The sequence below is a fragment of the Lactuca saligna genome, chromosome 5 (genome assembly GCF_052625555.1).
Source record: "Lactuca saligna cultivar CGN05327 chromosome 5, ASM5262555v1, whole genome shotgun sequence".
In the NCBI taxonomy this organism is placed as follows: Eukaryota; Viridiplantae; Streptophyta; class Magnoliopsida; order Asterales; family Asteraceae; genus Lactuca; species Lactuca saligna.
The window spans coordinates 66,726,631-66,798,719 of NC_136421.1; the positions used below are offsets into that span (position 1 = coordinate 66,726,631).

At 37.5% G+C, this 72,089-nt stretch overlaps 2 protein-coding genes across 2 annotated transcripts; one reads left to right on the top strand and one right to left on the bottom strand.

The window, feature by feature from the left end:
• Positions 1-19,032: 19,032 nt before the first annotated feature.
• Positions 19,033-20,837, top strand: LOC144997636 (uncharacterized protein At2g34160-like). Its single transcript, XM_078957518.1, has 5 exons — positions 19,033-19,379; positions 19,793-19,841; positions 20,025-20,087; positions 20,171-20,235; positions 20,452-20,837. The coding sequence occupies exons 1-5, from the start codon at positions 19,263-19,265 to the stop codon at positions 20,566-20,568; spliced, it is 411 nt and encodes a 136-aa protein (XP_078813644.1). The 5' UTR covers positions 19,033-19,262; the 3' UTR covers positions 20,569-20,837.
• Positions 20,838-44,929: 24,092 nt separating this feature from the next.
• On the bottom strand, positions 44,930-46,549 carry LOC145045383 (zinc finger BED domain-containing protein RICESLEEPER 2-like). The gene is made up of 7 exons (XM_078993721.1): positions 46,520-46,549; positions 46,162-46,400; positions 45,751-45,953; positions 45,483-45,699; positions 45,316-45,409; positions 45,079-45,241; positions 44,930-44,979 (listed from the first exon to the last, which is right to left on the bottom strand). The coding sequence occupies exons 1-7, from the start codon at positions 46,547-46,549 to the stop codon at positions 44,930-44,932; spliced, it is 996 nt and encodes a 331-aa protein (XP_078849847.1).
• Between the last annotated feature and the right edge of the window lie 25,540 nt (positions 46,550-72,089).

The window sequence follows — 72,089 nt, forward strand, 5'->3', positions numbered from 1 at the left end:
TCACCGTCACCAACACCATAAGTTGGGAGGACTTGAAGGTCCTAATACTGGAGGAATACTACCCAAGGGGCGAGATAAAAAAGCTAGAGCAGGAGCACTGGAATATGAAGATGATTGGGTCTGACATAGTAGCCTACACGGCCAGGTTCAACGACCTTGTTGCCTTGTGCTCTGCCATGGTCAAACCAGAACCGAAAAAGGTTGAGAGGTACATTTAAGGGTTGTCACCCTAGATTCAAGGTCACGTCTTGGCCTCCAACCCTATCACTTTCAACAACGCTAAGCGCCTGGCTCAACAACTCATCGACCATGGGGTCAAACAGGGTACTATAGCAGCTACTGCCGATCCATTAAAGGAGGTAAAACCTACAGGGGAACCCCAAGAAACAACAAGTGGTAGCGGCTCACGCTGTTACTGCTCCTACCACCACTGCACCCACAAGTTCATACAGTGGGAGATTTCCGAAGTGCAACCAATGCAACTTCCACCACCACGGTCCTTGCAGTGACTTCTAATGCACCAAGTTGAATAAGAAGGGGCATACGGTCCTCTTCTGCAAGGAGCCAGCCCAACAAGCCTCCCCCACTGCTAATTCCAGACTAAGCCATGCCTGCTTTGAGTGCGGAGCCACGAGGCACTACCATAGGGACTGCCCGAAGGCAAACAACAGGAATACCGGCGGAAGGGGCCGAGTGTTCGCAATGGGACAGGATGAAGCCGTTGCAGACCCCACTGTTGTTACAAGTACGTTTCTTCTCGATAAATCGTATGCATGCATTTTGTTTGATAATGGAGCGAAGAGGAGTTTTATGAGTCATAATTTTAAAGGCATGTTGAAACAAACACCCCAATCATTAAGTGAACCATTTATAGTAGAAATGGCCAACGGTAAAACAGAAGGCACTAAGGAGATATACTTAACCTATACCCTAAATCTAAACGATAATCCCTTTCCAATCAACCTCATGCCAGTCTCGATTAAGAGTTTTGATGTCATAATAGGGATGGACTGGCTGAGTTCTCATCGTGCGGACATTTTATGTTAGGATAAGGTCATTCGCCTTAATCTACCAACTGGCGAAACCCTCATTATCTATGGCGACAAACCCAGTACCACTCTTCGTATCATCTCGTGTATCCAAGCTAAGAAGTGCCTACGTAAGGAATGCCATGCGTTTTTAGCACATGTCGTGGATGTGAAACGCGAAGTCTAGGACATCAAGAGCATGCCTGATGTATGCGATTTTCCCGATGTTTTTCTCGAGGATCTTCCAGGAATACCAGCCGTGAGACAAGTCGAATATAGAATCGATCTGATTCTTGGAGCTACCCCGGTAGCCAAAGTGCCCTATCAATTAGCCACAACGGAGATGGAGGAGCTATCTAGCCAACTGAATGAGCTACTCAGCAAAGGATTCATTAGGCCGAGCTTCTCGCCTTGAGGAGAACCAGTGTTGTTTGTGAAAAAGAAGGATGGATCATTTAGGATGTGCATTGACTACAAAGAGCTCAACAAACTTACCATCAAGAACCGATATCCCCTACCCGAATCGACGACTTATTCGACCAACTCTAAGGGGCCAACTACTTCTCCAAGATCGATCTAAGATCGGGATATCACCAGCTGTGAGTCCTGGAGAGTGATATTCCCAAGACGGCCTTCCGAACAAGATACGGGCATTACGAGTTTGTAGTGATGCCATTCAGACTAACCAATGCCCCTGCCATGTTCATGGACTTAATGAATCGGGTATGTCATCCATTCTTAGATAAATTTATGATAGTATTCATAGATGACATACTCATTTATTCAAAGAGTAAAGAAGAGCATGGCCAACATCTAAGACAAGTCTTAGAGACATTACGAGCTTAGAGACTTTATGCGAAGTTCTCAAAATGAGAGTTTTGGATTAGGAAGGTGGACTTCCTAGGTCACGTGGTCAGCGAAGAAGGAATCCACGTGGACTCATCTAAAATCAAGGTTATCGAAAATTGGTCTGCCCAAACTACACCAACGAAGATTTGCCAATTTCTAGGCCTTGCTGGTTATTATCGAAGGTTCATTCAGAACTTCTCCAGCATCGAAAAGCCTCTTACCTCCCTAACTCAGAAAGGTGTGACCTACAACTGGGGAGAAAAACAAGATGCTTCATTTTAGACTCGGAAACAGGCCCTATGCAGTGCACCCATTCTTTCTCTTCTAGAGGGGATCAAAGATTTTGTGGTGTATTGCGATGCTTCGAATCAAGGGTTGGGCTGTGTGCTGATGTAGAAAGGAAAGGTTATTACGTATGCCTCATGACAACTGAAGACACATGAAGTCAAATACACCACTCATGACTTAGAACTTGGAGCTGTGGTCTTCGCTCTAAAAATCTGGAGGCACTACCTATACGGTACAAAGTGCACCATCTTCACAGACCATAAGAGCCTTCAACACATATTCAACCAGAAGGAGTTAAACATAAGACAATGATGTTGGGTCGAATTTCTCAACAACTACGAATGTGAGATTCGTTACCATCCGGGAAAGGCGAATGTGGTAGCTGATTCCCTTAGTCGTAAGGAGTACTCTAGTCGAAGAGTGAAGTGATTAACCATGTCAATCCATTCACATCTGTTGACACAAATCAAGGAAGCTCAAATAGAAGCTTTGAAACCCGAAAACATGACAGGTGAAACCCTTAGAGGGATAGACAAGAATCTAGAGATCAAGAGTGATGGAGTACGCTACCTCATGAATCGAATCTGGACACTAAAGTTTGGTGGGTTCAGAGAGATAGTTATGAAAGAAGCACACAAGACTCCATACTCCGTACACCCAGGTTCAGATAAGATGTATCTGGATCTCAAACAACTCTACTGGTGGCCAAACATGAAAGCAAAAACTGCTACCTATGTGAGCAAGTGCTTGACTTGCGCCAAGATAAAAGTAGAACACCAGAAGCCCTCAGGTCTACTCCATCAACCTGAAATACCTAAGTGGAAATGGGAACAGTTTTCCATGGACTTCATAACAAAACTACCGAAGACTCAGGGTGGTCACGACTCCATTTGGGTGATCGTCGACAGACTAACCAAGTCTGCTCATTTCTTACCGATCAAGGAAACTGATAAGATGGAAAAGATAACGAGAACCTACATCCGAGAGATCGTGCGACTTCATGGAGTGCCAATGTCTATCATCTCGAACAGAGACAGTAGATTTACTTCTAGATTCTGGCAATCGTTGCAAAAATCCATGGGAGCAAGGTTGGATATGAGTACAGCCTATCACCCACAAACTGACGGGCAATGTGAGAGAACGATCCAAACTCTAGAAGACATGTTGCGAGCATGTGTGATCGACTTTGGTAAAGCGTGGGATGTTCACTCACCATTAGTTGAGTTCTCTTACAACAACAGTTATCATACTAGTACCAAGACTGCTCCATTTGAAGCCCTTACGGCCGTAAGTGCAGATCACTTCTGTGCTGGGCGGAAGTTGGCGACACGCAGTTGGCAAAAGGTCTAGTCCCTGATAGCACTCTCACCGATCCGGAGATCATTAGGGAAACAAATGAAAAGATCATACAAATTCGAGAGCGTCTGAAAACCTCTAGGATAGGAAAAAGAGCTATGCCGACAAAAGACGAAAACCCTTGGAATTCCAGGTTGGTGATCACGTTCTACTGAAGGTCTCACCTGGAAGGGGATGATACACTTTGGGAAGCGTGGAAAACTATATCCAAGGTACATTGGACCCTTCGAAATTACTTCAAGGATTGGTCCAGTAGCTTGCAGACTTCAACTTCCAATCGAGCTTAACAAAGTAAATCCAATGTTCCACGTATTGAACCAGAAAAAGTGTTTGTCCGAAGAAATTCTTGTGATTCCACTCGACGAAATCGAACTTAACGAAAATCTTAACTTTGTGGAAGAACCCATCGAGATCATGGTTAGAGAGATCAAACGAACTAAACAGAGTCGCATACCAATAATGAAGGTTCGCTGGAATGCTAAGCGAGGACCTGAATTCACTTGGAAGAGAGAAGATCAGATGCAACAAAAGTACATGCATCTCTTCCCTAGTCCATTGGCACTTATTTTGTAATTAATTTTGGGATGAAATTCCCTCTAACGAGGGGATGATGTAACAACCCGTTATTTGAGGTTAATGTAATGTCTAAAAGTCGAGTCTTGTAATCTCTTTGTGAAGTAATAAGAATATCATCGAAAATGAAATGTTCAAAAAGCTCCGTTTGAGTACACTATGTGGTAGATATCGTGATTATGTTTCCAAAAATATAAAGAACACTAAAATCCGAGTTATAACGAAGGAGTTATGACCAACCTAAGATTCACAACAAAACCGTCAATACGATTAAATGTAAAACGTGAAGTGTTAATAAAATACTTTTTAACCTTAAACATCTAAATGAAAATCATGGATATCATTAAACCGTGAACACACATAAAAAGAATGCCCAAATCTGACTTCGTATGAGGAAGTTATGATTTTACGAAGTTTTTGACCTAGCAGTAGACAGCTAAAAACTCGAATTAGAGATCGAGCGATCTTTAGCAAACACAACCTAAATGAAAGTTGAAGACCCTGACTATAGGAATACAACGGTAAAAAGACAGATAAAATTGGACGTCGGATGAAGAAGTTATGGATTTTTAACGGACTTTTCCAGTTTCGGCTTGCTGAAAAGGTATTATTAAAAATAAATTCAAAACTAGCCGATGGAGTCTAAATGAGAGTTGTAGAGTACAATCTCACCTACGTGTGGATATAAAGAATTCCAGAAACGAAGCTCGTATGCGAGAATTATAGAATTTATAAGGTCTGAAAATCGATTTACGCCCCGCGTAAAGGGGTACGCCCAGCGTACCAGGTGATAAGGGTGTAATCCCTTCGGCAGCAGACATCCCATCGTCCGTCAGGAGGCTGACGTAAGCGTTGATGTACGCTACGCCCCGCATAAGAGCGTACGCCCAGTCTATGGAGGCGATTCAGCCTCCTATAAAAGGGAGGCTAGGGTTCCAAGTTTCTTGTTCAATTCTTCTCTTTTCCCGCACTTTTGCTCTGTGTTTTTCCACTCGAAGCCATCCCGACACCCCAGTTTTCATACTCAAGATCAGAAGGAAGTTCTACACTCCCGAGATTCCTAAGAATATAACTCTCACAAGTCGAAGTTCTGCTCGATTATTCTCTCGACTACTTCAAAACAACCACTTCAATCAAGTGAGTTCATACCCCCTTTTATACAATTTAAAATACTTTATAATGTACTTTTAATACATTTTAGGGGATAATACAAGTAAACACACGGTTGATCCCAAGTGAAAACGTGAAAACTCTTGTTATACTTTGCATGCATTAGATTTATACAAAATACATAGTATCCAGGGTAGCTATCCTTGTTAAACCATTTTTATGCATTCAAAGAACTTATGATTTATGCTTTGTCAAACATTGTGAAAGAGGATAAAAATTTCGTACAAAACTATTATTTTAATACAAACGTAGTTGAGAATCCATGAGACGATTACATATTCAATGCTACCTTTTTGTTAAAAGGTACTACCTAAATTCCTATATATTATAACCAGAGTCTCCCGTTTGGTGAGCGTGTCAAATGTGTATAGATCTATACGGGAAGTCATGATCCCGCGTGCTGACTGTTAGCTATAGTCCTTTGGGTGACAGTTTTTATAACGTTTCGACACTTGAAGACCATCGTCACATGCATATTATGTTTAGTATGGTTATAAAACTTACTGGATCGACGATAATTACGGTATTATGATTTTATGAATGAGTAGCTATTAAAACTATTCTTCATCTAACGAGTGCGATCTACTTATAGCTTTATTATATAAAACTATGCCTCAACCTTTTAAGCATGTCATTTGCTTGCGATTTTCGGTCTTGGACATTATAGACTGCCTGTTACTTTAGGAAAATAATGGATTTTCTTGTATCCAAAACAATCAACTAATAGGAAAATAAGGGATTTTCATGGTACAACCATTTACAATTAATGACATGAACATTCATATGCATTTCATACTTTTATAAGAAAATAAGGGATTTTCTTGGAAAAGGCACGAACTTTGGAATGGCATACATTTTCTCAAAACCGCTTATGAAATCATCAACTTAATTGTTGATACTTTTTCTTTGAAATAATTTGTATTCTCAGGGATCCGCTAAGCAGGTTTGGAAACCAACTTTTGGGGATTAATGCTTTGGCATTAATTATTTCTTTTGAAAGATGTTTATGTATTTATCTTTTGAACATGTAACAAATACAATTATGTAAAAATTTTGAAATCTTTATATATATATGGTGGTGTGTACTTTCCTTACTATGAACTGTTATGATACTAAATATGACGTCCTCCTCCCCGAACGTTTCCACTGTTCTGGTTTGGCGGTGTGACAAAACAAGTCATAATAACAACATGAATAATGAGATACGTACCAGTAAAAACGTCAGGTGCCGCATGGACCTCCTCTACAGTCAGCTAGAAGCCTCTCCCATGAGCTCTCGGAGCCTCGGCCTTCCCCGACTATCCATTAGTGACGCACAAGGTGGTAGGAGAAGAGGCCTGGGCTGGTCCATGAGTGAGCTAAGGACACTCGATCTTCCGCTGGACAGTCTGGTTGCAATGAAAGCAAACCGAAAATCCCTTGGGGAAATCCTTCGCCATATGCCCCTCCTTGCCATATTTGTAGCAAATTCCCTGTCGGCAAGATCCCTCGTGACTCTTACCGCACTTGCCACAAGTGCGACCTTTCTGGCCTCCTGCTATAGAATTATCAAGCTTAGCCCCCTTGGTCTCCGGTTGTGACTGCTTTGGTCTCTTGTCTCTCCCATGAGACTCTCTCTCCTCACTCGTCTAAGTCTCCAGCTTTCTCTCCCTCCTCCTGGAATTGGTATATAGCTCAGCCAATGTTCGATATGATGAGTTAGTCATGTACTCTCAAATGTCCCTCCTCAATACGCTTAAGTACTGGCTCACATGTGCCTGCTTAGTAGCCGTGTTCTCAGGGCAGAATAACACCCTCTCACGAAACATCCTCGTGATCTCTGTCACCGTCTCTATCTTCTGCTTGAGAGACAAAAACTCCTGATCCAACCGTTCCTTCTCCACTTGGGGAATGAACTCGCCTCAAAATAGCTAGGTGAATCTCTCCCAAGTCACTGCAGCATGATCTGTGGGAGTGTAATAAGTCGTCACAAACTTCCATCAGTCCTTCACTCCCAAGCAAAGCTATTTCAACGCAAATCGAACCTTCAGGTTCTTAGGGCATGAACAAGTATAAAAGAATCCCTCGACGTCAGAGATCCATCTCATCGCAGCAATCGGGTCATGGGTCCTGTCAAACTCTGGTGGATTCGTGTTGCTGAACTCTTGAAACATCAACGAATCACCCCCTGTGGCCTTGCAGCTGCAAGAGCTGCGGTGGCTGCAGCAGCGCCGACCTCAGTGACGTAAACATAACGATCGTCAAAAGTCTCGATCAACATGGTTTTAATAGACCCGGACATCTCCATAATGGCCTCTCTGATAGCTGTGGCCACCTCATCCGCACTAATCCTGTGGATCTCCTCGTCATTGGTACTCGCCCTCTCAGGGTTGCTGGAGCCTGAACCTCGGGTAACCACCATAGTCTCTCTCTGGAACACAAACACAGAAATCATCAGGAATAGGCTAAAGCACACACACACACACACATTTCACATCCTTACATGATCCTTAGTACCCAAAGATTCTTACTTGAGTCGCATACGGATTCGATGCTTTCAATAGTACGGGGAAAATACTACATTCCACAGCAACCTGTATTTGTCCAAAGTCCTCCTCTTAGGACTCTAATTCAAAGGTACTGTATCCCTCATGTATATCAAACTACTCTCTCAATAGACTCCTCAAGCTCAACATCTAGGTACCCTCCTAGATTACTCTTCCACTCTAATCTGTCTCTTAAAGATTTTTTCCATACAACTACGCAACACACAGAACAAATAGTAAAAATAGTGTCGATCAAGAAACGAACTCCTAGGCATAGGCATCATGATTCAAGAAATTCTAGCTCAAAACCCCTAAAATACGTAGCCTACCATTTAGCATGCCGTTCTAATAGTTCAAGAGTAATTTATCTCATAATATAAGCAAGTAAGGGTATTTTGGTAAATCACTGCTCGGGCTCTGGCTGATTGTACACACTGCTTTGTCTCGTTTCCTCTTAAAATCCTTTCCTCATTTAGAAAATCATTTCATTGTGAAAAATTCCTTCAATCCTAAGTTTGAGTCTAGACAGACCCGAGGTCACATCCGAATCCCTCAAACCAAGGCTTTGATACTAACTTGTAACACTCAAAATTTTCAAACAAGTTTTTCACTTTTAAAAGTTCACACAAAGCATAGTTTAACAATTCTCATGCCAATTTTATTATTTTTCCTAATCATAAAACATCAGAGTTTGTTGTCAAATATCCCACAATCCACATAAACACAAATCAACAAGCTGGTATGTAGAATCATGTCGGCGCCTTCCCGCGATCTTGAGATGTACCTGAAACACATTTTACACAAACACTATAAACACGAAGCTTAGTGAGTTCCTTAAAATACCATACATACAAATGGTTAGCCTCTCATGGCTATATCTCGATAAGGACTCTCCAATCACATGTCTCAGTGAAGAACCTATAGTCTCACGACTCGGTATGGACCCTCCGGTGATGTGTCTCAGTGAAGGCCCTCCGGTCTTACTACTCGGTATGGATCCTCCTGTCATAGCTAAATAAATGCACAGAGTAATATAGAACGATAGTCACAAACACATAATGCATAATATCACATATCTCAGTATAAGCAAATAAGACCCTCTGGTTAATAACACAAATAAGACCCTCCGGTCGCACAGTAATTACCAATCAGGTAAGTATAGTGCGAAGAGTCACCTCGTAAAGTAAATTAAGTATATCCTGCACCCGAACTGCCGATCTAGACTCCGCCTAACATATATCAGAAGTAAAGTGTATTGATCACACAATCTCCTGCTCTGATACCAATTGTTAGAACAATGTTCTATCAGGATCGTATGATTCTAAGCAAAATATAAATAAGAACGTAATGAAGAACACAAGTATTGCACTGAATATGTCGAATGATTAATGCAAAGATATCCCAGAAGAGCTTGATAAAGAACTTCAATCTGTAGAGGTATATTAGGGTTACAAGAATCAACGTAATCGACTATTCTGAGTTATACGCATACATGCATGCATATATTTATAATAAAACCCTAACAACTTATCTAGGGAAACTATTCTAGATAACTACGGATGGACAAGCCCAATCCGATTACAAAACAAAAGGCCCAAGACGCACCACTAAAATACTTAACATATATATATATATATATATATATATATATATATATATATATATATATATATATATATATATATAATCTACTTCATGGTATAGTGAGATAACTCACCTTGACAATTTCTCATACGCTTGACAGCTGTCTGGGTAATCATGCTGGCGAGCCAAATGGCGGGTAACTCACCTAACAAGTATTAACCTATGATACTATAAGTTATTAATTCCTATGACAATCCGGTATTGAAATTTGGATCTTTCACTAATCACAATGAATACCGAGAGTTCTATCAAATAAGGATTAACCAGATAGGAAAGTTGGGAGGCAGGACCATTTCAACATATAACTTTTCTAAAATCCAACAACTAAGCCAGTGTGACCATTCTAGACACGTCTCCTGTAAGTAGATTAATCAGTATTGTAACTGGAATTGCTGATAAATCTTATTGATATATTCATAAGAACGAATATGAATATAAATATGAGTTACACTTAAAGCATAACTTAACTTATAGGGATCCTAGTGAAAACCAAGAAGATCGCTGGCAGATACTTGATACACACACCTCTATCAGTAGGGCTTGATGAAGCCTCCTAACCTTGCTAGGAGGAAGTTTCCTACAAACCCCGAAAATCTCCCAAAAGTCGATTTTTAGTGAGAGATCATAGAGGGAATAGTATGAGAGGTGAATGAGGGTTGAAATGCAATTTATAGGCGGATTTTGGGGACATGCGCCACACGCTTTTGGTCTGCGCGCCGTGATTTTGTGACATCTCTCCAATGTCATGCTTCCGTGTGTCACAATTCTGGTGGTGTCCCACCTTCTAGAAGCGCGTAGTGCGCGCTGTGCTCTATGAGATTTAATTATTTTCTGAAAATCGTATCTGTCTCATACAAGTTTCATTTTCGACGTTCTTTATATCCACACGTAGTTATCGACGAGTAGTACAACTTTCATTTAGACTCCATCGACTAATTTCTTATTTTTTTTTAAAATTATATTTTTAAAGGGCTTAGTTTGTGAAAACCGTATAAAAATCATAACTACTTCATACGAGTTCCGTTCTCTATTGTCTTTATATCGACGAAATTGTATGTACGAGATCTTCAAATCTTGTTTAGATTGTTTCGGCTAATAATCAACCAATTTCTATTTCGATTTTTGCATCGCTGTAACATCCCGAGATCCAGGTATATCTGTTTAACCCTTCCTTCTTTCTAAGTTGTCTTGTTTAGCCCTTTAAAGTGAACCAAGAAAATTGAGTACGCTGGGTACTAAAGAGTACGCTGCGCATACTCAAGGGCGTGTTTTGGACGTGGACTCCACCCACTACGTTGGGCGTACCTTGAGCTACGCTGGGCGTAGCGGCTCCAGACTCAAAACCCTAATTTACACTTGAGCCCTATATAAAGAAGGCTATGGCGTTATCCTCAACCACCATTTGAGAGAGTGAAACCCTAAAAGAGAGCCAACCTTCGTTCTAAGCTTGTGTGAGTGTTTTTAGAGCCAAAAGTGCCTTTGTGTGTTAGTAAAGAAGAGGAAGAGATTCTTGTGAAGGCTAGAAGTTGCAGTGCAAGCTTGGATCTGAGTTCTACAGAGGGAGAAGCTTCACTTGGAGGTAAAAAGCTCAGAACTTTCCTTGTTGTTAGTGTTGTGTGCTTCTTGGACCAATTTTTAGGGTTTTTGGTCCCAAGGTGGAGACTTTATGAGCAAAAGGTCTCCATAAGCCTAGATCTTATATATTTCAGAGTATTATGAGTTGTGAGTTCATAAGAATCCAAACTTGGACGTGGATCTTAAGTCATGCATGAGATCTAAGCTTTATGAGGAAAGAGGAGAGGTGTTAGAGTGATTAGTGACCTTTATAGCCATGCAAAGGCGTAAAGGTCCCTACTTTATGGAATAAGAGGCTTAGGGGAAGTCAAATCTGAAAGTTCGATGAGTGTCTTAACCGTTTAAGACCCAAAGATCAAAAGAGCATAAAACTGGGAGTTACGCGGGGCGTAATCCCAGTACGCGCAGCGTAGGGGGCCGCGTACCCTGATTCTGTGAGTGGCTGGGTACACCCAACGTACAGTTTTGGTACACGGAGCGTAACCCGGAGGGTTGAATTTTGGTTAACTTTTAGGGTTTAGTCAATGGATGGATCTTTGAGTCATAAGAGGGGTAAAATGGTCTTTTACCCTTCTGAGAGAACTTTAGAGATGAGACTATGAGGGAGTATTGATCAGGAATGTTATTTGAATGATATGAGGAGGCTAGGTCGGGACGTTGAGCATGAGAGTTATTCGACTTCATTTGAGGCGAGTCTTTTCACTATACTATACCTGGAAGGGTACTTGTGTGTGACCGGAAGGTCTTATATTCTATGAGATGTATGTGCTATATGCTGTTATGTGATATGTATGTGTTATGTATGTTATGTATGATAAGGACCGGAAGGTCAAGATGATATGGACCGGAAGGTCAAGATGACATGGACCGGAAGGTCAGGAGGTTACGGACCGGAAGGTCGATACGGGTAGGAGTGGAAGGTCTACTAAGATTCGGGATGGAAGTCCCCTTAGACACTTGGACTGGAAGGTCCCACAGAGTTATGGCCTGGAAAGGCGTATGTGTTGTATGTGGTATTTTGGGGAACTGACAAAGCATTTATGCTTACAGTTGTTGTGTTATGTGTTTCAGGTACTAGCAAGGATCGCGGGAAGACGCCGACATGATCCGTACACACTCATAGAGATTATATTTGAGATTCTGGGAATTGTTTGTTATGATAACATTGGATACATTATTTTTTGATATTGTTTTTGATGATTAAAAGTATAATATAAAAATGAAAAATTGTTTGAAATTTTATGTCGTTACAATCGCGTAATGATGCGCTGAAACTTCTAAAAATCATAACTTCCTCATATAAAGTGATATTTAGGCGTTATTTATATCCATGTTTTCACTTTTTCGATTACTATGACTTTTATCAATACTATCTACCTAAATAGTCTTTTATAGAAAATGTCTATTGTACTATAAGACGAAAATGGGATCTTACACAGTGTCTTTAGATTTTACCAAACTTGTAGATCAGTTGCATGCTTCTTGAGAATCATGTAAAATAGAGGCTAAGAGATGGTTCTATAGGTCCACATCTTGATAGTGGAATATATGCGACCACACTTAAATTTGTGAAATGGTTCATGAGCTTTTTCGTTGAATTCTTGGAGGTGACCAACCATGTTATAGCCCGTCCAAGGCTCATAGTTAAGACTACATTGAAGATCGGGATTAATGGGATATATACTTTGATACTTGTAAACCTATTAAGTGTTTTTTTTAATTTATTATTATTATTATTATTGTTTTCCGATTTTGCTAGGGGCAACGATAAGGGAGAAGGTGTGTTAGAGAGTGACCGAAAGAAGAAAATAGGATGGCCGGTGGCTAGGGTAGAAGCTTGGCCTATGGCTAGGTTAAGCCACATGGAGAGAGAAAGAGAAAGGGTTTACAAGAGATGATTAACAAAAGATATTTTCTAAAGATACTTTGATATAATGATGGTATGTTAAAAAGATATCTTCATATTATATCATAATGTATAAAGTTACAACATACATAACGCCATAAGCCATACATAAATAAAGTGACATATTGATATAAGTAAAAATTAATTACTATTACTTTAGTCTTTAATTAAGGAAAATCTACATAAATATCTTTATATATTAGTCTCATAATCGATGTAGTCTTTATATAATTTTTATTTAATTAAGTCCAAAAAACCAATAACTGTATTAATTTTTTACCCTTTTACCAGGTCAACAGATCATCATATATTCAAAAATTACACTTTTGGTCATGATCTTAATTTTTTTTTTTATCAAATTTGATCCAAAATTTACACTTTTGGCATAAATTTCAGAATTTTGTTATGAATTAATTTTAAATTTAGTTTTTTTATATCTTTTTTTCTCAAAATTTTGTTTTGGATGTATTTTTTTGTTTATAAAATCAGATTTATACAAAAAAAATATTTTTACATAAAAACTTTATTTTTTCTATATAAAAGTTAAAAAAAAACATTTTTGTATACGAAATACCTATTTATAAAAATAAGTATTTATTAAGTACATAAATATACACAAAACCGTTTTTATAAAAAACAATATACAAACACGTATTTTATAAATAACGTATACAAACACAAATAAATACATTTGTATATAAATACATATGTATTAAAAATGTGTACAACATGCTTTTATAAAAAAGAATATATATATATATATATATATATATATATATATATATATATATATATATATATATATATATAACATGTTTATATAAATAGGTATTTTTATAAATAGGTATTCGTACTTTATAAATAGGTTTTTACATACGTATTTCATATTTTTATAAATATGTATTTTTATACATAAAAATATCTACAAACACATTTCTATAAAAAATGTATACAAAATTTATTAATTACTATATGTACTTAATAAATATATATTTTTATAAATATGTATTTCGTATACAAAATAAATTTATAAAAACCTATTTGCATAGAAATACACTTTTTTTAAATACATCTTTGAAATATATACAAATACATTTTTTATAAATATAATTTTAATTTGTATTCATTATCCTTTAACCCATATATTTTTCTCTTTTTCTCTGTACGTCTGAATTCATGTATATCATCCTCGTTCGTTTTTTTCTTTGAAATTGCAATGGAGCATCCGAATAATAATCAATATCAGGTACAAATGAATTATAGTTTTTGTTTATCTAATTAACAATTTCGATACAATATGTGTTAGTATCATATATTTTTTTTTTCAGCAACAACCAAACAACGATTTCAATGTTCAAATGGATCCTCCTCCAACGAATGCAAGTAGGGTTCGAAAAAAAAAAGATGTTTAATTTGTAATAAGTTGGTGAATCATGACATGCGAAATTGCCCATTTGCTAGGAAATAAACCTAGAACTCAAGTTGTTTGGAGTTTATGTTTCAATAAAAATAAGTTTTCGATATATTTATGGGTTGATTCTATCAAAGAAGCCTTAGAAGCTTTAGGTGTTTTCATTATGTAATTCAATCCCGCTTCACCCCCACTGCAATTTCCTAACTCACCTTACCTTCAACAAAAATTATTTGGTCAAAACCAAAATTTACAACAAAATCTTTTCCCTACTTTTGCTTCGATGGAACAAACAACCAACCAACCATCGCCTACAACCAACCAACCATCGCCTACAACATAACCATCGGTTCAAGTGGAAGTGGGAGGTAATATGAGAAGGAAAGGGAAAGGAAAATCGAAAGGGAAATCGATAGCGGTTGAAATAGAAAATGAAGATGTTCCACAATGGTGGACACCGGATGAGGAATATGCTTTGACGGCGGCTTGATGTACTACTTCAAAAGATGAACTCCATGAAAATGGAATAAAAAGGAGCTTACTGTGGGCCGGTGATCGACAAGTTTCTCGCCAATTTAAAGAAAACTCCGTATCGCAACAATGACATGTTGAACAACAAATGGGGTCAAATAACTAAGCGGTGCAGCAAATTCTACAATATTTATAATTGGCTTGAGGCGCAACAGCAAAGAGGAACCAACAACTTTGATTTGTTCAAATCTGCTAAGGAACTATATCGGGTCGAAATGGGACATGTTTTCGACTTTGAAAAATCATGAGAGTTGTTGCAAGCGAATCCAAGGTGGAATAAAACGCTTACATCGTTGGAGGTTCAATCCCAAAGGTCTCGCAATTCGAGCTCGGTCGATGTGTTAGACACACGAACTCACATCGACCTAAACGCTGACACCGATGAGATTCTGGATGATATCAAGGAGATATCCCCACCAAGACGACCACTCAGACGCGACAAAGCAAGGGGCACTGCAAGACATGCGATGGAGGTTGAGGCGAAAGCAAAAGAGGCGGCGAAAATAAGTGCGAAATTCGACGAACACAATTTATTAATAAAAGAAAAAAATGACTTGAAACGTCGTCATTTGGAGTTCCTAGAAAGGAAGACACGGGAGAAGCAGGAGCAAAAAGAAAGAGAACTAATGACACATCAGTTGTCAATTTTTCGGACGAGCGAGGATGGTTTGGCGCCTGAGGATCTAGCGGTGCTACAAGCAATGAAGAAACAAATTAGGAAGAAATATTTGGGTTAATTAGGATTGTTGTGATGTTTTAGAAGTAAGTTGGATGGTATTTTAGTTATGATGTTAGATTAAAAATTATGTTTTTCTAATTGTAATCGTAATTTTAGAATTTAAATATTATGTCTTTTTTGTTTTTAAAATTTTATGTTTTATAAAAATATATTAATTTTAGTGATTAAAAAAAATATAAAAAGGAAAAAAAGACTAGTAACGAAAAAACAAAAAAGAAAAAAATAAACCGAATTCGAAAAAAAAAATCAAAAATAAAACATATTTATTTTCAAAAATTGTGATGTTGTTTCTTGTTGCCTATTTCCTCACTTGATGTTGTAACACCATTTGCTTTTGTGGCATGTGAGGTGGCACAACTTGATGGTGCATTTTGTTGCTCACACCCAATGCTCTAACGAGTTATGGTGGAAGTTTAGTGGGGGCAAGAAATGAAACATCGATACCACCTCATGTCTAACTAATAGATCTTTCATCAAATAAATCTCAAAGAAACTTGTTGGCTCGATCTGTTCCTATTCATGAAATTTTATTTTGAATACCATTGATAACACAACATCTTGATTTACCATTTATCTTGATTACATCTCTATATTTGGATTTTTTGAGTTGATTAATTGTAAGTTAAACGCCAAATGGACTTAAGGTGCTAATGTATTCTAAATTTTCATAGTTCATAAAGAATGAGGGGAACTAACAAGCCTTTCATATGGGCCGAAGCAATTTATACGAAGCTCTTTGTCATTCTGAAACACGGGCAAGGGAAGTAGAAAAGGTTGCAAAACAAGCTTATAAAATAAAAGAACATTTTGTGAAGCTTATCTTCTAAAAAAAAGCATCTAAACTTTTCATTTATAAGCAATGGCTCCATCTTCTACAACTTGCGAATATTCATAACCAAAAACAAGATAACGCCCATCTTCCTAACTTCTCCATGACAGGTGTCCTTTCAGACATTATAACATCAGATTGTCAAGAAGCCAAGTATGGTTTCAGATCAGATGTAGGCGAGAAAAAAAATTAATTTAAGAGTTTACAGAAACTGAAACAAGATATACTCATCTTTATTTCGTATTGTAAACATCTCATCTGGAACCCTACTTGGCTTCTTGTGTTTGGACTAAATCTTTGTTCTCAGTATAACGCTCTCCTAATAGGGGAGGTTGGTTCATATCATTGGAGAGCTTATTGTAGTTCACTAGAAATTTCTAGGCATGCCCCTCTTATTCTGTTTGTGATGTATGTGTTTGTGGACTTGATTTTCAAAATACATTGCCTTTCTAAGAGAAAAAAAAAATAGTAGAATGCTAGATTAGAATGAAATGGAAGTAGATCCTATTACTATGATACATAAATAAATTAAATTACATTGCTATGATTGATGTGGATGTGTTCCTTCATTCATGATTTGATTCCAATGTACAATGCTTATTTCAAATGTAATGGTTGCTTGCAGTATTTCTATAAAATGGAAAAAGTTGTAGTCGTGAAAGTCCAACTTGCATATCTTTTTTTCTTCAATATTGCAATTGTTGTTTGATCTATTGATACTTCCATTCTTAGTCGTTCTAATATTTTCTGTTTCTCAATGTATTAGAGTCTATTGTTGTTATTTTTTTTTGGAAGTTAGCTTTTCTTATGGTTTCAATGGATGATTTATTAAATTGATTTGTTAAGTTGTCTCATAATGGTTCCTTAATTGGTCGTTCTTCTGAATTTTTTTTGTGAATTACACCTATTAATGGTTATTTTTTTAGTGTATGCTTACATCTTATTTATTGGTGCCTCATCTGAAATTTTATGTAATGAAACCTTTTAATGGTTATTTTCTTTTGTTGATGAGGATAAAAGCTTCTTATTTGTAGGAGGTTATTGATTTGAATCCTCATTGGGATATATACAGGTTTGTTTCTTGGAAATTATCAAATAACACTTTTAACATTTTTTTGGTTCAGTCATATTTGCTGAAGAGATAAGCTTTAGTAAAGTTTTGTGCCATTTTGTTGTAAATAAAATTATTATATAATCATCAAAAATCATGTTTATGTTTTACCGATATTTTGAATTTTATTAAAGTTTGCAGGCGTTAGTTGATTCATATCCTAATGTTTTAGCGGGCTTGGAAAGTGAACCATCCAAACAACTGATTTTGAAACTTCAATACAAAAGATGAAGCTAATTACTACTATTCTATGCCAGGCTTTGAAGAATGTGGAATGCAAATGTAATAAGTGTGAGAAAGAATTCAATTTGAGTTGCAAAATATAACAATAGGCTTTACTTTTTTTTTTTTACCAACATAGGGAATGTATGTTAGTTTTTACCAACAACAGGCTTTACTTTTTTATCAATATAGTGAATATACTTTGAATTCCTCATGCATAACACCTGTATACTTTTATTTCTTCAAAGATCCGTTAGTGAAATACCCAAAGTACCCCTCATGGGTCATGCTTACCATGACCCTTTCACTTCCGTACTATATATTATAAAAACGTGTTTGTATATATTGTTTATACATACGTGTTTGTATACAAATGCATTTTTAATAAAATATATGTTTGTATATGTTTCTTTTAAAAAATATATGTTTGTATATATTTTTTTTATATAAAAACCGATTTGTACATATTTAATTACTTAATAAATATCTATTTATATATTTCGTTTAAAAATATTTTTTATAGAAAAATAAGGTTTTTTATGTAAAATAATGTTTTCCTTTTTGTATAAATATGCTTTTATAATGAAATAAAACATATTCGAAACAATTTTAAGAGAAAAAGATTTACAAAAATCTAAATTTATAATAAATTCATAACAAAATTCATAAATCTAGGTTAAAAGTGTAGATTTTAGACAAAATTTATAACAAAATTTAATATTCGAGCCAAAATTGTGTATTTCAGAGCAAATTTGTAAATAAATTTGAAATTTTAGTCAGAATGTAATTTTTAAAAATGAGATTACCTGTTGATCGGTAAAAGGATCAAAATGAATAAAATTAACTCTTTTTGGGACTTAATTAAATAAAAAAAATATAAAAACTAAATTGATTATTAGCCTAATATGTAAGAACTTTTATGTAGTTATCGACTTTAAATAATAACAAATACTCTATTCCAATAAGTAGATTCAATAAATTAAACAAAAAAACATGCCTAATTGTCAAATTTCATGTCGATAAATAAACTTTATAAAAAAAACATTCAAAACTCATATTATTCAATTGATAATACAAGTATAGAAAAAAAGATCTTAATGATTTGAACATTTGTCAACCTCATTAAACTCTACTCCAATCGTGAACCTTCAATTTTCCGAATAAGTAGCCATGGTAATAATACAAAGAGAATGTAAATCCATGAGTACCACCTTTTATTTCGTATAACCGTACATTCAAGTTCAACGGGACACAAAAAATGGCCATTTTACCGAGTCAACCACTACGCATAAACATAACCAGAAACACGATTCCTTGATCTCGCTCGAGGGGTACGTATATATCCACCATTTTCTTAAAATTTATTCGGTTCTACTAACACAGGTCCCAACTGTACGTTTTCCCGCTCAGAATACATTAAGCGAGGCAGTAAATATAGATACATACTTATAATAAATACATTCGAATTACGTGTGTCTCTTTGAGATCATTAAAAAGCGAGAGATATGACCACTGAAACTGCCGTCGCTCCTGTCATCACAAGCCCCGAACATCCCAAGAAAAACCGAATTCAAGTCTCCAACACCAAAAAACCTCTTTTCTTCTATGTCAATCTTGCTAAGGTATGTTGTTTTTTCCTTAAAAATCAGCAATGGATTTTAGTATCATAAACCAAATTGAATGTGTTGTCTGATGTTTTGTAATCGTGATTTTGGTAAAAGACTACAAAACAAGAAAAATCGAGGTTTATATAACTATATATCTAAGGAAAACACCAAGCAGAAGACACCCTTTTATCAATATCACCCATGAAACACGGTAGCTTAGGACGAACCATAGAAACTCATGAAAGCATGGAAATTAGAGTTTTTTCAACAGAGGTTAACGATAACAAAATATGTATCGATCCGTTTTATTATCAATTCCTTTTCAGATGAAAATCATATAGTTTTTAATGATTTATTATGGTTAATTATCTGGATTAATGGTGTTGTATTCATATTCTTTTTCCTTTTATGTATTATATATGTTGTAGAGGTACATTCAACAACATGATGAAGTTGAGCTATCTGCTTTGGGAATGGGTAAACCTCTCTCTTTTATATATACTAGCTTCTTTCATTTCCATAAAAGTCATAACCATTTTTTATTAAAATGTGTTACGTGTGATTGAAAAAATAATATTTACTTTATTACATACACATATTTCTAGTTACTCTATATTATGTATTGGATTCTGATTCATTCTTGGTATTTGTTATATTTAGCAATTACTACAGTTGTTACAGTAGCTGAGATACTCAAGAACAATGGACTTGCTGTCGAAAAAAGTAAGCGTAGTGTGACACATTTACTTTTGTATTTCACATGACAATGCATCATCATTTAAATAAAAAAACTATGTTTTCGACAGAGGTCGTGACATCCACCATTGGCATGAAGGATGAAACGAGGGGCCGACTTATTCAAAAGGCCAGGGTTAGTTTTACAAAGCATGTTAAAACAATGATGTTCATTAACAACAAAAACAAAACATGGGTCTTTAGTGACGGATATTTGTCAAGATTAATTTCAGTAGAATTATGTTGAGGCATCCGTTACAAAAGATCTAAACCGGTGATAAACTATGAAAACTGATAAATACTAACATTTTTCTCTGTGTGTGTCCTCTCTCTCTTTTTCAATGAGATTTAGATCGAGATTGTGTTGGGGAAGACCGAGAAGTATGCGTCAATGGCATCTCCAACCAGTGCCACTCAAGCACGTGAGAAGGAAACAGTTGCTAACAACAAGGAAGAAAAGAAACAGTAGGATCAATCGGCGATGCTTTCCTCATAGAGATGTGGTGATTACATTCTATTTTGTGTTTCCTACCTTCAATGCACCCGAATTTCAAAGATTCGAGGTCGTAATTTTTCGAATCAAAACTTTGTGTTAATATGTTTGATTTGTGTTTTGAGTCCACATCAAACCATTAGTCTTGCTCAAAATTTGAGCAGCACAAGAAGTGGTATACTATATATATGCCTGTGTAAACAAAAGACAAAGTCTATGGTTGCAAATTGGTTTTTTTTCATTCATATCACTTGATGTTCGGACATACAAGCATTTAATATTTGTTCCATACAACATTTTAATTAAACAAAGATCATATTTCTAGACAACAATCTATCCAGACAACATTTGATGGAAAATAAGAAGAAACATCCCTTGAGTGTTATAACATTTTGTACTAAACATTGATTAGTAGTGAAAACGAACACAAGAAACACAAAAGTTTGATACCTGAAACAACCAATGAAATAGGTGGACGCATTGTCAAAACATATGGAAGTTACCAAAATAAAGGAAAACATTGGAATTCTGGGATGAAACATACCGTAAAACGGGAAACTAATTTAACAACATTATTTAGGAAACATGTTCAAATTTTGTATGTGCCAATGTGCTACATGGATTTCAGTGAGCATATCAGCTTGGGTAAGAACATCATGTGCAAAGGCAATGTGGTACAGAAAAAGACCAAAAGAGGTTTGACAAAAACAGAAGAAGAATTGAATAATCACACTTGATTTAACGAAGAATCACGCTTTTGATCTTGTGGAAAAACAAGTAGGAAAGAATGACTCAAAAAGACGAAAAAATGTGAACAAATTCTTTAATCAAAGTAATTATTCCTGCTTTGATAATAATTGATGAGTTAAATGAAATGTGTTTAAGCCAATTGATTAATGAAAGCAAGTAAGAACACAAAGATCTAAATAAGATCTGTTTTTTAGTTCAATTGATGTCCGGAATGATACAATTGATGTCTGGAGAATTCAAGTACAAGAGAATATTTGTCAAAGTTCTTCCCCTAATCTCTAAGTACATACCCTATTTATATGGTACTCAGGGACCAAAAAATACAAGGACTAGACATGACATACGAAACTCTATTATGCTTTGTAAATACATTAAGATAACGAAAGTCCTTAGACTTTCACTATTTACAGATACAGAGACAAAGATACTACAATTTGACTCTCACAACAACTTTCGACCTAAGAAAGAACTCACAAATGGGGCTACAGTTTCGTTTGAAATGAGTGGAGGCTGAAAAGGATATCCTAGGTCATAAGATAAGATCCTTAAACATGGAGAGAACCCTAAAATTTGTGGGCCTGGGCTGCAACCACCCTTACGATGTCACCATCCTCTTGTCAGGTCATGACATGCCCTCCATAATATGCGTTTCATTTTTAACCTACCATGTCGTGACCTCCCATGGCACCCGGTCTTACCCAAAAACCATGCCTTTGACTCCTTGATGACCTAAACCGATCTGTTTTGGAAACTGGGTGTTACAATTCTCCTCCACTTAATTTAGATTTCGTCTTCAATATCAATTCTCACTTCAACTCTCAAAGTAACCCCTTGTGGGTCCTGCAAACCCGACTCCTTCGAGACGAGTTGAAATCACGTCAATGCCAACACCTACAACCATTGACATCCAAGCTTCCAAAGCCAGGCTCATAAGCCAATTCGAGCAGAGACTCTAGTGGTCTGAATCACATCTATTGTGACATCTCTTGAACAATAGACTACCTCGCAAAACCTATTCCGACTTTAGCGAGAAACAAGTGGCTCGACGAACAACTCCACACAACATCCTTGATCCAAAAGAGAAGAATCCACTTATTAGTCCTTGATCTACTATCACACCCCCAAACCGAATTAGCGGAAACATTCGGGGGTGGAGGACGTCATGTACAGTATCATAACAATGCATAATAGTAAAACAAGCAACAACATCCACTGCATTAATATAATAGTTAAGAACAAGTGTGTTCCTTTGTAAAGTTTAAATGACACCAAAAATGTACAATCAAAAATAAAAACAAGTCGTGTATCCACTCCGTCCTTCAAAAGCTGCATGAGTGTACTTGTCTTACTGGTTCCCTGAGAATAAAAGTTATTTTGAAAGAGAGTATCAGCATAAAATGCTGGTGAGTTCATAAGTATTTAGTGTCATTGATGTCGTAAAATGTATGTTGAAAATGTTCTCGTTATAAGTTTGTAGTAAAAGTTTGTAAGTGTTTACTTGTGGTAAAATGTTCGTAAACTGTTTGTACAATGTTTGTATCTTCTTATAAAATCCCATATTTTCTACTAAACTTCAGTCTTCTACCAAGACCCAATGTTCGGTTTGTTTGTTTGTAAGAGTATATATTTTCCAAGCCGGGCTATCGTTATCAAATCATAGTTTGTACATTATCGTTTTTATGAGAAAACGTTTCAAGATAAATGTATTAGGGAAAATTTTATAGTACTGTAGTTTTGTATGTGGAAACTACCGTAATACTAATTACCTTAAAGCCAATGAATTATAAGGTAAGATGAGATTAGTAACCATATTGATTGACGACTGTAGAACACGACGATGAAAGACGTCGAAATAAATGTGACATTTGTCACCCCTAAGCTTGGTTGGCAAGGGATTGTAGCTAACAATCAAGGTGTGGGATAGTTTGTCCCATATATATCTATACACACAATGCCCGCTCTCCCTCTAGGAGACTCTGGTTACAAACATGACAACGGTGAAATCTGCATCATGTAGAAGTAATCTCATATTCTAATAGTTATGTTGGGGTATGTTCCTTCTGTTTACTTGTAAATGTATATGTATATGTTCTCTTCTCTATACTAGTATATGTATATATTCTATTCTCTGTACTTGTATATGTATATGTTCTTGTTTGTTCCTCGTAATATTAAGTTATGTTTGTTTCTTATCATAGTATATCCTTGTAATAGTAAGTAGTGATCTCCTAAACTATACCCATTATAGTTTACTTGGACTGTTGTTTGTATGATTTAACATGTTTGCATACCTTTTGTACTCCAAAGGCATGGGACTGAAGTAAAAACCCTGATATCTAAACACATATACATAATATATAACTAAGATTTCCACGACCTTCGGACAAATAACAGGGTACTCTAAGTGCACAACCAAACAAGGGACAAGAAATAAGGTGAGCTATCAGTCCTAAGTCCTTCAAATCTTACTTATATAATTATATCTGTATAGACATGAATTTAACAATGATATAAATTAAAAAGAGTTTGATAAAGAATTTAGTAATTAAAAGGGTTTGTAAAATATGTTTGGAAAATAGTTGTTTTGTAATACAGTTTGAAAAGTATGAAACTCTATTTGATTGACAGTTATTAATCACGTGTGATTGATATAATAATTAAGGGGTATGAACTCACCGGTAGTGTGTAACTCGAATGAAAGATCGATATAAGATTGTTGGGTGTCAATTGGAGTCTTGAGCATAAACGAATCCTATAAACCATATAATGACACACACACACATACAGACACACACACACACACATATATATATATATATATGTATATATATATATGTATATATACAATTAATTCTTATAATAACTAATTATTTAATTGGAACTACCTTAGGGACTAGTAAACACTTATATTGAAGTGTTACACCCATATATGACTGTATATGAGGGGTGTATGGTCAAAATACACCCTATTTGTGTGTGTGCGGCCTCAGTGGGTGTGCGGCCGCACACTTACTAAGAAATGTGCCAAAACGTATTTTAAGGCTTTAGGACTCATCCAGGAAGGTTTCTTACTTCATGCTTTAGCTTTATATGGAGTTCATTGCCATTTTTGGACCTAAAAATGGTGTGTGCGGCCACACACACTTGATGAAGATGATAAAACCGTGTTTTTCAAGTATATCATCAAGTGTTCTTGGCATATAACAAGTTATGATAAGTGTATAAACGTTATAGAGGCTTGAAAAGGGTGATTAAGGTCCAAAACTTAGTGTGTTCTTGGTGATTTTGAAGATTTAACACCAAAAAGGTGTTTTCATGGATCAAAGCAAAGGGGAAGGCTAGTTAAGGTTAACTAATAGCAAATCAAAGGATGAATCACTTACTTGTTTGAAGATTGAAGTGAAAAGTTGGATGATACTTGAGAGGATTTTGAGTTCCAAAGAAGTGGAAAAGTGTTCAAAAGTTAAAAAGTGTTGAATATATAGGTAGGATTCTGTGGCTGGGAGTGTGCGGCTGGGCGGGGTGTGTGGCCGTACACTCTAGTGTGTGGCCGCACACTCCATATCTTGGAGTGTTTGGCCCAAGTTTTCTTGATATGCATCGAGTTATCCCATTTCTAGACTCCTACCTTGATTGTACTAGGTTTAGAACACTCAAATAGACCCCAAAATAGTGCTAAAAGATAGCAAAAAGATTCTAACTTTGATAGATTTGAATAACTGTACAAGGTAGAAATTTCAGGTTGTTACATCATCCCCCCCCCCCCCCCCCCCCCCACAGTTAGAGAGAATTTTGTCCCGAAATTAGAGTTTAAGCAAGTACGTTATTACAAATAACTTAAGCAAAAAGATGAGGATGTTTCAATTTCATTTGGTCCTCGTGCTCCCAAGTGAATTCAGGTCCTCGCTTAGCGTTCCAACGAACGTTCACTATCGGGATACGACTTTGCTTCGTTCGTTTGACCTTTCGGTCCATGATCTCAACCAGTTCTTCCACGAAGTTAAGGATCTCGTTGATCTCGATCTCGTCGAGTGGGATTACAAGAGTCTCGTCGGATAGAAACTTTTTCAAGTTCGAGACATGGAAGGTAGAATGTACATTACTGAGTTCGTGGGGTAGATTAAGTTTGTAAGTTATAGGGCCGATTCTAGGGAGAATCTTGAAAGGCCCTATGTACCTTGGGTTGAGCTTTCCATGCTTTCCGAAGCGTATCAAACCCTTCTAGGGTGAGACTTTTAAAAGAACGCGATCTCCCACCTGGAATTCCAAAGGTTTTCTTCGTTTGTCCGCGTAGCTTTTCTGTCAATCCCTAGAGGCTTTCAATCGTTCACGAATCTGAACGATTTTCTCTTGCGTTTCCCGAATGATCTCCAGACCCGTGAGAGTGCTGTCAGGAACTCGTCCTTTAGCCAACTATGTGTCACCCACCTCAGCCCAACACAGAGGGGATTTGCACTTCTGTCCATAGAGGGCTTCAAATGGAGCAGCCTTTATGCTTGTGTGATAACTGTTGTTTTAGGAAAACTTGACAAGGGGTAAGTGAGTATCACATGCCTTCCCAAAGTCGATCACATAGGCTCGCAACATATCCTCCAAGGTTTGGATCGTTCTCTCACTCTATTCCTCAGTCTGTGGATGGTAGGCTGTACTCATGTCCAACCTTCTTCCAAGGGAACTTTGTAGTGACTGTCAGAACCTCGAAGTGAATCTACTATCTCTATTAGAGATAATAGATATAGGAACACCATGAAGTTGTACGATCTCCCTTATATAGGTTCTTGTAAGCTTCTCCATCCTGTTAGTTTCTTTGATGGGCAAGAAATGTGCGGACTTGGTCAATCTATCGACGATGACCCAAATGGTATTAAGTCCACCCGTTGTCTTGGGAAACTTGGTTATGAAATCCATAGTGATCTGCTACCACTCCCATTCTGGTATCTCTGGTTGCTGTAGTAAACCTGACGGTTTATAGTATTCGACCTTGACCTTGGCGTAAGTAAAGCATTTACTCACGAAGGTAGCAATTTCTGCTTTCATGCTAAGCCACCAGTATAACTTTTTAAGATCCAAATACATCTTATCTGAACCTGGGTGGATGGAATATTGAGTGTTGTGCGCTTCAGTCATGACCAAATCTCTGAAGCCACCGTGTTTCGGTGTCCAGATTCGGTTCATGAGATAATAAGCTCTGTCACCCTTGAATTCCAAATTTCTATCCATTCCTCACGGGGATTCACCCGCCTCGAGCTGATCCTCCTTAATCTGTGTGACAACCCGAAGTTCGTTCCATTATTTGTAACCCTTTTTCGTTAATATATTCGTCGTTTTCGATTTCATTTCCGTTACGTCATTAAATTAAGTCATAATTGTGGGACTTCTATTATGAATTAATGAGTGTCTAAACATGTTTAGACACTCATATTAACACTTCATTTTAGTAATCGGAAACATTGTAGAATCGACCATATCAGGTTACGGTAACTTAATCGGGTGCGACCAAAAGCATCGTATAACATCGGTATCGGGTAGAATTCCACCATGTCCAAAACTTGGAAACTATTTAAAGTGGTTTAAGCTTCCATTTTAAGCTTTTTTTCTCTCTCTCTGACTCCTCTCTCTCTCTAACCTTTCTCCTCAAACCAAAGAATTAGGTCTAAAAACATCAATTTAAGGCTCAAATTCATCAAGGTAACTTCCCTAACTCATGGATTAGCATCTTAGACCTTCAAATCCGAGTTCAAACAATCATTTAGGACCATTTTCATGTGTTTACAGCCCTAGATCATGCTTGGGCTGTAAACACATATATGAGGGGTTTTTGAGCCTTTAAACCCTTCCAAATCAACCTTGGGACTTAGATATGACTTAATGGCTTACCAATTCGGACTTAGAACACCTTAAACATCTTTTTTGAGGAGTAAACATGAGTTTACTGCCCAAGAACATGCTTGGGCCGTAAATTCACCTTCATGGAGAGTAAAATCATATTCGAGTGTTTAAATGCCACTTAAACACACCGATGGCCTTGGAATAAATTCTAGAACCAACCACAATCGATTTAGGGGCCTTAAACTTGATGAAAACCACCCCTTGGCGTGTTCACGGCCGTAAACCCCCCTAGAAAGGGTTCTTGGGCCGTAAACTCATAAACCCAAGTCAACTGATGCCCAAACTTCACCCCTTGGCTTGTAAAATGACTTGGAATCACATGTGATTGAATTAGGACCACCAAAACACTTTTTGAATGGACACACAAGAGTTTACGGCTGTAAACACATAGTTTACTGCCCTAAACTCCCCTAATGGTCCTTAAAATGTTTAAAATACTTTCCAATGCCTTAAAGCCAAACCTAAATTTAACCCCCATGTGTTTCAAGGCCATTTAGCATCCAAAAACACCACTCATGAGTTCACAGGAGTGAACTCATGCGGGTGTGGTTTTTAGGGTCGTCAAATCCCTAAGGAGTTTACTCTTGAAGAGAAAACTCATTTTCCAAAGCCATATACGTCCGTAGATGTCACCCAGGTCACTCCAAACACTTGATTTGAAGTGTTTTCGCGTCTTGGAGTGTATAATCATGTCTAATTAGTAATTTAAAGTCTAATTAGATACATTTGTATACCATTTCGTATTACATAGGAACCTCGCACGTTATCAAGCCCCGAACCGACACATAGCATCCAAACCGACACATTTTCTCGTCTGGTGAGTTCATACCCCTACCCTTTTTCAATGTTTTTCACTGTTTTCAGGGGGGAATACAAGCAAAGTAATAGTAATACTTGTACTCAAAACATGTTTTATATGTGTTGTGTTTCATTTTACATATGCTTTTAACACTAACAGTCGTAACAAACAACCGTTCGAACCTACATAATACATTATCATATTATTTGTGAAAAACAGTATAAATTGTTGTATTTATATTTTCACAAATGTTTTCCCACATTATAACAGTTAAAAGCATAACATTTGAACTTAGAACATTGTTTTGTCCTCGGTAACACTCCACAGAGATACGCGAATGGAGGATAGTCATTTGATCTTTCAGTATTATTACTAGTAATTTTATTATTCCTATAAATTGGAGACACGTCCTCAAAGAACACTCCACAGAGATACGCGAGTGGAGGACCGCCCCCGTAACCAGAATCTCTTAGATAGGGAGCGTGAATTGAGTGTATAGATCTATACGGGGCAGACTACCCCACACTTGGCTGCTAGCTACAGCCGAACCGAAAGGTTCAAGGGTGACGAAAGTCATAAGGTGATGTGGACTACATATTGCCATATCTAGTCTATTGTATGGTTATAGAACTCGCAATTTGGATAACAGAGATTTACTTTTTAGTAGTAATGGGTTTAGTAACTAGTTTACTTGGTATTTATTAGTTTTATAAACGTGTTAAAACTAATAAATTTTCAGTGTACATCTTTTACATTACATCTCGGGTTGGTGAACTAACACATACTTTACAAGGATAACCAGGTTTTCAGTATACATCTTTCACATTAGGATAATATGGGATTTTCCTGGGATAATAGTTGAACATAACTAGAACCGTGTAACATAACAGATAACTAAACTTTACATATAAGAAAATATGGGATTTTCTTGGGTCGTAACATTTTTAGAAACCAAAAGGAAACTCGTACATTTTCAGAAAACAAAACAGCTTATGAACTCACCATCTTTATGCTGATTTTCAAACTGCTTGTATTCTCAGGTCCACATTAGACAGGTACCCGACGATCCTTTTGGCGAAGACGGAGTACGTTGAAGACACGTCTTACTTTTGTTCATATATATATATATGTATGTATGTATGTGTATATATATATATATATATATATATATATATACACATATGTATCACACTTGTACAACTTTACTTTTGAACAACTGTAAATTTTCATATGTAATGTAATGGTTGTTTACTTTGCTTACTATGTGCATTAGATTTGATACACAACGTGGAGTTCGCCCCAGAAATGTTTCCGCCTTGGTTTTCGGGGTGTGACAGATTGGTATCAGAGCCCTTGTTTATAGTGAATGAAGTATACCAAACCTTACATGGTATAAAACTATATACACTTAGGGGCCTAAGTGCTCTGAACTAAAAGTATACTTCAAAATATAAGTATTTTCAAAAGTATACAAGTATACCTAACCGACGAGATCCGTAACTACAAGTAGAAGAAAACAAAAGTAAATGGGTGTTGTATGTTGCGGTTAAACCTGGGCAGTTATGTAGTCGTGTCTAGGATTAATATAGCCTTGCTAACTATATTCATTTGAGATACGGCCAACATGTGCTTGGGAGTGACTGTGGTGTTCAGCATGCCTAAAACTTACCCTAATACCCCAAACATCGAACCATGGTCGTAGTGAATCATGAAATACTATGGGAGTATTTCTCGAGCCAATCCTTTGTAGAAATTCACATTCAATCATTGTTCCTTGATCATTCCTTTAGCGATAATTTATCTGTTTTGATAACTCTTTCCTGCTTTCTCGCTTATTCGGAATATATATCTATTATATCTCTCTATTCAATTCGGAGGACTTATCATCCTCTCTTTCTTGATCTTATTAGATAAACATGCCTCCAAGAAAGAGACCCAGCTCAAAGACCAACAACCCTTCGCCACCACCTTCTCCTCAAATTGACCTTGTAACGCTTCAAACAACTATTACTACTGCAGTGACAGCCGCCATGTCACAAATGAACCCTGGTAGTTCATGTGGTGGTCCCCAACCCTAAAACTTAGAATATAGCCAAGGACACCGAAAAGGGGGTTCTTATAAAGATTTCATGAGTGCAAAGCCCACATCCTTTGATGGCAGTGGAGGTGTCATTTCCCTCACTCGATGGTTCGAGAAAATCAAATCCATCTTTGAAATATGTGCTTGTTCGGAGTCCGATAAAGTAAAGTTCACAGCCTGTACCTTCATCGACAAAGCCCTGACTTGGTGGAACGGCCGAGTCAAATCCCTGACCCTACCTGTAGCCAATGCTATGGGTTGAGAAGCCATGAAAGAACTCCTTCTAGCTGAGTACTGCCCTCGGGGCGAAATACAGAAGTTAGAGCACGAGCTCTGGAACCTGAAGATGAAGGGTTCCGATATTGCAGCATACACCTCGAGGTTTGATGACCTGGCACTACTCTGTTCAGGAATGGTTACCCCGGAGAGTAATAAAATAGAGAGATTTATTTGGGGGCTGACTCAACCGACCAAAGGAAATGTCTTATCTGCAAGGCCGGATACATATGATAGTGCCAAAAGTTTAGCCCAGATCCTGATTGACCACAGTGATGAAATTGAGGGAACAACCGCCACCCCTGAACCGACCAAGACTAGTGGTGAGAAGAGGAAGTTATGGAAGAAGAAGAAGAAGGGCCAACCTTCTCAAGGATCTTCAAAGAAACAGCAGACAGTAGCAGTCCATGCTACTACCCCCATTGATGCTGCTTCTGTTGTGGGATCTACAGCTCAAACTCCGATTAGTAGGTATGCTGGTAACCTCCCCCAGTGTGAAAAGTGCAAATACCACCATAACCCCGGCCCCTGCCGTGAATTTTCATGCACCAACTGTGGCAAAAAGGGGCACATTGTCCGATTTTCCAAGGCACCAGCCCAATCTGCAAATCAATCTTCTGGAGCAGGTGTTGGTCAAGCCTACTATAATTGTGGAGAAGTTGGGCATTGTAAGAGGAACTGCCCCAAGAAGGCGACAACTGATAATATCGGGAGAGTCCTAGCCATGGGACGGGAGGAGGCAGTTGTTGGATTAGTGTCTAAGTCCATAACTATTTTGGTATGTACTTGACCCGATGGTGCATGGTCCTTTTGGGTTGCCTTCACCAAAGCAACTTGATAGGATGAATTATGGAGAGTAAGGATTAAATATGATTTATTAATATATTATGGGAATAATATATTAAAGGAGAAATCATATTGTTTAATTAATATTAGTCAATAATTAATTGGTAATTAGTTTTGTGACTAAAAGAGATTAATTAAACTTAAGGGACTGGAATTGTAATTATAAGATAATTATAATTTGGGCCATGGATTGCCTTGTATCAAGGGTTGGACGAATTCTATGGGGAAGCCCATAAGGAAATCGTCCAAGGGCTTGATTAAAAGGAGTCTATGGGTTGCTTAGGGCTTAAGCATCCAAATTAGGGTTTCCTTGTTAGATAACCCTAATAGCCCAACTATATAAAGACCCCTTAAGGCTCAAAAACGTGGCTAAGCTTCTTGTAAGGGTTTACACACGTTTTTGGCAGCCTCCAACCTCTCTCCTCTTCATCCTATTGCTTATGGTGTTTGTGAGCCATTAGAGGAGTGACACTTGTGACTCTAAGCATTCCAAAGTCAATACAAGGAGATTTGGGATTGTTATTGCTACATAACAATCAAGGTAACACTATAAACTTATTCTCATGTTAATATGATTATATGTATGCTAGAATTAGGGTTTATAGTCTTGGATTCAAAGCATGTACAATAGAGAAACCTAGATGCAAGCATTAGGGTTTGTATGAGCACATAGGATGTCTTATGACCAAAACCCAACAGTGGTATCAGAGCCTAGCTTGGTTTCAATTGTATTGATGCATTGTATAACTGAAAATTTCGATTTTTTGGATTGTGGAGACTGGACTCGCCGAGTCCATGGCTGAACTCGCCGAGTCCATGCCTGACTCGACGAGTCAACTCGTCAGACAGGCGGATTTTTGGGATTTTTACCTATTATGACTTAGGATAATTACCATAATTGTTTAAACTTAATAAAATTCGAATTTTATTAATCCTTTTTGATTATCCTTGTCAAAATAAAAGATTTTGGTCATCTAATTAGATAATTGTTACCTTATTTGATACATGTGAAGTTATGGAAATTATTTGATCATTATCTTGCAAGAATTTGAACTAGATCTAATTAGATAACCACCAATTATAGTTAATTGCCTTATTTGAATTATGTGATCTAGAATATTCTTGACAAAATGAATAGTTTCAAATTAATCCCTTTAGGTTTTATAGTTTAAATTTGAACCCCAAAAGTTTTGTTGTTTTGAAATTTAAATAGTTAAAACCCTAATGTTTTGAAAAAGGTTTCAAAACTTGCCCTCAAGTTTTGGAATTTAAAAGTTGATTAAAAGTTTAATTAGAAATGTTAAATTCTAAAACTCTAGTAATGTTTTGAAAAGTTCAAATCACACCCTTATGGTTTTATTAATTAATTAAGGAGTAGAATTAAAAGAGGTTTAATAAATCCATAAAAGTTTAGGTTAACTATTTAATAGAATTAAAGGTGTAATTGTTAAAGTTAACCACACAATATTTTAAAAGTTATAAAATACACCCTATACTGTATATAACATTAAAAGTCTAACATTATATATATGTATAACTAAAAGTCAGTCTTACCGTTAGTAGGCCTCATTCACGAAGCTGGTCTATAAGGGGTGTTTAAGGAAATTGCCTATAAAATGGCGATTGAATGGGTATCCACTCTTACCCACCGCACTCTTGACTAGTGGAGGGTCGTTAGCCGAATGGGTAGGATAGGACGAAACCTTCCATTATAAGTATAATGAAATACAAAGTAACTAAATGTTTTTCAAATTCCCAATCTTAGTTACTTAGGCAAAAGTGAATTGATGCAATTCCATGAAATTACACTTTGTGCCCTTGCGAAGACGTTAGTGGAGCGTGTGTGGTTTACCGGCACACTAAATGGTTCTGAGCAAAGGTAGCAAAGGGTGACTCAATGTTTGTCATAGTTCGGTGGAGCGTGTGTGGTTTACCGGCACAACGAATAGGTGATTGTAACATGTGAGGGCACCATGTAGTTTGCATGGTTATTCACACCCGCTTTGTGATCCTCGGCATCCCAGTCACAAACTAGAGGGGCATATCGAGATTTAAACATGCCATTGAAATGTTCAATGAATCTCAAAGGATCTAGGAGTTTTCATAGATTTAAAACTTAAATTTCTTTTTCGTTTTTCATGGTGGAAATTAGTGAATCGTCATTTACTTACCTTCAAATGTTCTGCAATTTGGGTTACGGCATCCCTCTCCCGAGTTGTAGGATATTGTGTTGGGTCCTAGCCTTGGAATTTCATTTGGGTGATTTACCAAGGACTCAATCAATCAACTAACTTGAATTCGTTTTTCTCCCGATGTCAAAGTTCGACAACTATGGTCTTCTCAATCCCGTGGAACAAGCATTCCACATGAAGATGATATTCCACGATTCGATCGAGGAACAAGAAATCATGCTTCACTTCCTCCTCCTCCTCCAATTATTCTCCCTAACCCACAAGATTGTAAAATTGAAAGGTTCAATATCACTCAAGCCCTTTTGGCAAGTGAACATAAAGAGGGCAAGTCGATGTGTGCACACGTCTTAGGGATGAAGTCACACATTGATAGATTAAGAATGATGGGATCCGTTGTCGGTGAAGCAATGGCTGTTGATTGGGTTCTTCAGTCACTTCCTAACTCGTATAGTGAGTTCGTAAGAGAGTACTATATGATGAACCACGACGTGACACTTATAGATCTCACCTACATGCTTATTGCTGCTGAATCAACAATGGTTTAGCGCAATAGAAAAGCAAAGTTGATTAGTGAATCTGCCTTCAAGACCTCTATGGATATAGACAATGGCAATGATCTAAAAGTTTGATCATAAGAAAAAGGCAATGTCTGAAGTAGTTCCATGTGTTGTTCCAAAAGAGTCAATTTGCTTTTATTGCCAAGAGACGGGGCATTGGAGACGAAGTTGCCCTATTTACCTAAGAGATCTAAGAGATGGGAGAGTCAAAGGTATGACTACGCTTTAGGTAAGAATCCACTATCTAACTCCATTAAGTTCCTATTCATTGATTCTTAATACATGATGTGATAAGATTACATTTGAATGTTTTGAAGGATCGGTGAAAAGAAAGGAAGCTTGATAAGAGAGCAAGATGAATCTAATCACAAGAGATGGATCTTGATCGCATGGACTTGGAGATTGGATTTTGAGCTTAGATAGTTATGATAGAGTTGTTAGAAATTTTTTTTTTCATAGTTTTCCATAGATTTTGCATTGTAAGGACAAATGTTCTTCCGCTGCTTTTATAAATAAAATAAATTTTGTTTGACTTATTTATTTTGTTTACTTCCTTGCAATGAAATCGTTATGTGAAAATTGATGTTTGCAGATTTCTACAACGAATGGATGTGATTCTTAGTTATGTTATTTATGGAAATGTCAAGAATTTACCAAATAGGGAGAGTTTCTCATCGCCCAAGTTTCAATTGGACAGAAACTTGGAATCATGCAATGTGGATGCACGATGAATGAGAAATTTCGTATTTGGAAATTGGACTAATTCATTGACAAAGTGTCAAGTGAAGGACTAGGAGATCGAGTACACAAAGTTGTGTGTTGATCAAGTTCACCATAAGAGTAACAAAGATATTCGTCATGATTTACTAAAGGCTTAGTAAATATGATTACACTTACAAGATTAAGTGTAATTCTGAATTGATTAAAGAGTTTAGATCAATAGTAGAACGAATAAGAAGAATCACGTAGGCAGAAAGATAAAAGTTTCTCCATTCTAAGAAGAAGGGAGAGTAACTTTTATGCTTTATAATGTATCTTAATGATTAAGAACCATATCTCTATTGATCCTCTAAGTGAATCTTAGTACAATTGTATGTCTAAGAAGAGGAATCAAAGATTGAAGAAATGGTCAAATCAAGAAGTCAATCATACTTCGTTTCAATAACAAGTCTTAAAGTTAAGATTGTGACATGTGAGTGAAAAGTATTAAAGGTTTATAACATTCGTCAAATGTGGAAAGTTGTGATGTCTTGGATAAGACAAAAGACCAACTAGGACCAATTTGTGAAGAGTTTTGATAAAAACTACACTAACTCTTGAATATTTGTTTGTCAAGAAATGTTTATTGACAAAAGAATCTTATATGTCAAGGAGTCAGTGGGAGTCTTAATGGTCTTGAAAGGGTTCAAGAACAAATCAAATAAACCTTATTGTAAGGACAAATGTTCTTCCGCTGCTTTTATAAATAAAATAAATTTTGTTTGACTTATTTATTTTGTTTACTTCCTTGCAATGAAATCGTTATGTGAAAATTGATGTTTGCAGATTTCTACAACGAATGGATGTGATTCTTAGTTATGTTATTTATGGAAATGTCAAGAATTTACCAAATAGGGAGAGTTTCTCATCGCCCAAGTTTCAATTGGACAGAAACTTGGAATCATGCAATGTGGATGCACGATGAATGAGAAATTTCGTATTTGGAAATTGGACTAATTCATTGACAAAGTGTCAAGTGAAGGACTAGGAGATCGAGTACACAAAGTTGTGTGTTGATCAAGTTCACCATAAGAGTAACAAAGATATTCGTCATGATTTACTAAAGGCTTAGTAAATATGATTACACTTACAAGATTAAGTGTAATTCTGAATTGATTAAAGAGTTTAGATCAATAGTAGAATGAATAAGAAGAATCACGTAGGCAGAAAGATAAAAGTTTCTCCATTCTAAGAAGAAGGGAGAGTATCTTTTATGCTTTATAATGTATCTTAATGATTAAGAACCATATCTCTATTGATCCTCTAAGTGAATCTTAGTACAATTGTATGTCTAAGAAGAGGAATCAAAGATTGAAGAAATGGTCAAATCAAGATGTTAATCATACTTCGTTTCAATAACAAGTCTTAAAGTTAAGATTGTGACATGTGAGTGAAAAGTATTAAAGGTTTATAACATTCGTCAAATGTGGAAAGTTGTGATGTCTTGGATAAGACAAAAGACCAACTAGGACCAATTTGTGAAGAGTTTTGTTAAAGACTACACTAACTCTTGAATATTTGTTTGTCAAGAAATGTTTATTGACAAAAGAATCTTATATGTCAAGGAGTCAGTAGGAGTCTTAATGGTCTTGAAAGGGTTCAAGAACAAATCAAATAAACCTTATTGATCATCACTAGCACACGAGTTGAGGTTTACAACCTATCGTGAATACATTATTTTGTTTCTGTGCCAATCCAATCGAGTTAATTATACATGTGAGTCCTATGAGTTCTTATTTGAATGCATAAAAGGAAAGGACCTTGATCAATGGAAAGTACATTGATAGGAAAAGGTGAGCTACTTAACTACTTGGAAGACGTGGTGGGCAGCTGTGCTACCATAAGGCAAGAAATCAAGATTAAGAAAGTTCGATCCATATGAGTTTGAATTTGTCGTAAACTTTGGTTTTTAACAAATTCACATGGATAGGAACACATACACCGTTTAAATCTAAGTGTCATAAGATTTCCTCCTTCATGAAAATGATTGTGAGAAAATGCTTTCACTAAGAAAGATTTTAAAAGATAGTGATTGTAAAATTGCATTCTCGAATTCGATCATGGTTACGGCATCCCTTTCCATAATTTGAATTGTGAGGTTTAGCAATTTGTCTTAATTGTTAAGACACACATATGAACTATCCAAGGCAAAAGTGTATAAGTTCAAGAAGTCTTGATAAAAGATTATCAAAGCACTAAGTATTAGAAACATGAACTTAAGAAATTCAATAAGTATTGTTTTTCTGAAAGTTAAGATGTTTATAAATACATGTCGAAGCTAGTGGGAGCATAAGTGCTATGTTTTATAATAATCATCATGATAGTGGGAGCATAAATGTTATGATTGTATGATTATTAAGGCACGTATTGCATAGTTGGCAATATTAATTATAGAAAACAAGAGTCATACTTTGCAAAGTTGTAAGAGTTGAAAGGTTGTTTTGCTATAATTAAGGGAGAGAATATTATGCTTCATTTCAAATCTAAAGGATTAGGTTGTGGAATGTTAATAAATTTAGTCAAGGGTACATAGTGTGTTCTTAAAGTTTCGATTATGATTACGGCATTCCTCTTCACAATTCGAATTTTGAGAACATAGCAAATAAAACATTTTGCATCGTGTCCCATACGCTTCGAGTATAGGATCGATTGCAAATGATTTAATGTTTGACCATTCTAAAATTTTCCAAATGTCTAGTGCATTTAGAGGGAAAAGGGACTAGAATTGGTTTTGACTAAAATAATTAAACAACTATCAAAGGACAATCCAAAGTTCGATGAGGATTGGTCGCTTGTGAAGTAGTTGGAAGTATAGTATTGGAAATTATGGAAATGTTTCCATATTGGATGGACAATATCAACATAATTACGAATAGATAAGATTCTATTAAGAATGAGTTGTCATATGGAAAATATGGAAGCGTGTCCATATTGGGAAGTAAATATTGAAAATCTATGACTAGATTAGAAACCTTTATGCAAAAGGATGTTCAAAGGAATGTACTTTGAGAGAGAGACATCATATCTAAGGAATTGTCTTGTAACAATCTACGTTAGAGGAATCTATAAGTAACAAGAATTTGACGAAAGTCATAAGGTGATATGGACTACATGTTTCCATATCTAGTCTATTGTATGGTTATAGAACTCGCAATTTGGATAACAGAGATTTACTTTTTAGTAGTAATGGGTTTAGTAACTAGTTTACTTGGTATTTATTAGTTTTATAAACGTGTTAAAACTAATACATTTTCAGTGTACATCTTTTACATTACATCTCAGGTTGGTGAACTAACACATACTTTACAAGGATAAACAGGTTTTCAGTATACATCTTTCACATTAGGAAAATATGGGATTTTCCTAGGATAACAGTTGAACATAACCAAAACCGTGTAACATAACAGATAACTAAACTTTACATATAATAAAATATGGGATTTTCTTAGGTCGTAACATTTTCAGAAACCAAAAGGAAACTCGTACATTTTCAGAAAACAAAACCGCTTATGAACTCACCAGCTTTATGCTGATCTTCAAACTGCTTGTATTCTCAGGTCCTCATTAGACTGATACCCGACGATCCTTTTGGCGAAGACGGAGTACGTTGAAGACACGTGTTACTTTTGTTCATATATATACATATGTATCACACTTGTACAACTTTACTTTTGAATAAATGTAAATTTTCATATGTAATGTAATGGTTGTTTACTTTGCTTACTATGTGCATTGGATTTGATACATAATGTGGAGTCCGCCCTTGAAATGTTTTCGCCTTGGTTTTCGGGGTGTGACAATTTGTGTGGTCAAGTGTGAATGGATAGTCATAGTCAATGACTTGATTCTTCGATCAAAATATTCTTTCTGACTTAGGGCGTCTGCTACTATGTTGGCTTTACCCGGATGATAACGAATTTCGTATTCGTAGTCATTGAGTAGTTCGACCCACCGTCGTTGTCTCATATTGAGCTCCTTCTGGTTGAATATGTGTTGTAGGCTTTTGTGGTCTGTAAAGATAGTGTTTTTTGTACCATACATGTAGTGTCTCTAGATCTTTAGAGCAAACACAACTGCTCCTAACTCAATATCGTGTGTGGTGTAGTTGACCTCGTGCGTCTTTAGTTTTCTTGAGGCATAGGCGATGACCTTACCTCGTTGCATGAGAACACAGCCGAGCCGTTGGTTGGATGCATCACAATAGACCATGATGTCTTCTATTCCTTCTAGGAGGGATAGTATCGGTGGGGTGCATAAGGTTCGTTTCAGCGTTTGGAACGCCTTCTCTTGTTTCTCTTCCCAGTTAAAGGCCACGCCTTTCTGGGTCAATGTTGTAAGAGGTTTCACAATTTGTGAGAAGTTATGTATGAATCTGCGATAGTATCCAGCGAGACCTAGAAATTGGCGGATTTCGGTAGGCGTCTTCGATGCTGACCAGTTCTCAATGGCTTTGATTTTGGATGGGTCCATGTCGATTCCTTCTTTGCTAACCACGTATCCTAGGAATTCGACTCTTCGGATCCAAAATTTGCATTTAGAGAACTTTACGTAGAGCTTCTATGTCTGTAGGGTTTCTAGGACTTGCCGCAGATGATCACTATGTTCCTCCTTACTTTGAGAGTAGATAAGTATGTCATCGATAAAGATGATGACGAACTGATCCAAGTAAGGCTAACATACCCTATTCATTAAGTCCATGAATACTGCGGACGCATTGGTCAATCTGAATGGCATCATTACGAACTCGTAGTGTCCATAGCGAGTTTGGAAAGCTGTGTTCGGGACATCCTCCTCTAGCACTTGCAATTGGTGATACCCAGATCTTAGATCAATTTTTGAAAAGTAGCTCGCCCTTTGCAGTTGGTCGAATAAGTCATCTATGCGAGGTAGGGGATAGCGATTCTTGACGGTTAACTTGTTCATCTCTCTGTATTCAATGTACATACGGAACGATTTGTCCTTCTTCTTCACGAATAAGACCGATGCTCCCCATGGTGAGAAGCTTGGTCTAATAAAGCCCTTGTTGAGCAGTTCGTTAAGCTGATCGGATAGTTCCTGCATTTCTGCTGTTTCTAGATGATAAGGCGATTTGGCTACTGGGGTAGATCCTGGGACTAAGTCGATTCTGAACTTGATTTGGCGTTGTGGGGGTAATCATGGTAGTTCTTCTAGAAAGATGTCGGGAAAGTCGCATACTAGTGGAATGTTCTTAGGGTCCTTTGTTTCTTGGTTCGTATCGACAACATGAGCAAGGAATGCATGATATTCCTTATGTAAGTACTTTTGGGCTTGAATACTTGAGATGATATGATGGCTCGTGTCGGGTTTGTCGCTGTAGATAATAAGAGTTTCGTTAGGCGGCAGATTAAGGCAAACAACTTTTTCATAACACATGATGTCGGCACATTAAAGACTCAACCAATCCATTCTGATAATGACGTTGAAACTCTTGATTGACACTGGTATAAGGTCGATTGGAAATGAATGGCTATCTAGTGTGAGGGTACAACCTATGTAAATCTCGTTAGAACACTCTTTCTTTCCGTTATCCGTTTCTACGACGAAGCTCCTCTCTGCCCTACTATCAAATAGGACACATGCATATGAGTTATTGAGGAGGAATGTACCCGTGACTACTGTGGGGTCTGCCACAGCTTCATTGTGGCCAATAGCAAGTAGTCTCCCTTCTCCTCCCACATTCCCGACTTTAGGGTAGTTTCTTTTGGAGTTCCCTATCTCGCCACACCCGTAGCAGGCCTGGCTTACTCTTGCACTATGAACCTGGGTGATGGGTCTGGGTGGTGCTTTGCAAAACCGGACAGTATGGCCCTTCTGGTCTCAGTAGTGCATTTCTCGGAAGGGGCCGTTGTGATGGAAGTTGCACTTTGGTAGACTCACTACATATGGTTTTGCTGGCACAGGTGCAACAGGAGTTGTGGTAGCACGGACAACCGCCACCTGTTGGTTCTTGGAAGAAGGTTGAGCTGAGTTCCCCGTCTTCCAGTCCCAACACTTCCTCTTGTTGTCGGCCGCTTTGTCTGGTGCTGAGATGGTGGTTGTAGTTGTTGTTGGAGGAGAAGGAACCTCGTGATCGATAAGCCTTTGGGCCAATTGCTTGGCACTATCAAAGGTTGCAGGGTTCGATGCTAGAACGTTTCCTCGATACAAAGATACCAAACTGCAAATGTATCTCTCGATTTTCTTGCTTTCGGTGGGGAGCATGTTGGGACATAGAGTCATTAGGTCGTTGAATCTGGCTGTATAAGCCACTATGTCGGAACCCTTCATCTTGAGGTTCCACAATTCCTCCTCGAGTTTCTGAACTTCGCCCCTTGGTCTGTACCCCTTTGCCATCAGGTCCTTCAGTGTCTCCCAGCCCATAGCGTTAGCTGTTACCAGTGAGAGTGATTTGACATGGCCATTCCACCACGTGAAGGCCCTTTCCATGAAGGTGCAGGCAACAAATTTTATCTTGCTTCCTTCAAGATAAGAGCACATCTCAAAGATTGCTTCAATCCTTTCGATCCATTGATATAGCGCAATGATCCCTTCGGTTCCGTTGAAGAGCACTGGTTTGAAGCTGATGAAATCTTTATAGGTACACTCCTGGGTACGAGATTGACTTTCACCATGGTTAGAGTTGGTGCCCGTTCCATCTCCACTGGAACTACCAGAGTTTACTTGGGTCATGGTTGCGGTCACAACTGCAATCACAGCAGCCTGGAACATCACCGCATCGAACTGCGGAGCGGGTGGTGGTAGTGGAGTTTGATTTATAGGCGTGCCTCTATTCGGACGCTTACGAGGCAAAATCTTTTGCTGAAAGTTTATGGAGATGATGATAATAGTAAGAATCGATTGTAAGTATGATGATAGTGATCCATGGACTAAATCGCCATAGTCCAAATATTAAAATCAATTTATGATTGGAATAGAGACACAACAATAGAGTAGGGAAAACACAAGGGTATAGATTTCTCAGTAGATTAGATAACTTCCAACATTACTAGTATTAATGATGTAAATGAGTTCGGGAAAAATGACCTAACAATAGGTCTTACATCAAACCATATAAGGGAAAATGTTGAAAACTTAGTAGTCTAGATAGTGTACTGAAAGTCAGAAATATTTTACAGGAAAGTGCTACATAGATCATAGATACAATGGTTATTCCTTAAACTAAAAGAGAGGACGAGTAGAGCATCTTCTACCAGCAATGGGTACCCCTCGGGTGAACCCTCAAGCTTGCCAGTTGATGCTCCATGTCGAGAAGGTGTCGTTCATAAAACCTCTAGCGAACTCAGAGTTCTATGACTTCAGCCCGAGTTGTAGCAAGCTCTTGCTGCAGTTCCTCGTGATCTCTTCCAGACCTCTCCCGAGCATTTTCAAGGTGAATTGTGCGAATAGTATGCATCATCGCATTGGTAACAACTTCCGTGATTTGATGGAGAGCTGTCCTACCCTGTATTTCATTTTGTGCAACTCTGTGGACCAGGATTGCCAAAATCCTGTCTGTCGAGCCTCCTTCGGTCAGGTCATAAAAGCGTCGGTCTCCATTGAATGGCATGTGCTGATTCTGGTCTTGGCTCCATGTTTCCAAGCTTTCCACCCACGCAAGCGTCGAACCTTGAAAAGTCAGATGAGGGTTAGGATTTGGGACAAGAGCCACAGGAGTAGGTTATTGACTTCAGGCTCGGAGTTAGAGCCATCCGAGATGTCTTCTGCGAGGTGATCATCCAAAGGGATTAGGTGATCATCTTCAGGTTCCGCTTCAAGCCATCCAACATTGCCTTCATTTGGGAAGTACGGGTTGCCAGGAGGATGGAATCCAACCATAATATCTACGCGAGAAGAGGGGTAGAAGAATCTAATATAAATAGACGTACTACTATAGATAATTATAAGACGATCCTTACCAGTTACTTCAATACTTGCATAGTGCATACCAGTTATATGAAATCAAAACAGGATAGACCTTCAAATAAGTAATCCTAACTCCAAATCCACAACCAAACAAGGAACAGGAAGTAAAGCAAAGACCACATTTCTAAGTCTATGACGCCTTAATCTCATATAACCTTACAGTATCCACTTAGCAACTATTGACCTACTAGTAAATACCTTTTTAGTTCTCAGATAATTAATTATAGTAACAAAAAAATACTCCTATAGTATTTTAAGTTCATGTTTTGTTCTAATGTTCTTGTTGTAGTAGTGTTGGTAAGTTTTTAGACTTGTTGCAACCTCACAACCATTCTAGGGCATATGCTAATCACTTCTCGGAACAACATAGTTGATCATACTATGTTATTCCCAAAACCGACCATACATCCCTAAGTCTACTTGTGACATTCAACAATCGTAATACTTTTGTTTTGTTCTAATATGATATTGACCTTAGTATGAATGTATCTATGTATACTTAGTTAAATATTTTATTATATAAGAGTATAAACTCTTTGTCAGAGTATTTTAATCCCAACGTGTTTATAGTTCGTATATCTTTTATAGGTTGATATACTCGATTCACTATAAACCTGGCTCTGATACCAATCTGTCACAGCCCCAAACCGAATTGGAAGAAACATTCGGGGATGGAGGACCTCATGTACAGTATCATAACAATGCATAATAGTAAAACAATCAATAACATCCATTGCATTAATATAATCGTTAAGTACAAGTGTGTTCGTTTGTAAAGTTTAAATGACACCAAAAATGTACAATCAAAAATAAAAACGAGTCTTGTATCCACTCCGTCCTTCAAAAGCTGCATGGGTGTACCTGTCTTACTGGTTCCGAGAGAATACAAGTTATTTTGAAAGAGAGTATCAGCATAAAATGCTTGTGAGTTCATAAGTATTTAGTGTCATTGATATCGTAAAATGTATGTTGAAAATGTTCGCGTTATAAGTTTGTAGTAAAAGTTTGTAAGTGTTTACTTGTGGTAAAATGTTCGTTGTAAATCTTCATAAACTGTTTGTACAATGTTTGTATCTTCCTTGAAAATCCCATATTTTCTACTAAACTGCAATCTTCTACCAAGACTAGGGGTGTAAGTGAGCCGAGCTGGGCCCGAACATACCTAAGCTCGGCTCGAACTCCTATAAATGTATGTTGGCTCGAGCTCGAGCTCGGCTCGTTTCGAGCCCAATTTCGAAGCTCGTGCTCAGCTTGTAGGAAAAATAAGAAACTCAAGCTTGGCTCGGGCTCGGCTCGTTTTGTTTGTCACGCGAGCCTAAATGAGCTTAGGCTCGACTCGAGCTCGTTTATGGTTTTTGGGCTCGTTTAATTTTTTAATCATATATTCAAGGTAATAATCCAAATTCTAACTTCAAAACATACATTCATAGATTCTCCATTTGCATTGATTTAATGTCTAAAATATAAGCATTTATAAAAACATAAAGAGTAAAAAATCAAATTACAAAAATAGTAGTTAAACTCCTAATTACTGAACAACTATAAATAGACAAATCTTCCTTTATGCAACTTCACTCTTCAGATACACAAAACCTACAAAATTTACAAAGGAATCATTTTTTGAAATATCTTCAGATTAAGAATTTGTTGTTTAACACATCTAATTACCTTCAATTACTTTGTGTTCACCTCAGGCAGTAAAACCTCAATAGGAAACTCCTCCTTCTACAAAATAAAAAGGTTGACAATTAATAATTTAAACTATCGAAATAACAATTATAATGTGGTTTGATTATTTCAAATATACCTTTAATTTTTTCTTGACTCCATGAACTTGCCTAATCCAATCTCCTCTGCAAATCAACATTTGTACCGTGTCGGACCCTAATGAAGCTCGATATGGATCAATAACTCTACCCCCAACACTAAAAGTTGCTTCAGATGCAACAATAGAAATCGGGATTGCAAGTACATATCTAGCCATCAATTACAAAACATGATACTTTAACTTGTGTGCATTCCACCACTCTAAAGCGTTAAATGATTCCATTCCTGTTTGTCCTTTCTCCGTATAAACACCTTCTTCTAAATACATATCAAGCTCTGACTTTTCTGGTCTCTCCAAATCTATAGTCTTTATGAACTCTCCAAACGACTCCCATCCAGATCCAAGTGATGTACCTGCACTCAACCCTAAAACATTTGTTTCATGTTCGCTTCCATGTGCTACAGATTCCCTAACTAATGTATCATGCATCTCTAAATACTATGAATACATTTCGTAAAGTGCATTCTTCACTTCTTTAATGTTCTCATCTGAATTTTGATAAAGTGTTGGAAAACAAAATTCAACCAACTTCATCTTAAATCATGGATCTAACATAGAAGCTATTGCCGTTACAAGGTGGCACTCACCCCAATACTTGTCAAACTTTTCCTTCATTTTCTTCACCATATCACAAATAAAATCATTTGCATATAATGAACCTTTATCAAGAGTTTTTTTCACTCTAAATACTTCAATTAAATATAAATTAGCAGTAGGATAATCATTGCCTGAGATGATATTCATGCACACCTAAACATAATCGTTGGATTTAGTCAACAAAAGAATCATATATTTATAGAATATTATGCATATTAAACACAAACCTTAAAAACCTTCAACATTTCACATACACTATGAACATTTTCCCAATCTTCGTCAGTTGGCAAGTGATGAAAATGTCGTTCATACTCTACATACCTAAGAAAACCACAATTAAAGTGTTAGTGAATATGAACATGTGTTAAAAACTTTAAGGTATATTTTATTATACCTTGGGAAAGCATCTTTGAACTTTAGAGCCATGCACAACATATCATAGGTTGAATTACATCGTGTTGGAACATCAAACATTAACTTCCGATCACGTATTTGCATGTGATGTGCAGCCTTTGAAAAATTTAGACGTCTACCCTCTGAATTGTTAATATACTTTATACCCTCACGAACATCACTGATGATATGATCAGTTATTGCAAGACCATCTTTCACTAGAAGATTCAATATATGTGCACAACATCGTATATGAAATAATCAACCACCACACGAAAGTTTTCTTACACGCGAAAAAGTTTCTTTCAATGTTCTTAAAGCTTTGTCATTATAAGTTGTGTTGTCAACTGAGATGGTGAAAATCTTATCTTTAATTTCCCACTCTTGCAAACACTTGTAAATACCATCAGTAATATCAACCACAATACAAGGAGGAGGAACATGTACAAAACTTAATACACGTTTCTGTAATCTGTAGAAAAACGTTGAGATATAAATTAAAATATGATAGAAAGAAAAAGATAAATAACTAAATATTAAAATTGAGCAAGTTGTTAAACCTCCAATTATGATCTACAAAGTGTGCAGTAATAACCATATACTCAATTTTCTGATGCGAGGACTTTCAACAATCAGTTGTTAAACTGATTTTAGAGGCAGCTTTTGTAAGGGCTTTCAACCTTTTCTTCTCATGCTCGTATACCTTAAAACAGTCTGATGTAATTGTAACTCTGATTACTTTCTCAAACAATGGATTAGTTGTCTTCATCATTTTCACAAACATGATATCTTCCACAATAGCAAACAGTTGCTCAGTAGTTAGTATCCAATTAGCTATGGCCTCCCTCACCTTGTTTTCATCATATTTTGTATCCAGTCCGATCAATGGTGGCATAGAATCCACATCAAACCCACTTGGCTGAAAATTTAGTTTTTTTTTTTGGTTTTTTTGCCATTGTTTATGGGGGATGCAGCTGTTTAGGTGCCTTCTATATGATGATGTAGGACCTGAACCAGTAATAGCCAACCTCGACTTACAGCGAGTGCATTCGGCTTTTTTCGTACCATCTCGGAGTGTAACGACAACAAAGTCATCCCAGACTTTTGATGTTTTTTTTTTCGTTTTCTCATTAATTGTACTTCATCTTCACCAGCTTTGTTATTTTATCCTGTCACACTTTCATTTTCATTAGGAATTTGACTTGTCGTATCTTCATTTGGAGTAGTTGTGTGATCCATACCATGTAATAATTGTGATGACGGATTATCAATCCCAACCCCTATTTCGGCCCCCATATTTTTTATTGGACTTAATAGGTTTGTTGTAGACCATCCATCATCCATTGAATCTTCATAAGAAAACAATACAAATCTTAGATACATCAATTTGAAATAATATTTATGCAACAGTAAACAACTCACTATAACACCATGAACACCAACATGTACACATAATAGTTGTAAAATATGTTTGGAAAATAGTTGTTTGATAATTCAGTTTGAGAAGTATGAAAATCTGTTTGATTGACAGTTATTAATCACGTGTGATTGATATAATAACTTAATGGTTCAACTTGTATCCCCCCCCATAAAACATTTAAAATCATTTAAAAGGTTAGTTAAGGGGTATGAACTCACCGGTAGTGTGTAACTCGAATGAAAGATAGATATAAGATTGTTGGGTGTCAATTGCAGTCTTGAGCACAAACGAATCCTATAAACCATATAATGACATATATATATATATATATATATATATATATATATATATATATATATATATATATATATATATATATATATATATATATAATTAGTGCTTATAACAACTAATTATTTAATTAGAACTACCTTAGGGACTACTAAACATTTATATTGAAGTGTTACACCCATATATGATTGTATATAAGGGGTGTACGGTCAAAATACACCCTATTTGTGTGTGTGTGTGTGTGGATACAGTGGGTGTGCGGCCGCACACTCACTAAGAAATGTGACAAAATGTATTTTAAGGCTTTAGGACTCATCTAGGAAGGTTTCTTACTTCATGCTTTAGCCTTATATGGAGTTCATTGCCATTTTTGGACCTAAAAAGGGTGTGTGCGCACACCCTTTATGAAGATGATAAAACTGTGTTTTTCAAGTGTATTGTCAAGTGTTCTTAGCATATAACAAGTTATGACAAGTGTATAAGCGTTATAGAGGCTTGAAAAGGGTGATTAAGGTCCAAAACTCAATGTATGTTCTTGGTGATTTTGAAGATTTAACACCAAAAATGTGTTTTCATGGATCAAAGCAAAGGGGAAGGCTAGTTAAGGTCATGTAATAGCAAATCAAAGGATGAATCACTTACTTTTTTGAAGATTGAATTGAAAAGCTGGATGATACTTAGAGGATTTCGAGTTCCAGCCTTGAAGAAGTGAAAAGGAGTTCAAAGATGACAAAGTCTTGAATATATAGGTGGGAGTGTGTGGCTAGGAGTGTGTGTGGCTAGATTGTGCGGCTAGGAGGGGTGTGTGGCCGCACACACCTATGTCTGTCCGTACACTCTAGTGTGTGGCCGCACCATCCATATGTTGGAGTGTTTGGCCCAAGTTTACTTGATATGCATTGAGTTATCCCATTTCTAGACTCCTACCTTGATTGTACTAGGTTTAGAACACTCAAATAGATCCTAAACAGTGCTAAAAGATAGCAAAACGAGTCTAGCTTTGATAGATTTGAATAAATGTACAAGGTAGAAATTTCGGGTTGTCACACCTATAGACCCTAAAGTTATACACAACCTTCAGATAAATCGACCCACGACATTTATCACCCATGTTGACCAATAATCACAAACCTGACCTTGTACGCCCATTGAAAAGCAAAAGACGAAAACCACCACCCATGCTATAGTCGAAAACCTCGTGTACTAACGCACCAACTAAAATCCTAGAAACTTCCAGTGGATGAGACTAACCAACATCAACTATGCTGACCAAAATCCATAGATTTGATCGGTCCGAGATCTTCCCGGGCAGACGCCACCCTACGGAAAAATAGAACATGAAGCCCACGTCATATTGCCTTTATTGATATTCCCACATATAAAAGCACTAATGTCATGAAAACCAAATGATCACATACTAGACTTCACCATGCTTCTACTTGGCTCTAACAACCCTGCTCTGCTATCCACTGACAATACTCGAGCTCACCCCGGTCTACTATCCATTAACAACAATCGAGCCCATCCATGATCCACTAACCAATAACAACACTTGGGCTTATCTACGATCCACTAACTAATCAGAACACTCAGTCTTAACTCCTATTCACTAACCTATTACTGCAATCAGATTTAACCTTGATCCACTAACCAATTACAACACTCGGGCTTACCCCCACTATACTAACCAATAACAACAATTGGTCTTACCCCTGTTCTACTAACTAGTAGTAGCACTCAGGCTTACCCCCGTTCTGTAACGCCCGTAGATCAAGGCTAGTCAATTATGAGACAGTAAGTATCGAAAATGACTTTTTAATAGAAGATTATTTAGAATGAATAGTATTAATAAAATTTGTCGTATATGTTACAAGGATTTCGAATATATAAAGAATGCCGAAATCCGAGTTATAACGAAGAAGTTATGACCTGTCGAAGTTTCGCGACAGAACCGGCACGACACAACACGATGTAAATAGTGAATTTACGATAGAGCGATATATGGCTTTAGTAATCTAAAAAAAGTCGTAGAATACATTAAACCAATAGCATGCATAAAGAGAATGCCCAAATCTGACTTCGTATGAGGAAGTTATGATTTTTCTAAATTTCAGCTTAACGGTACGCAGACCAAATCTTGAAATTGAGATCGAGTGATCTTTAGCCGAAACAATCTAAATGAGAATCGAAGGTCTCGTCAATAGTAGTTCAACGGTAAAAAGACAGACAACAAGGGACGTCATATGAAGAAGTTATCAATTTCTAACGAAGTTTTCCTGTCCCGACTTACTAAAAATAATATAATAAAAATAAATTCAAAATTAGCCAACGGAGTCTAACAGAAAGTTGTAGAGAATAATCTCACCTATGCGTGGATATAAAGAATGTAAAAAATGGAGCTCGTATATGAGATATATGAATTTATGAAGTTCGGGCCACGAACTCCCCCCATTGTCAGAGTTCACGACGTCAACATGGTGTTCATAACGTGAACAGATGATGGACGTCTTCCAGAGCTTGACATCCCCAAGTTGTGATGACCATCTGATGACGATTGAACTGACAACGTGAATATTTGAGATTCACCACGTGAATCTACAAATTAGAACCTATAAATAGAAACCAAAGGGCAGCCTGTCATGGTTGCAAATTTACTTACTCTCTCACTCTCTACACCCTCTCTAGCCCTCTTGAAGCACCCCCAAAGCCCCGGTATCATCCTGACATCCGAAGCAAGTCCCGATGCTCCGAAGATCCCGAGAAGAAAAGAGTTTTCGAGCCAAAGCTCTACCCGCGAGATGCCTGGTGTGTGAAGATATCACAGATTCATCGAAGAGTTCTACTTTAAGAGTCGTAGTGTTGTTCGGTAATCGTCTTATCATGTGAGTGCATAGTCGCTTTCATGAACATGATTTTAATACAAGTATTGTTTGAATGTATTAAATGTATGTTTTGTGTGAGTTATTTGGTAATGTCTGAATTAAGTGTTAAAGAACATACCTGATTGATTATGATAACTTAGTTTAAAGAGTAAACCTAAGGTTTGTTATAATGTTTATGGGGTACTATCTCTTTATGAGTATGAGCGATATATATATATATATATATATATATATATATATATATATATATATATATATATATATATATATATATATATATATATATATACAGAGAGAGAGAGAGAATAGAACTTTAAAATATGTCATTGATCTGGAAGCATGGATTAGACATAGTTATTCGTCCCTAGTCTGAGAGTATGTATTGGACTTAGTTAATTGTCATTAATCCGGGAGTATGGATTAAGACTTAGTCAATTGTCATTAATCTGGGAGTATGGATTAAGACTTAGTCAATTGTCATTAATCAGGGAGTATGGATTAAGACATTGTCAGTTGTCCTTAGTCCGGGAGTATGGACAGGACATTGAATCTGTCATTAGTCCAGGAGTGTGGATTTAGACGTTGACCAATTATCCCTTATCCGGGAGTATGGAATGAACATAATCATGGAATCGATAAAATGGATTAGATCCGGGAGTAAGAGTTAAAATTTAGGGTCCAAGGGTATGGATAGTCTCGTTGAGAGGATTAACGGGGTGTGGTAAGAGTTGGTTATATATATATACACACACACACATATATATAGAGTGAGAGAGAGAGAGAGAGAATTTTATATTGTGTGAATTCTAAATTATATATATTATAACATTGTGGGATTGAAATCCCTATGTACTCACCAGGTTTTCCAAACCTGACCCACTCAATATTTTTGTATAACATGTATCGATGCAAAGACACATTACACTGAGAAATTAAAGAGATGTATATCATTAGTGTAGATGAATGTAAGTTCGGTTTATGCTTATGTATCTGTATTGACCAGGACATCCCAAATGTTTTAAAACGAATAAAATACATCTCTTAGAACATGTTTGGGTGAAGTTTTTATCATGTTTTCTGGGAACAAATTCCGCAACAGTTTTCTTTAAAAGATTACTCTGATTTTAAAACAAAGCATAAACAAATCGGTCTTTTCTGGCAGTGAAATTTGGGGATGTCACAGTTGGTGTCAGAGTATTAGTTTAAGCGAACTAGGAATTTGTAGGAAATTTCTAGACTTCAACTTTGAATGCTAATAATGATTGTGAGGAGTGTGTCTAAAATATTTTAGGTAGTACACCTAAATTGACACGAGCACTAGTTTATTTTAGGAAAGATGCCTAAAATGATTTTATGTGCTAAATGCTATATGTTTGTTATATATGATATTATTTGTTTGGATTTACGGTCTGTTGCCGACCAGATCTGGAAACCTTATGTGTTTAGGATTCTAAGCGTATGACTACGGTATTAGAACTAGCATGTAAACATTTCGGAGAGATATGGATGATTTAAATATCTACCGTGAATGAGGATCTAAGTTCACCTTATTTGGTGTATCTCAAAAATGGCTAGAACCAGAAGTGGAGCTGTAAACGCAAATGAAAATAGGAATCAACCACATGTGATTGAGCATGTAGCTGTTGTAGCAGCAGCACTTGAGCCGATAACAATGGTTGGGGTACAAGTGATGATTCAAATTATGTTGGACCGCCAAATGGAGGAAACTAGATGTCTGCTTCAGCAGAATCGTGAAGAACTTACAATATCGGTTGAACAACCCGAAGTGAAAGAAGGGCAGCCAGAAGGAGGAAACTTCAGTGGAGTTGTTGGTCAAGTCAACCCATCGATTGTTAGGTAAAACAACCAGGATGGAGGAAATGACGGACGAGGATGCAAGTACAAGGACTTCATGACATCTAAACCATCGTGTCTATCTGGAAGCCCGACACAGTGGAAGTTATGAGATGGGTCTCCGAGATGGAGACAATGTTTGAGAGTTGCGAGTGTAGTAACAGATAGAAGACCACTCTCACGGTACCTCTGTTAAACTCTAGAGTGCTAAGCTGGTGGAAGCTACTAGCTGGTTTGATGCCCAAGGGAGAAGCTGGCAAGATGTCTTGGGAAGATTTTGTGGTGCAATTGAAAATGCAATACTGCTCTGAGCATTATCTTCTGGAAATCAAAAATGAGTTCCAGAATCGAATCTGAAGAAGGGAAGATTGAGCGTCACCGAGTACACTATTAGTTTTACAGAGAAGATGAAGCTTGTCCCTTACCTAGTTCCAACTGAAGTCTACAAGGTTAACAAGTTTTCCCATGGATTACCAACGGACTTTGGTCTAATGGTCAAGCAAGAAACCACTTTGAAAGCCGCCATCTAGGCTGCTAAGAATATTGAGACCCAAATAAGGGAAAATAATCTAAAGAGGGATGAAGTGGGCGAGAAAAGAAAGATTGAAGGATCCTCAAGGTCCGATGAGAAGAGAAAATTCTCGAAGTCTGATTCGAAGGAGTTCGAAGAAAGAGCGCAATGGTGTGATAAGTGCAAGAGGAAGCACATTGGGAGATGTTCTAAAGAGATGACCTACTTCAAATGCGGGAAGATTGGTCATTACGCTAGTGAATGCACGACTAAAAGAGAAGCCTACTTTAAGTGTGGTGAAGGACACTTCAAGCAAAAATTCCCAAGAAGAGAAGAGGCTACAAGGCTGAATGTGCTGCCATAGCCAAAGACAAGAGCATTTCAAATGATCCTTGACGAAGCGGATGGCAATGCGAGGAATCAAGGATAAAGACTTCATATCAGGATATAGCTAGTATCAAGAAGTGTAGCTTATTAGAGGCATATTATAGGGTGAACTTGAACCTTTGTGTAATCATTTCAAGAAATAATATAAACCTTGGTTTTTGTTATATGATGTGTTGGATGATTGTACGAAGTTCTTGTGTGGTGACTTGGATTGACTGCGGGACAATACTTGGGATGAGTATGAGTAGGTGTGAATGGTAGTAGAGGTGTATACTACCGGAAGCAGAGGACTCGCACTTGGATCAGGGAAAGTCACAAGGTTACCAAGAAGCTAGTAATTGATTATGTTTTATTCAAGTATTTCATTACCATTATTTTGGTAATAACTAGTAAGATGGTTGTTATTCCAACCCTGGTGGTCATATTATTGAGTCCGACTACGATGAGTTTGTTACATGGTTCAGAGAACCAAGTTCGATGTAACATTTGACGTAAGTCTGAAGATAGAAATCAATGCGATCAATAGTATCGCGCTCATTGTTAGAGAAATTAGTAGCTAGAAATGCTACATGCTAAAATGTGATTAAATCTCATTAGAATTTGAAGGAAGGTATATTCCATTCTGGAATTTGACTCTAAGAGACTTGAGTCTAAGTGTTGCATCATACGATGAGAGATCATTAGAGCATTACCCATCGGTCTGTTACAATAGGTAACGGAAAGTACTTATCCTAAGAAAAAGAAGGAATCCTCAATAAGGATTTATTTTGTAACTCGAAGGTTACGATTAAGCATTCAACATGGTACAAAGAGCAGATGCAGGATTGAGCAGTACCTGCGATCGAGAAGTCCAAAAGCTAGATACTCGTTCGAAGAAACATATAGATTTCGGTTATTACTTAGGATGGAAAGATGATGCATCGAATCATTATACTAGACCTATCTCGTTGATGATTCCGAGACGTAATCATCGTAAGGGGGAGATAGTTGTAACGCCGGTAGACCAGGGCTAGTCAATTATGAGACGATAAGTATCGAAAACAAATTTTTGATAAGAAATTATTTAGAATATATAGTCTTAATAAAATTTGTTGTATATGTTACAAGGATTCCGGGTACATAAAGAATGTCGAAATCTGAGTTATAACGAAGAAGTTATGACCTGTCGAAGTTTCACGACAGAACCAGCACGACACAGCGCGACCTAAATAGTGGATTTACGATAGAGCGATAATTGGCTTTAGCGATCTAAACAAAAGTTGTATAATACCTTAAACCGAGAGCGTGCATAAAGAGAACGCCCAAATCTGACTTCGTATGAGGAAGTTATGATTTTTCAAAGTTTTTGCTTAGCGGTACGCAGACCAAATCTCGAAATTAAGATCTAGTGATCTTTGGCCGAAACAATCTAAACGAGAATCGAAGGTCTTGTCGATAGTAGTTCAACAATAAAAAGACAGACAAAAACGAACGTCAGATGAAGAAGTTATGAATTTGTAACAGAGTTTTCTTGTCCCGACCTACTAAAAATAATATAGTAAAAATAAATTCAGAATTAGTTGACGAAGTCTAAACAAAAGTTGTAAAGCATTACCTCACCTACGTGTGGATATAAAGAACGTCAAAAACAAAGCTCGTATGCGAGAGATATGAATTTCAGAAGTTTGGGGAACGAACTTCTCCTATTGTCATAGTTCACGACGTAAATAGGGTGTTCCAGAGCATGACAGACCCAAGTTGTGATGACGCACCTGATGAACACTAAACTCACGGCGTGAATATTTGATATTCACAACGTGAGTCCAGAAATTCGACCCTATAAATAGAAACCGAAGGGCTGCCAGCCATGGTGTCTAATTCACTTACTCTCTCACTCTCTACACCCTCTCTAGCCCTCTTGAAGCACCCCTGAAGCCCCGGTATAATCCCGACACCCGAAGCAAGTCCCGATGCTCCGAAGATCCCGAGAAGAAAAGAGTTTTCGAGCCGAAGCTCTGCCTGCGAGAAGCCCAGTCTGTGAAGATATCCCAATTTCATCGAAGAGTTCTACTTTAAGAGCCGTAGTGTTGTCCGATAATCGTAAAATCATGTGGGTGCATAGTCCCTTTCATGAACATGATTTTAATACAAGTATTGTTTGAATGTATTAAATGTATGTTTTGTGTGAATTATTTGGTGATGTCTGAATTAAGTGTTAAAGAACATACCTGATTGATTATGATAACTTAGTTTAAAGAGTAAACCTAAGGTTTGTTATAATGTTTATGGGGTAGTATCTCTTTACTAGTATGAGCGAGATATATATACAGAGAATAGAACTTTAAAATATGTCATTGATCCGGAAACATGGATTAGACATAGTTATTCGTCCCTAGTCCGAGAGTATGGATTACACTTAGTTAATTGTCATTAATCTGGGAGTATGGATTAAGACTTAGCCAGTTGTCATTAATTCGGGAGTATGGATTAAGACATAGTCAGTTGTCCATAGTCCAGGAGTATGGACAGGACATAGAATTTATCATTAGTCTAGGAGTATGGATTTAGACATAGACCAATTATCCCTTTTTCGGGAGTATGGAATGCGCACAATCATGGACTCGGGAAAATGGATTAGATCCGGGTGTAAGATTTAAAATTTAAGGTCCAAGGGTATGGATAATCTTGTTGAGAGGATTGACGGGTGGGGTAAGAGTTGGTTATATATATATATATATATATATATATATATATATATATATATATATATATATATATATATATATATATATATATATATAGAGAGAGAGAGAGAGAGAGAGAGAGAGAGAGAGAGAGTGAGAGAGAGAGAGAGAGAAAATTTTATATTGTGTGAATTCTAAATTATATATATTATAACATTGTGGGATTGAAATCCCTATTTAGTCACCAGGTTTTCCAAACCTGACCTACTCAATATTTTTGTATCATAGGAATCGATGCAAAGACACATTACACTGAGAGATTAAAGAGATGTATATCATTAGTGTAGATGAATGTAAGTTCGGTTTATGCTTATGCATCTGTATTGACCAGGACATCCCAAATGTTTTAAAACGAATAAAATACATCTCTTCAAAGATGTTTGGATAAAGTATTTATCATGTTTTCTGGGAACAAATTCCGCAACAGTTTTCTTTAAAAGATTACTCTGATTTTAAAAGAAAGCTTAAACAAATCTGTATTTTTTGGCTGTAAAATTTGGGGATGTCACACGTTCTGCTAACCAATAACATCACTTGTAGCCTAATAATGCACATCGAACCATCAAGACTGAACTAACCCTACCATGGCTTTGGTTCATGTATTAAACTTCCAATCCCCAATCAAAGAATAACATACAAGGAATCCCTCCACATAACCCTCAACTTGGGCTCATAACACCCTAGAGAATAAAATGCAAAGACGTTGTACTGATTACTAATACCACCACAAATAAGACGATTCTAAAGGAAATTCAACAGCTGGTGATGACCCCGATGCGAATATTTGAAGATTAAGCAGTTGCATGAATTCTTGAACTAGAGAAATCTGGCTGAGAGCTGAGGCTTGGCATAAAGTCTTCTTGCTACAAGGTGTCCACTCCCCCATATGGAATATTCTACAATCTGACAACTCTAAAACCCTTCAAAATCCTACGTCAACTTGAACTTTACCACTTGATCCTAGCTTGATCGATATCCAGGTACACAAGAGGATCTGAACACTCAACAATATTCCAGAGCTCCAACATGTATGCATAAATTCCATGAAAAATAATCAATCCAATCATAAATAAGAGATAAAAATAAAACTAGATCAAATTAAAACAATTCCATTTAATCGGTCATCCAAGATTACAACGAATCTTCGAAACATAAACAAAAAGATAAAGATGATACCAACACTACAGTAGCCCACTAAATCAAAGAACTGATAAATCAAAATTCGGTCCTAGAAACTCTTGCTACCCCACGACGACTATCTGATAACTACCAAACTAGAGGTGTATAGTTCTACACCTCTCCGAAAATGAGAAAGGGACAACGAGCTCTAATATGTCCCTCTTAGCCACAACGAAAACAAACCTATGTAATATGTCTGCAGTCTGTATGGAAATGCCCCTCCTTGCCAAATCTGCAACATGAAAAAGATCATCATTCATCACCTTCCACCATGAAACATCCTATGCTTTCCACTCTCAGAACTCCGCCCCTTAGTTGGTCCTGAAATTGAGTCGACAGATTGAATCGCTTGGTTGCTAGCTAGAACTTCCTTGAAGTTGACCTCTCCTCCTTCCTCTAGGTTTCCAACTCAATTTCCTTCCTCTTGGCACTTGACTGCAACTTGGTCAAAGTATGATACGGCCGATTCAATGCAAACTCTCGAATATCGATCTTGAGCATACTCAAGTATCATGTCATTTTCACCTGCTATAAAGAAGCAAACTTTGGGCAGTTAAGAGCTCTCTCCATAAACATCATTATAGTCTCCGTCACCGACTTAGTTGTCTTCTTGAGAAACAAGTACTCCTGAGCCAATCACTCTCTTTCCACAAGTTGAAAACACTATGCATGGAACATCTCCAGAAATTGTTCCCAAGTCATTGCGGCTCACTCTACATGCGAAAATCTATGAGTCACAAAATCCAACTAATCCTTTGCACCCCAGTGAAAAAGATTCAACGCAAAGTTTAGCTTCTGGTCCTTGGGACACAAACATGTGTAGTAACATACCTCCATATCATATAACCATATCAAAGCAATAATTGGTTCCTTGTCTCCTATGAACATTGGAGGATTTGTATTACTGATCTCTTGGTACTTCATTACCATGCCTCTTTGAAGTTTTGTAACGGCAATGTAACATCTAATGTAGGTACTCGATGTTTTAATGTTTTGAGCGTAACATCCCCCTCCGGCAGCAATCCAAGATGGGTGACCCCCTGGGAAGGTTTCGTACTAGGAGCCCAAAGCAGACAATATTGTGATACGTGCCGGATGGGGATGTTACATTAAGCTAAATACAATTGAAAAATCCAAAATATAGAGGTCATGAAGTGAGAGATAAGGTCTCATGATGTAATGATCATCAATTGAGTTATTAATTATTAATTATTACTTAAATTATTGTTGGGCCTAATTTGGATAAAAGGACTTTTGGTTTGGACTTAAGCAAATGGGCTAAGAATCTGGACCACCCATAAGACGTACGTTGAGCGTAGCCTTGGTGTATGTGGGGTGTAGAGGCATGGATTGGATGCGGGAGGCGTGCACGTACGTGAGAAGAAGCCAAACCCTAATTTTTAGGGTTTAAGAAGTATAAATACCCCATTATATCCACCCATGGCCTCTTTATGATCCCCTCACCCTCATAAAACCCTAATTCGCCTCATATTCCATTGTTGTGTGTGTTTGACCTTTTGAGCTCATTTTGGTGAAGAAATGCTTGGAAGAAGTGAAGAATTTGGACGAGAAGAACTTGAGTATCTTGAGCTCTAGGATCTAGAACTATTTCATCTTTTGGAACTCAAAGGAGGTATAAAGCTTCTAACTTTCCTCTTAAAAGTTTAGATCTAAGATTTTGGAGCTTTGTGCCTTTTTAGGTCCAAAGGATGGACCATTATCATGCAACTTCGTTTTTCAGTTTGGTGGCAACAAAGCTTTCCTTTAGCATTAAAGTTTCAATCGTTGGGGTTTTTATGCAACCATGCATTGGATCTAGCCATTTCTATGGAGTTAGTTTCCATTATTCTATGTTTGGGCTCATTTGTTAGGTTGCAAGCAACCAAGTGATCGAATTTATGGCTTAGGACGTTTAAAGGGGCTTGGATATGTAGTTATAGCCTCTGAAGTTGAGTACTAAGTGCTTAATGGGAAAAGTAGCTTAACAGGGTAGTACGTTGGGTGTACTAGCTAGTATGTGCAGCGTACAAGCTATGCAGTAGGTACACATTGCATATAGAGAATTACGCCCAGTGTACTCAACAGTATTGGGCTTCTACCTTTTTGGGCCTCAGTTTGGCCAACTGTTGGACTTATCAGCTATTAGGCCATAATGGGCCATCAGAAGTTAGATAATTTGGGCTAATGCTTTGTTTGGGCTTAGGGAAGGCCCATTTGGGAAGTTGGGCCCAATTTAGAAAATTAGGCCATTAGTGGGCCTTTAATGGGCCATTAGTGGACTTAGGAAGATTAAATGGATTTGGGCTTTGGTTATGGTCCAAATCATAGCAAGAGTAAAATGGTCATTTTACCCTTAGAAGGATTCAATATTGTTGTATAGAGCTAGCCGGGGAGTCGTGGGAGCAGCCAACAGAGATTTCTCACGCACGGGTTCAACATCCAGTTTGAGAGGTTAGTCTTCTTCCAGTAGGAATGTGTCTAAGGACACAATGCCGACCCATTTAGATATTGGTAGTTCCGGATTTCGGTTTGATGTCACGGCGGTCCCGAGAAGAGTTTGTGTATGCTTGACGTCTTTATGATTCTCTCATCTTAGGTGTTATATGTTCCGGGGCAAGCCTGATGTAGGGGCAAGCCTGATGTATGTTAGTGTATCTATTATGTGTTATGTGTTCTGGGGTAAGCCCGATGTCGGGGCAAGCCTGATGCATGCTAGTTTATATGTTGTTTGTTATGTATTTCGAGGCGAGCCCGATGTATGTTATATGTTTATGTTATGTGTTATGATTTATGATATGTTCTGCATATGCCAGGGTAAGCCTGGTGTCGGGGCAAGCCCGATACTGAGGTGAGCCCGATGCCAGACGTAGTCTGATGTCGGGATGAACCCGATGCTGGGAAAGATTCTGATGTCGGGTAAGCCGATGTCGGGTTCGTCCCGATGCAGCTAGGCAGTGTCCCAAAGTTTATGTTGCATGTTATATGTTATGTGTATGGTATGTGGTAGCTTGGGGAGACTCACTAAGCTTTGTGCTTACAATTTTCAGTTTTGGTTTCAGGTACTTCCACTAGCAAAAGAAAGGGCTCGAGGTGATTACATGGCACACACCACATTTTCAGCCTGGGATTTTTTTAAACTCTGATGATTACTTATATGATTTTGATACAGTACTTGACATGAAGTTTTGAGATACATGGTTCTTGTTTTATTATGATAATGGATGATTTATTGTTTAAACAATGATTTTAAAATGAACTTTTTGGACTGTATTTTTGGGATGTTTCACACGTCATGAATTCAGTCTGAGACACGTGGCCATTTTAAGGCTCATGTAGTAAGATTAGGAAAACCCTAATCCGGTGTTTTGCTCCCTATTTAAGAAAAATGGGAGGCTAGGGTTTGCATACCCTCTACCTCCATCGCCTCCTTCCTGCCCAAATTGTTCTTAGCCTCTATTGTTGATCTTAAGAGCTCTTTTGGTGGTTTTAGCTTTTTAAAGAAGAAGAAGACTCCGGTCTGGTCTAAGTGAGAACCCTTCTGTCCCACTGCTCGTTGGACCCTCTAGTCCGGTCTAAGTGAGGACCCTCCGGTCTCATAGTTCGTTGGACCCTCTGGTCCAGTCTAAGTATCTCATAATATAGCAAATAATACATATCACACATAAATACATAACTCAAGCAAGCACATAAGACCCTCTGGTCACACATAATTACCACTGTAGGTAAGGTATAGTGAGAAGACTCACCTCGTAAGACTCGGAAAATCTCAAACTCAAATCACCGATTTAGCCTATTCCTAATACACATAATAATTATCCCTAATTAATAACGACTCTCACAATAATTACCACTCTAGGGTAAAAGACCATTTTACCCTTCCATGGGCTTAATAGACCACATGTTGGCCAAACCCTAAAAGTGAACTGAAAGTCAACAGCGGGGAGTACGCTGCGCATACCAACTGCCAATGCTGGGCGTACTCGGCTGCCATGTAGGCACCAGGGATACGCAGCCCCTACGCTGCGCGTACTGGGATTACACCCAGCATATGTCCCACTTTCACTCTCCTCTCATTTTTGGTCTTAAACAGTTAAGACATTGGCTCATAATTCAGATATGGACTCCTTAATGTCTCTTAATCCACAAAGTCGATGACTTTAAGCCTTTTCATGGCTTAATAGGTTACAAACACTCAAAACTCCCATCCGCTTTCCTCATGAAACTCATAACTCATGCATGGCTTACTCCTAACGTCCAAGATTAGATTTTTATGACTTTACTCCACAAAATACATTGAAAAGGGATAGATCAAGGCCTATGGAGTGCATTATCTCATAAAGTCTCCATCTTTTGGGACAAAACCCTAAAATACTGCATATGAATGCACCAAACAAACAAATGAGAAAGCTTGAAGCTTTATACCTTTATGTGAAGCCTTCTTTACAGCTAAGCTTAGATCCAACTCCTGGGGCTCTCACTCCTTCTTCTCCAAAGCTTCCTCTCTACTTCAAGAACACAAGATTACACTCACAAGCTCTCAAATGCACTCTCCAGCTATAAGGACGAATATTTAGGGTTAGGAGGGTTCGGTGTCTAGGAATGGTAGCAAGGAATGAGGCCATCATGTCCTTTAAATAGGGAGCTCATTAAAATTTAAGGTTTCATTATGGGCCTAGTACACCTAGCGTACCCACTAGTACGCCCCACGTATTAGGTGGCCTCTGCATAACAAACACGCATTCTAGTACGCTGAGCATACACTCAAGTACACCCCGCGTACTCGTTTACCACCTTTTCTCTAATAAGGGATAAAATGGACAAATTCTCAATATATCAAGGTTTACCTGGACTTTGGATGTTACAACAACCCTAAAATCTTTGGATCTATGTTCTCTCTAATTATACAAGCAATGTTGTTTCCAAAGCTTTAAGCCTACAACTAGCATACAAATGATATAAACTACATAAAATAGTAGTTAGAAGTTTAGCTCTTTGTGTAGCTTGTAGAATTTGATGAATATGGCCTTTAAAAGTTTAGCCCTAATAGTGTGGAAGCCTCAAATGGAATAAAAACACATCATGGACAAAGGCGGAACTTGCAAGAGAAACCTATACCTCACTATACCGTCCATATCCTCCAAGAATACAATAGTGGTGATTTTGGCTATGAAGTAACATATTTATATGTGGGATTACAAAGGTCATGGGTTAATCAAAACCCATACTTATGGGTTTTATGATCCATGGTTCATGTGGCCCAACTCTTTATGTATCTATACATAAACTTAGTCCAACATGGATCACAAGCCTAATACATATAAATATCACTAATTACCATAATTATTCCTTATAGATTTAATTAGTCTCTTTTGATCACTAAATTAATTCCAAATTAATTCTCAATCAATACTAATTAAAACATATGATTTCATATTAGTATATTATAACTTATAATATATTAATAAATCATATATATAACATTCTCTCAAGAATCCATCCTAACAAATTGTCTTGATGATATGCAACCCAAATGGACCATACTACTCTCGGGTTGAGTACATACCAATAATAGTTATGGGCTTAAACATCTAATCAAACATAGATTATAGAAGTGGAGGAAGCAGTGTGTGTAAGTTAGCAGAGCTCAAAGCACTGATCTCACAAAATATCCATAATTGTGTTATATGATGTATTATAATTGCTGTTAAAAATTGACAGAAATGCATGCTAGCAAGGTTGATAAGGATCACTTAGGAATTCCATAATAAAGTTTCCTAATTTTATGTTGCCTTATAGCCTCATACATTTCTCGTTGATGCCATACAAGGGTTGAAACTAAGATTATTGATTGTTTTGCATATACTACATTGTAATCAATTAGGATTTTATAGCCTTAGAATGCTTGGTTTAGCCTTATTTTGAGTTCCTTGTCTGGATGTGGATTTGGGGGTGGAATCTCTTATTTGAATGTCTATCGTGTATGAGTTTTGTACAATTGGTGTATGTGGGGCCATTGGTAAGATTAGCAGAGACTCCTATAAGACAGAGCTATAGTTGTAGGGAGTCTAGGACGTGTACCTAGAACCTGAGATATAGAATTTAAGAGCACATTAGTGTGAGTGCATAGTTGCAAGAGGAGTGGATTGATTTCTTGGTATTTAAGACCTCAAGATGAAGTCCAAGTTAACTATAGTTAGGTGTGGAAGGTAGTATAGGCCCATACTACTGGAAGCATAGGATCCGTATGCAACTTAGAATAAATCTCGAGTGTACTAGGGGATTTCCTGTGATGTTCATATTGTTTGTAAGTTTTATAGTAGGTTTTGACCTTTTTCTTACATATTTCAGTATGGTATTCACTCGAGGTTCATGCTCTAGCGATTCGAAGAGACAAGGTATTGGTGATGATGAGATCCGTAGGATTATTGCCGTAGAGGTGACCACAGTGGTTCATGAGGCCACCCGGAAGTGTTTCGGTCTATTAAGACTGTGATGATCGATTTTCTCGATGAGCGCTATTCTGTAGCCACTAGAGCTGTTGTCGCCGCGAGACCTCATATGGTTGATTCGATGCAGTATCGGGAATTTAATAATACGAAGCCTCAGATTTTGATGGGATCCAAGATCTGATTGTGGCTATGAGGTGGATTACAGAGGTTTATGGATGTTTCTATACCTGCACCTATCCAAATGATTTGAACGTTTGGTTTGTGCTAAACCTACTTTTCCTAGGGGCGAAGGATTGGTGGAATTTTGTAAACACCGGCTACACACTTGCAAAGCAGGAAGTGGTGCCATGCAAGCCATTTAGAGATGTTTCCAAAGGAGTACATGCCTTCAGTGGAGAGGGAGCGGCTGGCTCAGGAGTACTTATTGCTCCAATAGATGACTGAGATGATAACTGAGATTGTTAGGGTGTTTCATGATAGGGCTTTGTTCTACCATAATTACACATCCAAATGAGCAGGCATAGATGACTCGATACTTGAGTATACTCAAGAAGTATATCAGAGAGTTCGTGATGAGCACCTAGTACTGATCATTAATTAAGCTTCAGTCCATTTCTAGGAGGAGGGATAATAAGTTGGAGACTCAGAAGAGAGAGTCTGAGGTAGAGGTATAGAGTAGAGAGAGGAGGCCAGTCCAGTCGTAGCCGGTGGCTAAGCTAGAAAATCCTTCCAATTCTAGGTTAGAAGGCCATAGGATCCGCACTTGCAGCAAATGCGGTAAGGGTCCATGTTAGTCGGGGACGGTGTGCTACTTGTATGGAAAGGAAGGGAGCTTTGCGAAGGAGTGTTCGAAGTGGTTGCGAGTTTGTTACAGCTACCACAAGGCGAGCCATGTTAAGTTCGAGTGTACACTTATTGCGGCGAAGCTAGTTCAGACTCTTGCTCCTGTGACCCTGGACATCACTGATGGGCATCATGACAAGGTTGAGGCCCCAAAGGCCATGGGTCAATCTTTTTTAGTTTACCAAGGAGGAGGCTAGAGCGGCACCCGATGTCGTCTTTATTATATATATGTTTTATTACCTTTTGAATTATGTTATTGTTTATGCTCATGATGTAATTATATTGGGTATATTTCTTATAAATTCTATACCTGCCTTGGTGTTATTAGACTTGGATGCAAGTTTGTCTTTTGTATCTACATATTTCTATATAGGCTTCATTGTTGCTCGTGAGGCCCTAGCTCAACCTTTTAGGGTTGATATAGTTGATGATCACAAGGTTTTGGCGACTGAGGTTTATCGGGATTATTTATTGGGGTTTTTTTGGTGTCAGATTTCTAATTCATCTTATTCATACTGCGATGGGAGATGTCTGCATGATCTCAGTGATGGATTGGTTGAGTTGGTTTGGGGAACTAATTGAATGCGGAAATCAGTTAGTGACGATTTGCAAACCTAGTGGGGGAGTGTTGACCATCTATGGTGAGGGTATTAGGGTTGGATCCACTTTTTGTTCCGCTACCAGGGCGAGGCAGCGCCTTCAGCATGGATATATTGGATATCTGGTATACATGGTTGATATACGATTTGGGAATGAGAAGTTAATTTCTAATGTTCCTATAGTGAGGGAGTTCCCCGATGTTTTCTCAGAGGAATTGCCTGGCGTGCCTCCTAAGAAGTAGGTCGATTTCAGGATCGATCTGATCCATGGTGCCTCCCCGATTGAAAAGGCACCATATCATCTTGGACTACCAGAGATGTAGAAGTTATCCTCACAACTATAAGAATTTTTGGAGAAAGAGTTTATTCATCCTAGTAGCTTGCTGTGGGGAGCACCAATCCTTTTTGTCAGAAAGAAGGATGGTTCACACCGAATGTGCATTGATTACGAAGAGTTGAACAAATTGAAAGTGAAGAACCAGTGTCCATTACTGCATATTGATGACCTTTTTGATCAGCTTAAGGGGGCATCTTGGTTTTCCAAGATCAACATGAGGTTCGGTTACCATAAGATGAGGGTTTAGGAGGAGGATATGTCGAGGACCGCTTTTCGAAGCTGCTATGGGCATTATGAGTTTGTGGTGATGCCTTTCGGGATCACCAATGCACCGACAGCATTCGTGGATCTCATGAACTGGGTGTGTAGGTATAAATTGTATCGATCATGTATTGTTTTAATCAATGATATGTTGGTCTATTATAAGACCAAGGGTCAACCTGAGGAGCATCTATGTGAGCTTCTTGGAGTTCTTCGGGCGAAGAGGTTGTACGCTTAGTTCTCCAAGTGTGAGTTTTATTTGAATGAGGTTCAGTTTCTGGGGCACCTCGTCAACTAGGATGACATCTTGGTCAACCCCGCTAAGATTGAGGTGGTTATGTGGTGGGAAGTTCCGAAATCTCCATCCTATATTTGGAGATTCCTCGGGCTGGCTAGTAAGGATGCCACTTTTTGTTAGGGGCCAAAGCAGCAGGCAAGATTTGAGACTCTTCGAAAAAAGCTCTATGAAGTGCTCGTGCTTACCCTTCCAGTGCAATTTGAGGATATTGTGGTGTATTGTGATGCATCAGTCATAGGTTTAGGTGCAGTACTGATGTGGAGGGGGGCACGAGATCGCTTACGCTTTGAGGCACCTGAAACCTTATTAGGAAAATTATCCTACACATGATCTAGAGTTGGGGGCAGTGGTTTTTACCTATAATATTTGGCATCACTACCTATATGGGGTTTGTGTAATATTTATAAGAGCGAAAAAAGCTTGGGATATCTGATGGATCATTCCAACCAGAATACGAGGCGGAGGAGATTACATGATGTTGTGAAGGACTAAGATTGTAAGATCTTATACCACCTAGGTAATGCCAACATGGTAGCCGATGCACTAAGTCGTAGGGCGTTTAGTAGTCCGATTTGGGAGGTATGCTTGAGGATGACAATAGTGACTCCAGTATTGGAGATGCTCAGAGTTGCTCAGATGAAGGCCATCAATGTGGAAAACCAAAAGAGCAAGTGAGTGGTCCGTCAAATATGAACTTTTAATTATGATATTTGTGGTTTGTTAATGTTGCATGGAAGGATTTAGGTGCCTTACTCGGGTAGGATCCAACATATTTTGATGTATGAGACACATAAATTGAGGTTTTCCATCCATCTGGGCACGACGAAGATGTATCATGATTTGAGACATAGTTATTGGTGGCCATGTATGAAGAGATATGTGGCTTGGTTTGTGGAACGAAACTTGACTTGCCGAAAGAATAAGGCCGAACATCAGCACCCTCATAACAAATTACAACCCTTGGAGGTCCCATTGTGGAAAGGGGAGTAGATTACCATGGATTTCATCAAAAAGTTTCCAAAGACGACAAAGGGTTTTGGTGCCATATGGGTGATTGTGGACCGTTTGACGAAGACTACTCACTTTCTGTCCATTCGTGAGAGATCTTCTATTGAGAAGTTGGCAGAGATTTATTTTCGAGAATTGGTTTCTCACATGGTGTGCCATTTAAAATTTTTGTTAGATCGGGATGTTCATTTCATTTCTATATTTTGGAAGAAGTTCCATGAGTAGTTATGTACCCGGTTGCATTTTAGTACTACTTATCACCCTCCAGACAGACGATCAGAGCAAGCGAAATGTCTTGACGCTCGAGGGTATCTTGAAGGCATGTATCATATACATTGATGGGAGCTAGGACTTCTACCAATCTTTGGTTGAGTTTTCTTATAAGAGCTATCAAGCCAGTATTGGTATGCCTCACTTTGAGCTTCTTTATGGGTGGAAGTGTCGGACCCCAATTTATTGGGGAGAGGTTGGTCAGTGGGTCATGGGGAGCATGGACATCATGCTTAAGATAACATAAATTATACTGTTGGTTAGGCAGAGATTGAAGATATCCCAAAGTCACCGGAGGATCTACGCCTACGATGTCGATCTGATTTGGAATTTCAGGTCGGGGATATGGTACACCTGAAGGTGTTGTCATTGAAATGCATTATCTAATTCAGGAAGTTGGGTATCTTGGGCCCTAAGTGTATCGGTCCATTCCAAATAGTAGCTAGGGTAGGCAAGGAAGCCTACTGCCTGGACTTGCTAGATGAGCTCAGTCAGATTTAGAGCACCTTCCATGATTCCCAGTTGCAGAAGTGTGTGATTTATGAGAACGACATATTACCCTTGTATGATATTTAGGTGGATGACTCCTTGAATTATATGGAATGGTCGGTAGAGATTATCGACTAGAAGATGAAGACCCTGCATAAAAAGGAAGTGGGCATGGTGAAGGTGTGGTGGCAGCACCAAAAGGGGTCTGAGTGGACTTAGGAACCCGAGGAGGAGATGCATACCCATTATCCTAATTTGTTTGAGAATGAGGACTTCGAGGGTGAAGTCTAATTCTAGTGGGGGAGAATTGTAACATCTAATGTAGGTACTCGATCTTTTAATGTTTTGAGCTAAATAAGAATAAAAGAAACCCGAAATTTAGAGGTCACGACGTGATAGATGGGGTCTCACGATGTGACTTTAGTTTGTGACACGTGGCCATTTTAAGGCAAACGATGTGAGAGATAGTTTCTCACAACGTGAGATCAAGCAAACCCTAATCCGATGTTTTGCTCCCTATTTAAGAGAAGTAGGAGGCTAGAGTTTTCACACCCTCAATCTCTTTCACCTCCTTCCTGGCCAAATCATTCTTAGCCTCCATTGTTGATCTTAAGATCTATTTTGGTGGTTTTTGTCTTTTTGAAGAAGAAGACTCCTTGGGTGCATTCTTCTGGCCATCAATCTTCTACCACTTCATTTTTCAGTGGTTTTGGACCTTTTTAAGCCCTAAATCTATTTCCTTTATCCATTATGCATGCTAGATCTTGGATTTATGCTTCTCTATTCATGTGTGGGTGGGATAGCATGGATGGGATCCATAAAGTTAGCAACTTTATGGGTCATTGAGACATTTTCTCTAGGATATGTTTCTGATATGAGGTTTGAAGTTGTTTCTAGACTCCAAGCATAATTCTTGATCCAATTTTCCTTCTTAATTACCTAACTAGTTGTTAGGTGCATAAATTACATCTTTTCATATTTCTATATCATGTTTGTTCATAGCATTACATTGAATTTCAATATATTTTTTCATGTATATTGCCTTTTCAGGACATTTTTTAGGATCACTCTACTTTTCCCTATTTGCATCGATGATTCAGGTGTATTTGAGGATTTGGGCATGCTTAGGATGTTCGAGGGAAGCTCGATGTAAAATTTGAATAGAATTGGAGCAAGATTGAAGAAAAAGAAAAAAAATGGAAGTGGATGCTTATTCAGGGGATTCCATGGTCAGGGAATGCCATGCCTTTACCATGCCACAACCGTGGAATAAAGATTTTAGCATTTCGGAAATTTTCATTCTGATGGTGTGGAATCATTTCAAGGGTGTGGAATCGCACCAATCGTTTTCCGTGATTTTCCAACTTCCATTTTAAAGAAGTTTATTGGCCATTTTGAATATAACTTCGACCAAGATTTCCCAAGGGGCACTTTTCATCATTTATATCATCAATTTTCACTTTGGAAACATTTAGATTTTGAATTTTAAAGTTTGTTTGAAGATTTAACTTATTGAATTTATGTTTTGATTTAGCCATGTGTAACTAACTTTTTCATCTATTTATGGTTCTATATCCTTAAAAACTTGTTGTTAAACTATAATGTGAGCTTAATCTCAAGTTTTTATCTAGTAATATTTAATTTGGTCTTCATTATACACTTGATTTCTACTGTATTCACTTGATCACTGAATTAGGGTTCACGCTATGGTTGTTAGTCAAATTATGAAATTTGTATATGTTTTATGATTTCTAATTGGTAATAAACACTTAATAAATGCTATGGAATCAAAGTTAGTGTAATAAAAGATTAATTGTTCATACTCCCGAGCATGTGTGGAATCTTGAACATTTTTGGTAATAATTGCATGAATTTAAGGACTGTTAGTGATTTAATTGAAGAGTTTGTTTGGATTTCATCAACTAAATGAAATTTTACTTAAAGAGTATATTTTGAGTAAAATACTTTTCTTAATTTGGAGATATTAATCCTTATTAGTACCTTAATTACCAAAGTCCATAACTTTATTTGATATGTACTTGATCCGACCCGGCATGATCCATTTGGGTTGCATGGCATTGCAATACTTGGATAGACTAAATGAGAGAATATGGCACTTATGATTATTCATATATTATAAGTTCTAATATATTAATAATAGTGTTATTTAATTAGTATTGATCAAGTATTAATCTAGTATTAATTTGGTGATCAAAGTGAGACTAATTAAATAGATAGGGTTGATTATGATAATCATCAATTTTTTTATGGTGGATTAATGATCCATGGTTTATGGGTTATGGATGTAACCATTTGGAGCTCCATGGATAGTCCATGGGAGTTACAAATCCATGGGTCATGAGAAATGAAGAGTCATGATAATTATGGGTCTTCTTAATGAAACCCTAATTGTGACACCACTATAAAAGGAACCCTTTGGCTAGTAAAATCGGACCTAGGAGGGTTACTAGAGAGGCATAACCGATTTTGAGTGCTAGAAGTATTCTATAAAGTTATTCCAAGTTTTGTGGTGTTGTGTGAAGCATTTGAGGCACAACATTTGGGGTGCTAGGCTCACAAAGTCTCAAAGGAATCCAAGCAACAACAAGGTATGTTTTTCTACTAGTTTTTATGTTTCATATATTCCCCATGCCATGCTAGTTAGGAAATAACCTTGAAAAAGAAATTTGCATGTATATAGAGAAAACATAGATTCAAGGTTATTAGGGTTTCATGTACACTTAGGAAGTGTTAGAATGCTCAAAACCCATCAGTGGTATCAGAGACTGGTTGTTTTCTGTATACTTGATGCAAAACTACTTGAAAAACGAAAATTCTGCAGTTTGACGACTGTACTCGCCGAGTCCATGGGTAGGACTCGCCGAGTTCATGAACAAATTCATCCTACTCGCCGAGTAGGTTAATGCACTCGGCGAGTAGGATCGAGCTGGGCAGATTTTTCGAGTTTTTGTTGCTGGAAATGGATTAGAATCATTATCCCAATCTGTTTTGGACTTGTAAAATCTGTTTTTCAAAATGATAATGATTATGTTAATCCATTTTACATGACTTTTAACAATTTCAAAGTATTATATATGTTTATATGATTTCTTGAAATTGCTTGACATGAATTTGTGTTCTTATGAGTTTTTAGAAGATCATAGGAATTATGTGTAACCACCATGTGTGTTTAATTCTTGATCTTAATTGTATTGATGGTATCCATAACTTGTCCTCAAGTTATGGATAACCAAAGGTCACTTCTTTAATTTGTGTTTAAAGAACTAAAGAGGTTTCATAAAATGAAGAGTCTTCATTTTTATGAACCATTAAAACTCGTAAGTTACAAAATTGAAGAGACTTGGAATAGTTTCAATTCTTTCCCTCAATTTTTGGAATTTGAAAAGTATTACACTCTAATACTTTAATTCCAAATTAAACCTTAGATTTTTAAAAGGTTTAAAAATCAACCCTTATACTATTATTATAATTTTATTATATAGATATGTATAAGAATATGTTGTTCTTACCGTTAGTAGGCCTCATTCACGAAGCCGGTATATAAGGGGGTATAGGGTTGTTGCTTATAAAATGGTGACTTAATGGGTGTCCACTCTCACCCACCGCTTCCTTGATCGGTGGAGGGTCGTTAGCAGAACGGGTAGGATACGATTTTAAATTCTCATTAAAAGTATAATGAATTATAAAGTAACTATACATTATAAATTCCCAATCTTAGTTACTTTAGGAAAATGTGAAATTGGTGCTAGCCCATAAAATTACACTTTGTACCTTACCAAGTCGTTAGTGAAGCGTGTGTGGTTAACCGACACACTAACATGGACTAGTAAGAGTGGAAAAGGGTAACTTAACTTTATTATAGATTGGTGGAGCGTGTGTGGTTAACCGGCACATCGATTAGGTAATATTGTTAATGGTACCAAGTCAATTTGTATGGTTATTCACACCTTGTTTGTGATCCTCGGCATCCCAGTCACAAACTTGAGAGGGCACATTCGAGATTCAAACACGCCGTTGAAAAGTTCAATGTATCTCAAAAGATCTAGGAGTTTCAAAAAACCAATAAAACCTAATAATAAAATATTTCGTTCTTATGGTGGAAATTGGTAAATCGTCATTTACCTACCTTCAAATATTTTATAGTGTGGATTACGGCATCCCTCTTCCACCTATAAATAGCTTGTTGGATCCTAACCTTAATATTTCATTTGGGTGACTTATTAAGGACTCTTAATCTAATGAAACTTATCTTCCTTCTATTCCAGATGTCTTCCAATAACGCGGTTGGCTCAAACCCTACAGGCTCCTTTTCCCTAATGAACTTGTGTGGTAAGGTCATCTTTGGTGGATCCAACTTCAATGAGTGGATCAGAAACATCAGGATGATTACCCGCTATGAGGAAAAAGAATATGTCCTTGATAGGGAGCTTAAGGTTGTTAATGAAGCCACTGCTAATCCAGAAGAGCTTGCGGAGTTCATTGCACATGAGAAGGATGCCACCAAGGTGTCCTGCATCATGATGGCCACAATGACTCCGGAACTCCAAAAATCTTATGAAGATTTCTACCCCTATGAGATGCACCTAGATCTGATGGAAAGGTACCATCAGAGCGCGCGTCAAGAGAGGTATGAAATCATTTCCTCCATGATAACCGCAAGGATGAAGGATGGTGAACCCATCACCGGTCACTTGCAGAAGATGCAGAGGTTCGTTGACCGGTTGCTAAAGCTCAATGTTGACTTCCCTGAGGAATTGGCGATTGACATCATTCTCCATTCCTTACC

What these genes read in the sequence shown, in the direction of transcription:
- LOC144997636 (XM_078957518.1), top strand. Translation starts at nt 19,263, where the DNA reads ATGACCACTGAAACTGCCGTCGCTCCTGTCATCACAAGCCCCGAACAT. An exon ending in TCTATGTCAATCTTGCTAAG is followed by an intron (nt 19,380 to 19,792) that starts GTATGTTGTTTT and finishes TATATGTTGTAG; the next exon opens with AGGTACATTCAACAACATGA. An exon ending in TGGACTTGCTGTCGAAAAAA is followed by an intron (nt 20,088 to 20,170) that starts GTAAGCGTAGTG and finishes TGTTTTCGACAG; the next exon opens with AGGTCGTGACATCCACCATT.
- LOC145045383 (XM_078993721.1), bottom strand. Translation starts at nt 46,549, where the DNA reads ATGGTACGAAAAAAGCCGAATGCACTCGCT. An exon ending in AAAAGCCGAATGCACTCGCT is followed by an intron (nt 46,401 to 46,519) that starts GTAAGTCGAGGT and finishes CTAAATTTTCAG; the next exon opens with CCAAGTGGGTTTGATGTGGA. An exon ending in TTCAAAGATGCTTTCCCAAG is followed by an intron (nt 45,410 to 45,482) that starts GTATAATAAAAT and finishes TGGTTTTCTTAG; the next exon opens with GTATGTAGAGTATGAACGAC.